Source organism: Onychomys torridus, chromosome 10 (assembly GCF_903995425.1).
Source record: "Onychomys torridus chromosome 10, mOncTor1.1, whole genome shotgun sequence".
Taxonomy (NCBI): Eukaryota; Metazoa; Chordata; class Mammalia; order Rodentia; family Cricetidae; genus Onychomys; species Onychomys torridus.
The window spans coordinates 63,658,687-63,714,432 of record NC_050452.1 but is presented as its reverse complement, the minus strand read 5'-3'; the positions used below and the strand labels follow the sequence as shown (position 1 = coordinate 63,714,432).

The 55,746-nt window shown below is 43.9% G+C and overlaps 1 protein-coding gene and 1 pseudogene across 1 annotated transcript; both read left to right on the top strand.

The window, feature by feature from the left end:
• Positions 1-5,680: 5,680 nt before the first annotated feature.
• Positions 5,681-14,589, top strand: LOC118591899 (annotated as a pseudogene).
• Positions 14,590-35,070: 20,481 nt separating this feature from the next.
• Positions 35,071-54,614, top strand: Lap3 (leucine aminopeptidase 3). The gene is made up of 13 exons (XM_036201400.1): positions 35,071-35,214; positions 37,126-37,241; positions 38,977-39,031; positions 39,421-39,526; positions 40,543-40,702; positions 42,126-42,290; positions 45,157-45,315; positions 47,159-47,283; positions 48,630-48,718; positions 49,592-49,694; positions 51,744-51,823; positions 53,523-53,632; positions 54,331-54,614. The coding sequence occupies exons 1-13, from the start codon at positions 35,113-35,115 to the stop codon at positions 54,518-54,520; spliced, it is 1,560 nt and encodes a 519-aa protein (XP_036057293.1). The 5' UTR covers positions 35,071-35,112; the 3' UTR covers positions 54,521-54,614.
• Positions 54,615-55,746: the final 1,132 nt, after the last annotated feature.

The window sequence follows — 55,746 nt, the reverse complement described above, 5'->3', positions numbered from 1 at the left end:
GGATGCACACTCCCTCTTTTGTGCTTGTATATAGTAACTGAGGAAGGGTTCAAGTGGCTAGGGTTTTGATACAGAAGGAAGAACATAAAGTAGTAATGTTTAACCACCGGCGTTCTTACTATCAGGAGACAGCTACCAAGGTCTGAGCAGTTTCCTTGCTTCCCATACATCTACATCCCTGCCTGCCCAGGGGACAAGCTGCCAAGACTCAGCTGCAGTTTCCTCGAATCCCTCCAATTTAGCTCCATGCCTATCCAGTTTCACCAGCTAACCCTGCGGAACTTGGACATGGCATCCTCCACAGTCAAACAAACCAACTCCTAAAGAATCAGTCAATCAAGACCTCTCTCAGATACTCAAGTCCCTTTTGTGAACAGTCAAATCCCCTATATAAAATGGCACGACCTTTGCATATGACCTACTTTTCTTTGCATGTACTTGATTATCTCCGGGCAACATGGATCACCTAATAAATGTGACTACCCTGTAAACACTCATCACGCTGTGTTGCTTAGGGAATGAAGATGAAGGGAAAAATGTTCAGTACAGACACAGCCATGGAAGACTCAAATCCATTCATGATCTATGAGTGGTTAAATGCATTGTTGGTGAACTGCACATATGGACAGTTGACTGTGTATGCGCGTGCGCGCGCACACACACACACACACACACACACACACACACACACACATCCTATTGGCTTTATTTTCTGGAGAAACTTTACTATTAACTATATTCATCCATTTTTTTCAATAATTCCAACTAGCTAGGATGACCATCTTTGTAGTATCCTATTTTGGGGCTGGGCAAAGATTATCTATCTCTAAAACTACTTACTTCTTTAAAAACTTCACACCTTACCTGATGACTCCAGGAAGTCTGGAAGGAGGTGGCTGTTGCTTTGTTTTATTGTTTAAAATTTGGTTGTACTTGTTTCCAAATGAATTTTATTTTGTATTAGTAGATATTACTTATAAATAATGTACCCCTTTATGACATTTTCACATCTATATAATGCATTTTGATTAACTCCCAGTTACACTCCTTTAGACCCCCACCCACTCCCATTGATCTCCTCCCTCTTCTCAACTAATATTCCTAATGTTTTGGCCTGCTTTCTTCTGTTTTTTGATGATATGGTGAGTTACACTAGTGTTGTTCATATGAGAATGGGTGAGGGGTTATTTGCAAGAGGTTGGGCATCTTATCAGTGACTATACTACTGAAGAACGCATCATCCCCTCCCTCAGCATCCATTAACGGCATATAAATCTTCAGAGAGTGGTGGGGCTTCGTGAGCTTCTCCCTCTTCCATAACAGGATGTTGGCAGGTCCAGTCTTATGCAGTGATCATATCGTCCATTCCTACCCATCTACATTGCTCACCACTCTTCCTCCACTCTCCCCCCTATTCTTACATTCTTTATTCCCCTTTGTGCTGGTTAGGTTTTTATTTGTTTGTCAACTTGACAGCAGCCAAGGGTCATCTGGGAAAAGACAACCTCAATAGAGAAAAATGCTTTCATCAGATCAGCTTATAGGCAAGTCTGTGGGACATTTTCTTGATTAAAGACTGATGAAGGAGGGTCCAGCTGACTATGGATGGTGCCATCCCTGGGTAGGTGATCCTGTGATATATATATATATATATATATATATATATATATATATATATATATATATGCGTCAGTGCGTCAGCATGGTTCTAGTGACTGGCTCCACAGCTTTGGAAAGAATCATAGAAGCAAAGCAGAAGTGGCGAATGCCTTTAATCTCAGGACTCTAGAGGAAGAGGCAGGCAGATTCTGTGAGTTCAAGGACAACCTGGTCTACAAAAAGTGAGCGTCAGGACAGCCAGGGATACACAGTGAAACCCCATCTCAAAAAAAAGAATCATAGAAGCATCTATAACCTCTTGAGAATTTCAAATATTCCAAGGAGAATCAGGTCCAGTCTGAAGAGCATCTCACAGAGACACCATGAGAGAGATTCCTACATGGAACTTAAGCAGAGTAGAAAGAGAGGAGATTAAGCATCTTGGTCTTAAAATTCTCTTGTATTATGTTACTTGGTTTAATAAAGTAAAAATGTAGACAAAATAGAGTTCCTAGATGTTGACCTGCATGAGCTAAGTCAGACTCCACCCTAAACCATCCCAAACACACAATGTCAGCAAACACAATCACAATGTGGTGGGGATAAGACTTCATCCTAATCAAGAATCATCACATGTCAGGTCTTGGGGGGGCAACAAACAAACAAACAAACAAAACACCAAGAAGTAGTACCTCCTTGCCAGAATTTGAGTTACATAATAAAAAGCATGGTTTTCTCATTCATAAAACAAGGAAATTGCATAAGTTGATCTCTTCTTTCCCTTCATACTCTTAAAAACTTTAAGGTGATTCAATGCCACATAAAATACACAGGATACAATGGACAACACTACCTCTCATGCGATAGTGTTGGACTGGACTTGGTGTTGGCTGTTTCATAACCTGACCATCAATGTGACAAAAGATGATGCCACACAGCCACCCTGGAAATTCACCATTGTGAGAAGATCCACACCACCATTTCTATTATATTTTGATTAGATAGTCTATGATATTTATAGCTGAGTTCTTACCTTAATAAAACTAATATAAAAACATGGCATGTAATTATTTTTCCCAGAGCTTTTTTTTTTTTTAGCAGGGAGAATAATAATCAAAATGACAAATGACTGTTCAGCAGAAACAATCTTTCTCTCACTCTTGAACTCTTGGGGAAGAATATACATTGGTTGTCAAGCATTTTTTTCCTCCTTTCATAACATAACAATTTTCTCACCCTTAAGAGACTTCAACAGGTCAGAGGCAGAGAGCTGTAGACAGATGTTCATGGAAACAGCAGGCTTGCTGGCACTGCTGGAGAGAGAAATGTACTGTCACCACTGAAGCCTGTGTGTGCTGGGGATGTTCCTCTTAGGTGCCACCTACACTGACCCATCTAGGAGGTGCCTCCTTATGTGCCTGCTGTCTACCAGCTGTGTTGACTTCTGCTTCTCGAGCAAGCTATTTGAAGTTCTGTGCTGATTTAAATAATAATAATAATAATAATAATAATAATAATAATAATGTTTCTTGTGTTACATGTTTGGGCACCAACACACACTTTTTTTTTTATTGAATCATTTGAACATTAAGTGCAGACATCCCTTACCCACAAATACTTCAAATACTTCAATCTGTATTTCCTAAAAGCTAAATAAATACAGTACAATGATAAAACTCAAGAAATTAATGTTGCCCCAGCCCTATTCTCTCATCTACAGATCTTACTCCAGTTTTTCTGGAGATCTTAACTCAGATCCTCAGGCTTACATATTAAGCACTGCACCCAATGAGCCATCCCCTCAGCCCTACAGCTTCAGGGTCCAGGTTACATTTAGGCTGTACAGCTCTTTCATTCCTTTCAACTAGGAAGGTCTTCTTGGTCCATTGTTGTTGATGACCTTGATGGTTTTTGATAACACAGATTTCCTTACTAGAATTTCCCTCCATTTAGACTTCCTGCTATTCACCTTCAGACATGGATTGCATTCTTGGCACAGGTCAGCAAAATGGCTGGTGTCCATCCCACAGAAGACCCACAGAACCCTATTGGTGCTGACATTCATTGAGTGGTACAGCCACATTTCTTCTCTGTAGTTACTACTTTTTTTCATTATAATTAGTATTATCTGAATGCACAGGATTCAAGTTCAGTGCTCAGTACCCATGCTGGGTGGCTCCCAACCAACTGTAATTCCAGCTGCAGGAAATCCAACACCATCTTCTGGACTCTGAAGGCAACTATACACATACCCCATATAGATCACATGCACACATATAATTAAAAACTACATACAAAATAAAGTGGGTGACTAAATGGTTTTCAGTATATTTGCAGAATCATGTAGCATCACAATAGTTTCAGGACATTCTCATTACCACCACCACCCCCAGCAAACCCTGGATCTAACAGTTCTCTCTCTCTCTCTCTCTCTCTCTCTCTCTCTCTCTCTCTCTCTCTCTTTCTTGTGCGTGTGTGTGTGTGTGTGTGTGTGTGTGTGTGTGTGTGTGTGTGTCTATTGCACAGACCTTAGCAACCACTCATTTTCTAGGTGTTTTTACAGATCTGACTGTTCTGGACATTGCAAAGAAATACAATAATAAGTGTATGATTGTATGGTCACAATTTTCCATTTAACCTAATGTTTGCAAGGTTCATCTGGTGGTGTAGCAATGTACCTCAATCTTTTGTCCCTTGCAGACAAGCCATAACAGCATTCTCCATCTACAGATCCACCATGTGGATAGTTTTAGTCTATATTCTTCACATGAAAAAAAGAATCAAACCTATTTCATTTTTGTATGTCGTTTTCATACTTGAATTTTGTAAAATGGCTCTATTGGTATCAAGTCCCATGAGATCATCCCCTAGTAGTGGAAATTTCCAGGCTTCTCACATCAGACAATGCCTTCAGGTCTTGTGATCTCTTGTTCAGGCCATTGTTAAAGAGGAATCAGTTTACAGAATCTGAGCCAAAAGCTGACGTGTAACCATATCCGCTTTATGATCCAATTGTTACTTCTTGTAGTTGAATGGGGGTTTTATCCCTGGGAAACTAAGACCCATTGCAAGGGCTAACAGCCAAGACAGTCAGCACCCTCATTTGGTCTTCTCCCCTAAAAGAGGTGAGTGTCACAGTCATTGTTCCCCCCAAATAGTTGATGTGACAAAGGCAAAGTAAACAAGCTTTTCCCTGCAGAAGTAACAGCCCAGTTCATTCTATCTCCATCACTTCCTTCTTGAACCTATGTATTTCAAACAGATGTGGGTTTGTTTTTACTTCTTGCTGAGAAACATTTCAAATGTACTTAAAAGCATAAAGACTACAACAACGTAGTCTGTGTGCTGATTAGCATGTTTCAAGCTTGTCAGCTTGATCCAATCTTGCTTCAGCTAAACCTTGAACCCTGTCCTCCATTTCCCCCGTCCTTTAACAAGACAGTCTTAATAAAATGCTTCCAGGTGCCGGGTGGTGGTGACGAATGCCTGTAATCCCAGCACTAGGGAGGCAGAGGCAGGTGGATCTCTGTGAGTTCGAGGCCAGCCTGGGCTACAGAGCTAGTCCAGGACAGGCTCCAAAGCTACAGAGAAGCCCTGTCTCAAAAAACAAACAAACAAACAAAATGCTGCCAGGTATGTGCTCCGTTGTACCTGCTATCTTCTCCCCTAGACCAGTCTATTTCAGCTTTACTTTCAGTAGAAATCTTGAGAGCATTACACTATCCCTGTTGTACTGCTGGGCCCTGGGGATACACAGATGAATATGACATTGTTTAGAGACAGAAGCAAATAATTCATTGGATCCTAACAAAAGGTTGGGCACAGGACCAACCCCACCCTGACACAGCCTTGCTCGAGCAGTGGTGGGTTTATAAATGAAATCGTTAGCAGTAATCACATGCCGGGGCAAGAGAGTTTCTAGGGAAATTGCTGGTGTGGAAATGTTTAGCTGATTCTGTTTTCAAAGTAGGAAAGAGATGGACACAATTGATGCAGTGAGGTTGGAATTGGTCAGACATGTGACAGGCCACCTCTTTGAACCTGGTCAGCTGTACTGGGCATAACAAACCTCCCCTACGAAATGCCTGCTACCAGCCTGAATGGAGAAGGAGAAGGTTGTGGGAGGAGATTTCACAATGCAGAATCTCTTCTCAGGTAACTGACTCCACATCAAGTTAACAATCGTAGCTAACTAGGACATTAAGTCACATAATCCCACGCATTTATTTCAGATTTCTTTACAGCAAATCAGAAATAATTTGTTTCATGGATTGAAATGATGAGTCAGAAATTAGACAAGACACGAGCTTTGAATGCCTTGGATATTATTGATTCAGTTGTTAAAATAGCTATGTAATGATTTTAGCATTGTGTGATAGTATCACGAATGTATATGTTGTCACTGTCATAGCAAAATCAATCCACAACACTAATTCAGAGTAATTCATAAGCAGAAAACTCAAGTACTACAACCAGCTTCACCACTAGGGGGAAACAGTCTACCGGCTATCAATTCATTATCCTCAACGCCTGGGCTGCAGGATGGCTGAACAATAGACATTAAATCATAATTCTAACACGCTAAATTCCACTTTCCAGTCTCAACTGAGTAAGAAATACCCTTTTCACATCTGATGCACTATTTCAATGTGTATTAAGGGGTCATAGCTCAGGGTGTTGCAGGACCATGGGAACAGAAAAGGGATTGTAGGGATCTGACAACTCACCCATTATCAGTGGAGTCACAGTGATCCCAGCAACAGGGGGACCTAAAATGATAATCCAGCAAGCATAAGGTACCCAGGCTGGGTACCTCTGACAAATGACAGGACTCGATATTTTGCCTATAAATGTCCACCTTTCTTGAGAGTTGCTGTCATCCTAATAATATAAAACCTGTAAAATGAAAAATTATGAGAGAGAAAACAAAGACTAAAACACTGCTCGTATTTTTATTTAAAATCCCCATGACTAGTCAATACCTTCCATCATCTAGGGGGAGTAAGAAAAGCAAGATGGAGGTGTGTACAAGGACTTATTCCAGTAGCAAAGTTCAAAGCTATCTGGTCAAAGTTCAAAATGGTTGGGAGTAATTTTGTTTCTAGGAACCAAACACAAGGCCTTGCTTGTGTTAGACAAATGTGGAACCACCCTTAAGCAGCATCCCAGCCCAGCTTAACTGTTTTGAAAAACTAATTCAGGTTCACTGAGAGACTCTGTTTAAAAAATAAAAAAATAAAAAATAAATAAAATAAAATAAAAATAAAAATAAAAAAAGAGGTAGAAATTGAGAGAGGAAGGCACTGGTCTCCCCACATGCACACATGGGTACACTCAAAATACACTGCATGTGCATACACATGGCGGGTGGGAAGGAAAGGGAGGGGAGAGAGGAGGAAAGGATGGAGGGAGGGAGGAATGCAAGAAAGAAGGAGAAAGAAAAAGCAAGGCCACTGCTCTGAGGTAGTGAGTCACCAGCAGCAGCAGTAGCAGCAGCAGCAGTAGCAGCAGCAGCAGTAGAGACCTTGATACAATGGAGTCTCTGAGCCACCCCAGTCCTATAGCATCAGAAATCGCATCTTCACAGGACCTGTAGACAATCATACTCCCTTGTAGTTAGGCATTCTAGCCCTTTCTATGCCTGGGAAGGACTGCCCTAGTACAGAGGGTAGTGCTGTGTGAGTCACACCTCAGCTGGCCATGGTGAACTTATTCCCAAGCCCAGAGGACCCTCAACCTGCATGTTCCAATGTAAGGGCACAATTACCTGAATCTGTCCATTGATCAGTAGACCTCTCTAGTGAGGATATCAGGCAAGCACACAAATCTCAAGGGCTCAGGAGGGCAATGTGGAGTTGTGTTCTTCTTACTTGAAAACTAATAAACAAGAAATCTATTTTCTGAGCCATTCTCTTCTCAGAGGCCAGGGAACATGCCCCTGTGTTCTAACATAATCAGGCCCACCCCTTGCCAAGTGTGCACTACATGATACACATCCTCCACACCTTCCATTTTCCTTGGGTTGAATCTGTGCATAGATTCAAGTGGCAGATTCTGTCTATGGCTGTATACTACTCAGTTGTCTGGAACTGATTTTTCTAATTAGAACCATATTCTAAGGAATGGAGGGCAGAGTATTAAATTGACCTGAGAAAGTATTTTAGAGTAGCATATTTTCAGACTGTTAGAAGTTCTGAGAGAGCGGGCCCAGGGTGAAACCTGGAAGTCAGCATCTTTAATAAACACTCGGGTGAATTATGTTTACAGCTATAGCACGCTCTGAGAAATGTGGTTCTGCCTGTTAAAGATCACTCCATACATATACCTGAATCACCTCCCAAGGAGTGGAGATGGATTAATTAACAACCTCAGAGACACACTGGCTTTGTCAGCATCCCTATTGCATAAGCAATGCCCGTGGAACTCTGCCAGGATAAAGCATAATGAATGCAGTGCAAGCTGCCTGCTGAATTGCAGCCAAGGAAAATACTTCCCTAGTGGGGAGGCTTGATCTGTAGTCTCTGCCACCCACAGTGGAGAACAGTGACTTATATGACAAGGGAGCACGTTCTCAAGACAGAGAAACATCTACGCTGATGCAAACCCCTAACATTAACAAAATGCCAACAAACTCTAGTCTGTGATTCTGTACATACCTGTTTATTAGACAACTGTCCAACTTTAATACTAGTAGGAGTCTCGTAGTACAAGTTTGCCAAAGATGCCATAGTTGCAGTTAAGGATATGGTGAAGGTGTCCACATCATTGGGCGGAGGAAGGTAATTCTAAAAAGTAATTCTCAGTTACTGTAGAAAGGATGAGCCACAGTTAATAGTGTTGTATTCACACCTTCACAGACACAGACATTGTGTCAGCTACATCCATCAAGTCCTCACAGATAATAAAAGTACCCCAAACAGTAAACTCTGTACCAGCCTTTAACCTGTCCTTGAAGATTGGGAGGAAACTTAGATATTTGCCAGTTTGGTTGAGTCCTTTTGATGTACAGATCTCTATACAAAGGACTCTTGGTGCACTGATTCATTCTTACAACCTTTGTAAAGTAGGCGTCCTGTTCTCATACTGTGGTGAAGACTCAGAGGTAAATTTTAAATGGTAAAATGATGGCATGAAAAACAAAAGTGAAGTGGAAATAAGAATAGCACTTTCAGGGAATTCGTGATTTAAATAAAGTGTCAGCTGAGGCCACACTGAAAGGTAGTATTGAGAAAAACCTGTAGGAGGCAGAGATGTGAGTTTAGCAGAATCTAAGAGCATCGTGCTTGACTGAGCAAGCAGCAGGTGCAAAGACCCTGCGGCAGGAACGTTGGTTTCTCCAGCAACTGTAAGACGTCAGTGTGGCTGAGCAGAGATTCAAAGATGATGTTCAGAGATGGTAGCTTGAAGGTGGAGAGGTCAGATACTTCCAGGGATGTGTGAACTACTGTAAGTCTGCTAAGCAAGAAGGCCTTGAGTTTTGAACAGAAAAGTGGTATTAGTCTCCCCTACATTTCTACAGGGCCTGCTGGAGATGGCATCAACCATGGCACTCTCTCTTGCCTAGATAAAGATTAACCTCCATGTTACAAACCTGTAGGATTCTTCAGTTGGTGTTCTTGCTGGGTGGCTTTTTCTCACGCTCCTGTTCTCTCATCCATGTCTTTACCACCTACCTGTCTAGACTACTCCCCAGGCTCTTTTCCTCACCTGCCCTCATGGTTATGCAGGTGGTGTTCACAGCCTATGAGCATAAGTGCTCTTCCTGGCCAATCTCCCTGTCTCCTTTCCAGCAATGTGCTCATGCTTCAAACGTTGGCATCACACCAGACGGCTCACCTGAGCTGCCTGCCGCCCACTCATCTAGAAGCCTATTGCATACTCCCTCTTTGGTGACCCAAGGTCCTTCAGACTCAGCTTGGAAAACATGGGGCTATCTCCCCAGCTTTCCTGAGAAAATCCTTGTCTCAGCTGAAGGCAGGACATGTAGGGCTGGGGATACAGTTCAGTGGGTAGAGTGCTTGCCTGGGGTACACAAAACCTTGAGTTCAATCTTCAGCACCACATAAAGCTAGGCCTGGTGGCACCTGCCTGCAATCCTAGTGTTCAGAAGGTACAGGCAGGAGAATCAGTAATTCAAGATCACTCTTACATACATACCAAGGTTGTTTGTTTGTTTGTTTGTTTTCTGACACAGCGTTTCACTGTGTAACAGCCTTGGCTATCCTGGAATTAGCTCTGAACACCAGGCTGGCCTCGAACTCACAGAGATCACCTGCCTCTGCCTCCTGAGTGCTGGGATTAAAGGTGTGTGCCTCCATCGCCCAGCCGTAAATAGCAAGTTTAAGGCCAGCCTGAGAGAATTATTTTTTTAAAAACATGGCATCTGCCTTGTCACTTTAGCTAGATGTCTATGACTTACCTTTACGTCTCTTTCTGTCCCTCTTCAAATTCAGGGCATCACCAAATCTATCCTCCAACCACCAGGACTGTCCCCCACACCTCCTCTTTGTTTCACCCACAGTCATCTCTTCCCAGGGTCCCCCCAAGCCTTCAGCCACTGGGTTCTGCCTACCAGTCCTGCCTAACTGTCCCCTCTCTGTCCACCCTGCAGCCACAATGGCCTGCTCACATTCTTTTGCCTTTTCAAGGGACTCTCATCTGCCTCCTCTCTCCTCACTCGTTTAAGTCCTATGCACTGTTCAGGTGCCACCACGACAGAGCCCTCCTGACTCACACAGGTGACAGTCCCTTGTCTTTCCTCTGCAGCCCTTGCTCACTGCACACCATTGTGTTGCCCTTCAATTCTTCCTTATCCCTTCTTGCATGATGTCCTGAGTGAAGGCAGCGATTGAGTCTTACTTATCTTGGATCCCTGGTGCCTAGCTCGTTACCTGCCTTATGGTAGGAGCTATGGTTTGGAAGTGAAATGTCCCCCTAAGCTACATATACAAAGGTTTGGTCACCAGCCTGCAGCACCACTGGGAAGTGGTGGAACTTCTAGGAGGTGGAGTCTAATGTTAGGAAGTTAGGACATTGGAGACATGGCCTCTTTCCACCCCGTTCACTTCCCAGAACCAGGAAGTGAGCATCTTTACTCCAACAGAGTCTCTGTAATGACGTCCAAAACAATGATGTCAATTGATCATGGACGGAGACCTCTGAAACTATGTACCAATATATCTTTCCTCCTATTACATTGATTGTCTCAGGTATTGTGTTACAGCAACGGGAAGCTAACAAGGACAATAGGCTCTCACATACTCGTCCTATGGCTCATATAACTCAGGACACCTTTGTCTGTCGTGTTAACTGCCACAGCCTCAGGAATTGCAACAGCGTCTGATAGAAAGCAGGCATCCAGTAAATATTTGTTGAATTAGTAGAGAAGTACATATAGTGAATTTCCACAGAAGTGTGATAAATTACTCAGTCTGTGACACGGTTTCCTTGAGAGGCATCCCTTCAATTCTTTTTCCTGGCTTATTCATGTTTATTAACTCCTTGGGGAATTTCATACAATGTATTTTGATCATATTAACCAATGCTTCCCTAACTCCTCTCAGATCCAGCCTCCCATACACACACACACACACACACACACACACACACACACACACACACACACACACGTATACTCTTTTTTGTTTGTTTGTTTGTTTGTTTTGTTTTTCTGTTTTTTGAGACAGGGTTTCTCTGTGTAGCTTTGTGCCTTTCCTGGAACTCACTTGGTAGCCCAGTCTGGCCTCAAACTCACAGAGATCCGCCTGTCTCTGCCTCCCGAGTGCTAGGATTAAAGGCATGCACCACCACTGCCCGGTATACTCTTATTTTTTATCCATTAGGGCAATTTGTGCTGCCTATATGTTCTTGGGTATGTGGCCATCTACTGGAGCATGGAGCCACGCCTTTAAAGAAAACCGACTCTCCTCTGAGCAGCTATCAGCTACCAATAGTCACTCATCTAGGGGTGAGACTTTGGGCCAACATCTCCTCTCCCTGTTGTGATTCTGTCTGGCCTGAGTCTATACAGGCCTTGTGCATGCTGTCACAATGGCTGTGGGTTCATATGCGCAGCTACCTTGTTGTACCCATTGCTCTCTCAGTGATCCCTGAGCCTTGGGTAGAGAGGGAAGTCTACTATAGATAGCCCGTTTATGGCTGAGTGTTGCCCAGCCTCTTATTCTCTGCACCTTGACCAGTGGTGGGCCTCTGTGTTAAGAAGCTTCTTCCATGAGAGCTGAGAAATGCCATAATCTGTGTGTCTAACGCCATTTGGAGTCAGGTTAGCACTGTGCCCATTTAGCAGAGTAATTGTAGTAGGTTCTCCCCTGGGGCCTATGCTCTATCTGGCCACAGGTTCTTGCAAACACAACACCAAATCACTTAGGAATGTAGCATATATACATTATATACAATAACATCAAAAACAAGAAATCATTGAAGTAGGTCTCTGGTGAGGCACATGCACGTGAATGTATGTAGGAGGGTTGTACGTCAGTACACACATTCAGAGGCCAGAGCAAGATAGCAGATGCCTTCCTTTATTCCCTTGAGGCAGGGTTTCTCATAGAACTGGAAGCTAACCAGGAAGCTCTTAATATCTGCTTGTCTCCCCTCCCTAATGCTGGGGTTACATGCCCCACTTTTAGGTAGGTGCTGGAGACTTGAACTCAGGTCTTCATGCTTGCAAGCAAGAATTCTTACCCACTGAGTCACCTTCCTACCCGTTAACAGTTTTACACATTTATTTGCCATCCCTCAGGCAAATCTATTTCCCCCACCTTCTCAGAAGATCGGCTTTAGTTGGTAGATTGGAGAGTCCCCAGATCCAAGGGCCTTTGGAAACAGCTGGAGGAAGATGAACTACCCAGATGAATGTAGGCAAATTAGGTAAAAAGCTAGAAGCTGGATTATACAAACCAAACACATTCCTCCCGACTTGCTCCAGAAACTGAAGTCAAGCCACTGAAGCTCAGACAAATCAAAACAAGCCCATTTAGGGCAGAGGACTGGTCAAAAGAAAAGCCTGTTGGTTTTGACGCTTTGGAGCATGCTAGTGAAATGACCAGGTTCCGTCTAATCATCCCAGGGTGACAATTACTGTGAAGCTCTCCGCCACCCCCCGGAATAAAAATATCAGGTTTAACCTTTGATACCTCAATTTTAAATATGACCAGACAGCCAAAGACCACTCCATATCTGAGGATCCAACAGCAAAGTTGGAAACAAAAACAAAGAAGTCAGACAATTCAGAAAGTAGAACAAATCTTTAGAGAAAGTGTAACTGATGTTTATAGAGAGATAATAGCAAATACCATGTGAACAAGAAAATAAAGCCCACAAAAATCAAACGTTTGATAGCATCAGTGACCTATTCATAAGCCAGAGGGTCAAATGGAAAGTAAGAAAGGAAATCCATAGTAAAATGTATGTCTTGTTTTAACTTGCTCGGATTAGATTTGTAACATATTATATAGCCTTTGGGTCTCACTCAAGAGACACACTGCCAGTGATCTTTGCACATGAGATTTCTTCTAACTGGAAAACAACTTCCATGATTGTTTTATCAAAATGTGAATCATAAAGCTTATCACACGTTATTATAGAACAGCAAAGTCTGATCCACATGCTGCAGGGAACTTACTCAGCATTTATAGTCTGTGGTGCAACTGGAATGATTTAAACATGACAAAAGCTGACATTTCAAGCTCTTCTGATGGACCTCCGAAAGCTATCCAAATAAGCTAGCTTTAATAACTGTAATGTGGACTGGTCTCAGGGTATATTTCGGAATCTGGTTTCTAAAAACATCAGAAATTTCTTTTCATCTTTATGTGCAACTTTTTTTTTTTTTTTTTTTTTTGGTTTTTCGAGACAGTTTCTCTGTGTAGCTTTGCACCTTTCCTGGAACTCGCTTTGGAGACCAGGCTGGCCTCGAACTCACACAGATCTGCCTGCCTCTGCCTCCCGAGTGCTGGGATTAAAGGCATGTGCCACCTCCGCCCGGCATATGTGCAACTTTTGAAAAGACCTACTATATTAATTAGATTGAGAAGTAAAGTCAATTATTTTTTAAATCTTAATTTTATTATTAATATCAGTTGAAAATAAACTCATTTTTTAAAAACCTGTAATTTCCCCCACAAAGAACATAAAAAATACATTAAATATAACCCTTAAGTCTTTTTTTTGCACTTCCAGATTCACTCTGCTGATGGTAAAATTAAACATTTAATCCTCATGTGTAAACATGAAAAAAATGTAGAGTCACTGTGAACATTACATCAGGTATTTGTGTTCCAGGCAATCTAGTTCTCCAGGAACTGAAGTGCCTTCTGCTTCCTCTGGTGACCTTTGTATCTTCTTGTCCCCATTCTGCTGGAGAGTAGATCAGTTGTCCTAACAGCCACACACAAGTTCCAAGTTCCAACACCAGCTAGATTAGCTTACAGACTTGCCCGACCTGTGGCTTACAGGCCTGATGTGGCCACAGGCAGCCAAGGACAACTAAGAATGTAGCCCAACACAAGACTATAATCTTACTAAAATGTTTTCCCAGGTTTCTTTTGGGGTAGAGTTGGGACGAGGAGAAAAGAACTAATATTGTAATGAATGATTAAAACCGCAAACGAAGTGTGAAGAAGCAGCTAGAAAGAACCTGGATGGACCAAACCGGAGCACTGCTGCATCCCCAAGTTGAGCAGGGGCTCTCTCCTTCCCTGCTGCTGCCAGGCCCAAAGAAAGGCTAAAGGGGATACTAAAGGAGATAAAGCCAAGGTGAAGGACTAGCCACAGAGATCTGCAAAGTTGTCTGCTAAACCTTCCACAGCCAGAGCCCAAGCCTAAAACGGCCCCTGCAGAGAAGCCAGAGGAGATACCCAAAGGGAAAAATGGGAGAGCCCATGCTGGTAAGGATGCAAATAATCCTGCAGACCATGGAGACACCAAAACAGACCAGGCACAAAAGCTGAAGGTGCTGGAGATGCCTAGTGAAATGTGTTCATTTTTGATAACTGTGTTTTCCTGGTAACTGTACAGTTTGAAATACTATTTTTTATCAAGTTTTATAAAAAATGGAGAATTTTGTTTTACTTTCTTAAAAAAAGCTATGTTGTTGTTAGCATACAGAACACTTCATTATTTTAGGGGGGAAAGAACATGTGTCATTAGCAAAATGTCTCCCAAACTGGATCGATGATGGCTGATGTTGGAAAACATCTTTCCCTGATAATTTTGAAAGACTCCTCTTGGCTCACCAGAGAAACGTCCTGGTGTTGACATATGTGGTCACCATAGCACAAAATTCCTTCTAGTGTGGGGAAACTCTAAATGCATTTTATATCCTCCCCACACACCCTATGATGGCATACCATCAACATAGACTTAAACCACCTTAAAACCAGAGACCTGTTAGAACCTGACCCCCAAAATTGGTTTTGCCGGTCTATTGGGCAATCTGGACTTTGCAGTGGTATCATTTAGTGTCCTCAAAAGACCAGCAGTTCCTTTTACAAAAGATTGTGGATCTTCAGATTGATAATTCTGCCGTGTTCATTTCGTTTCCTGAAAGTCAGGGTCGGCTTGTGAAAAGCTGCTAAACAACATCCTCAGTGTGAACTATCAGCCCTCACTCTACGCTCTCCCCTTTTCAAAGCATTGGATGAAGACTCATCGGGTTTTATAGTGGCTTTCTGATTTTGGCTGTCTATATGACAAGGGAGTTTGGAAGTTCTTGTATACTGTTACTGCCCATGTCCTGCCTGGAAAACCATGATTGTTTATGGAAACCATTTTTAATAAAGCTGGGTACAGTTTGGCTTGGGGGGGGGGACTCAAACTGCATTTATTAGAGGAAAAAACACAGCTTAGGGGACTGCATTTGTTTATGATGCTTTCCCACAGGTTCAGGGGAGCCCTGTGTTGATGGTAGTGAAATCTGCCCTTCATTGATTGCACAGAGTTGGAAGAGACACTACACTTGGCCATCACAGTCACAGGATGACCATGAACTAGTTGACAAGTTACTCTAATGTCTAACGCAGACCTATTCAGACCCTCAGAGTGGTCAACAGTTTAAATAAAAAAGGTAAGAAGGCCAATACTTTTTCTTCCTGAGCCTTGCAATAAAAGGCAATCCCACTACTGGTGACAAGTTCAAAGTTCATTGTGTTCTCTACTGTCAATATAAGGTGGCTTTATTTTTGATTTTGGGGGTTGGTTGGTTGGTTGGTTTTTGTTTTTGTTCTATAAGTTCTAAAACTTGAGTGCAGATTCTAGAAAGAAACAGGCCAGGTTCCAGATCCCCATTCTAGGGCTTATACTTCACAAGCCATGTAGCATGCAACCAGCCAGATTAACAGCAGCTGAAATGTTGTAGGATTTACACTTTAACACCAGAGAGGAGTGGAGGTCACATCCAGGACCTGTATGTTATATCCAGGCAGCTGCTTGTACATGCCTACCCTGCTCCACCCTCTCAAGGCACTAGGAGCTCCATCCACTTCACCCAGATCCCAGATTCAGGATGATGGAAAGGACTAGAATGTGAGTTTCTGACTCTTTCCAGGTGGTCAAATACCACACACTAAATATTTTCCCTCCCTCGCTTCTGCCCACCTTCCTTCCTTCCTTCCTTCCTTCCTTCCTTTCTTCCTTCTTCCATTCATTCCTTCCTCTCTCCTTCCCTCCCTTCCTCCTCACCACCCTCCTTTCTTCCCTCCTCCTCTCCCTCCCTCCCTCTTTCCTTCCTTCTTTGATTCTTTCCTCCCTCCTTCCCTCCCTTCCTTCCTCTCTTTCTTCCTTCCTCCTTTTTCCCTTCTGCTTCTTCATTCATTAATGGATTTCTCAGAGGCCACTGGTTTGGACTAAGCACCTGCACTGGACCCAACAGTCCAACAATATAGGATCAGTTACACTAAAATCCTAAGTTAGCAACAGAAACCAGGTTGCTTGCTTTATCTTAGAAGAAATTAAAGCAAGAGTATGATAGCCGGATCCCTAATGATAGCTGGATCCTTACCCAGGCCATTTTGAGTTCCGTGACAAGAAAATCCCTTCTGCTTTAACTCGTACGAGTTGAGTAACTTTGAAACAACCATCTGTCTTTCTGTTGCTGCCTCCAGCCCTTTTCTATCTACAAAACCAACCTCTTGTGCTCAGTATCTCAGAATAAAGCAGGTCTCCTACAAAAGTGGGCCCCAAGGAGTAGACTTTTCCTCGGGGTCCTGGTACCTGAGGGAAAGGCAGGGAGGAATATCCAATAGGAAGGGTCTTTACACAGTGCTGACCATCGGTGTGCGTTAGCACATCCAGATTGCCCATCTCGTCCACAAGATTGTTACACGGAAGACAGACAGACATTGAGAGTCTTTCTCTCTTTCAGGTTTTGCTAAATTGTGAGTAAACCCAAATTTCTTCATCAGGTTCAGTTACGAATTTCTTTGTAACCCAGGGAAAATAAGACTATGAATTTATGAATCCAAGTGTTCAGTGTGGAGATTTTAAAAATGCCGAAAATAAAGGCAGCAATCTAGCAAATAGACGTCGACCACCTGAAGCCTGATCCTCACCACTTTGCAATGTTTATACAAACATTAAAATGTTAAAACTAATTCCTAATGACTCCTGCTGCCTTAAGCCAAATGGCCAGTCTCAAAAACAAAAAACAAACAAAAAAACCCAAACAAACAGAAAATTGGTATTGTAAGACTTTACTGCACAGCAGATTTATTTCTTATCCAGACATGTGGCTCACCCAATGACACACAAGACAGGACCAAGTAACTTCTCATCTTCCTGTAACTGTCATGAAAGAATGTCCATTCCCTCTCAGGCATTGTCTTAGTCAGTGTTCTATTGCTGTGAAGAGACACCATGACCACAGCAACTCTTAGAAGAAAAAGCAAAATTTAATCGGAGCTTGTTTGCAGTTTCAGAGGGTTAGTCCATTATCGTCATGGCAGAAATCCAATAGGCATGATGCTGGAGTAGTAGCTGAGGGCTACATCCTGTCCTGATCTACAGGTGGGGGTGGAGAGAGACTGGGCCCAATGTGGTCTTTTGAAACCTCAAAGCCCATCCCTAGTGACACACTTCCTCCAACAAACAGTCTCCCTGGTGACTAAGCATTCAAATATATGAGCCTATGGGGACCCTTCTTATTCTAATTATCATAGGTGTAATTCTTGCCCCTCTCCAGATAATTCTTCCATCATGTACCTGTCTCTCTCACAGCACATAGTCTTTATTAATTCTATTTGAGATTGGCTCGGGCCCAGGTAATAGCCTATCCTTGCACTTCTAGCTTGTCCTTCCCTGCATAATATCTTGGTGGCCCAGGCAAGAAACACTCTCCTTGCCTCCCTTAACCTGTCTCTCTTCATAACTTGTAATGGTTGGCTGATTGTCAACTGAATCAGCCTCCTGTGAAACCTGAAAGCCTCCTAGATGTGGCTTAGGCCACAACCACCCACTACAGTAAGGAGTTCCTGGACTCCTTATGCAATGATTTATTTCCCTTTTGCAGCTGAAGGAGTCAGGTCAAGGTCACACTTTGGTGAGAACTGAAAGCAACCCTCAGGACTCCATAAGGGTAAGGGGTGGCTTTTCTCCCCGCCGGGAGACCATTCCTTCCTTGGCATATATATAATTTAGGAAAAGACTCTGAAATTTTTTTTATTTTTATTTATTTATTTGTTTGTTTGTTTATTTATTTATTTATTTTTGCCAGAGATGAGGACCGAACCTAGGGCCTTGTGCTTGCTAGGCAAGTGCTCTACCACTGAGCTAAATCCCCAACCCCCCTGAAATTCTTTATATCCATACTTTCATGGCTTTGTCATAGAACCCTTAGTTGTAAGACATATGTAAGACCTGTCATATGTGGTTTACTAGATTTGCTAATAGTAGCCTATATATCTTCCCTAAATTCAGCCTCAGGTGATATCCTTGATAATCCTTCTCTGTGTTCACATAAGCCCCTGCTCAGCCAGTGGATTCTCTGACAATAACCACATCCTTTCCTCTCTGAACTACAACTCAGGTTTTTATTCTGTATTGTTCTAAAATCCTATGACAGATGAGCAATCCAACTGGAGCTCCCAACACCCTTTCTCAGCTCCAGAGCAGCTAGCCAGGGTTGAGGAGAGGAATACAGACACCCAGAAAAACCCAAATCATATCTTATTAGTGACCAGACCCTGACTACTTTGAGCCTCACCCCCAGTGACTTGTGATATTATAAAACTTAGGTAAAGCCTAAGGAACCATGGCACCTAACCCAAGTGGCTGATCCCAAGAAAGGACAGCTGGTGTCGTAACAGTTACTTCTTTATAAGACAGTGAGATGATGGGTTTGAGGGATAGTTCAGTGATTACAGGTGCAAAATGCTCTTGCAGACAATACAGATACAGTTCCTGGCACCCACGTCAGGCAGTTCACAACTGCCTGTAACTCTACTTCCAGGAGATCCAACAGCTTCCAACCTCCTCAAGCAGCTGCATGCACATGACACATATAATTCACACACACACACACACACACACACACACACACACACACACACACACACCCATATATAGAAATACAATTTTAAAAAAAGATAGTGAGACTTTCACTTGTGTACGTAGATATAGACTCCTCACAAATGACAGAGAGGAGAAAACCAAGTAACTACCTTTAACTGCTATAAACAAAAAAAATCTACTTCCTGGACATTCTCTCTCTCTCTCTCTCTGAGAATTTATCCACCATGTCTCTGTCTGTCCTGCAATGTATATTTTTACATTCCCTATTATGTATTTATTATATTATATACATATACATACATATATATGGTTTAGTCTGGTCTGGCAAATACTTTTCTGTTTTTGAGACAAGGTTTCTTTATATATTCCTGGCTGTCCTGGAACTTGCTATGTAGACCAAACTGGCCTCAAATTCACAGACACCCTCCTGCCTCTGCCTCCCAAGTGCTGGGATTAAAGGTGTGTGCACCATGCCTGGCCTGGTAAAAGCTGTTACCTCTATGCCTGTGGCTTGTTATTCCTGGCAGGACATTGAGTAACAGAAACACATGTTCTACTTTAGAGAATGATGGTTCTGATAACTCCTTGAGTTACAAATAAAAACCCAGTCAGACAGGAAAAATAACTGTGTTGTGACTCTGCCTTCCGATGCAGTCAACAATATTTGCTGAACACTGTCTTTATCAATAGTTATTGAGGCCCTGGGAAGACAATCACAGACAATATAGAGTGCCTATTCTCATAACCCACGGAGGATCAGGACAGCCACCTCGAACAATTTGATTGCTGTGGCAATAAGCCCTGTAAAAGAAAAAAAAAAAACAAAAAACAAGAGTAAGATGTTAAAAATCATAAACAAATAGGATCTTACCCAGTAGGAGATTCAAGAAATCACTTTTCTGGGAACTTAAATCTGAACTTGAAACAGACAGTTGCAAGCTGGTTTTGGTAAGAAGCACTGACCCCCCCTTCTCACTTGGGCCCACAGAAGTGTAAACAAGGGCATCTATGTCTTCACTGTGTCCCAGAGTCCAGCTCCAGCCGGGTTCTGAGCTGCAGGATGGAGATGTGAAGTCAGCAAAAATGAAGAGTCTGACCACCGGTTACCTTTCAAACAGATGGCGTCAAATAACTCAAGCTGTTTTTTATCTATACAAGTTCTAATGCATTCAAGCATAAGCACTTGCAATACATTTCTCTTTAATCCTTTTTCAAGAACCATTAACATTTACCTCTTTTAGTTTCTTTTCCTCCCCCCCACTCCCTTGACATCATTGACCTTTACCCCATACCATTAAACTTTATATTGCAAGCCAAATGATTATATCTAGGCAGGCACATCTTATTCATACTATGCCCTAGCCGGCAGAGAGAGAGAGAGAGAGAGAGAGAGAGAGAGAGAGAGAGAGAGAGAGAGAGAGAGAGAGAGATTGAGATTCAAGCCTTATGATTAGTCCTTAACAATGTGATACTTCTATATTTTTGTGATCAGCTGTATGCTTAGGATATTATTTTCAGGTGTAAGTCAATTTCTAAATAATCTATATATCACTTTTATGTGGACAACAGTTGTAATCATATTCTTTGTAAATTCTCAAAATGGCGTTGATTATCTAAGTCTTTAACTGTTGGGACCGAGTTTCTATTCTTCCTGGCAGTTTCTATGTGTACTTTTACTTCCAAGGGAACTGGGAGTTTTAATTGATAAAATATCTAACCATTCATATCCTGGCACCAGAGAGATGTCTGACCTTTCATATCCTTTATCTTTTCCTTATGTGTCCCTATAAGTTTTTACCATCTTCTTCTGTGTGTGTGTGCGTGTGTGTGTGCGTGTGTGTGTGTGTGTGTGTGTGTGTGTGTGTGTGTGTGTGGTTTTTCGAGACAGGGTTTGGAGGCTGTCCTGGAACTCACTTTGTAGACCAGGCTGGCCTTGAACTCACAGAGATGCACCTGCCTCTGCCTCCCGAGTGCTGGGATTACAGGCGTGTGCCACCACCTACTGGCTTGCCATCCTCTTTTAAGAAACCGTCTCCCAAGTTCTTAAGTTCTTTGTAATACAGTTATCTCTTTTTTATGATAGTTAAGTAAGCAAGCATTATTAACCTTAGTGAGTTCTTCCTGCTTACTCAGAATGACTTCAGAGGCAGCCAGGGGTGACCCGAGAAACCAATTTCTGGGAATGACTGTAGAGAGGCTTAATTTCTTTGAAGAAACTTAAAAATAAATCAGCTTTTGCTCCAGTAAACTCATCCACAATCACAACTGAGAAAGCAAAACTAAGAATTACCATAAGAATAAGGAAAGTTAGAGAGGCCTGAAGCCCATGAGCTCCCTATAATCAGCACAGGGGTCCTTCCAGGTGGATGGGATTCTCCAAAGGACCTTGCTGTAAGGAACTCCATTCACAAAACATTTATTCGCTGTCCCCAGGGGTGACAGCATGGCTTCCACCAACTTTGGGTCTACTTTTGCTGAAGGCACAGAGATAACAGGCAATAGAAGCCAATTGTTTGGCAGTTTGGTAGAGGGAGCCAGTCTCCAAGGGAACCCGCCTCTGCCCCAGGCTGGTGTGAACTTTCCCCAGAGAGGGGATGATGAGCTGCCTGAGGTGTTGTCATCTCTGGCCATGCAGGGATATCCTCACAGTGGCCATGGATCCTGGAGGCCTTATTAACAATGAGAAGAAGGCATGCCCATACCCTTGGTCCGGGTCACTTTCAGATCTCAAAGATCTGGTTTTGAAGGAAGGAAGGAGGAAGGTGAGGATGGAGACTGCTCAATAGTCCAGAGTGCTTGCTGCTCTTCTGGAGGTCTGTGGTTTGGATTCTAGCACCCATATCAAAGCTACACACAGCCACCTGTAACACTAGTTCCAGGGAATCTGACACACTCTTCTGGCCTACTCAGGCTCACATACACATAGCATACATTCACACAAATACATGTAGGGGTAAGTAAAATAATTTAAAAAAACAAAAAACAAAAAACCATCCTTTAAAAGATCTACCTTCGGGGTTGGGGATTTAGCTCAGTGGTAGAGCACTTGCCTAGCAAAGCACAAGACCCTGGGTTCAATCCTCAGCTCCAAAAAAAAAATTTTTTTTAAATAAAAAAATTTTAAAAAAAAAGAATCTATCTTCATTCAAAATAAAACTGCCATTGGCATTGCTGAAAACAAACAGTTGAAATGATGTCCTTTCCTGAAAAGGAAACATGGAGACTGAAGAGCAGAATGTGGTAGTTTGAATAAGAATGCCCCCCCCACCCCCGCTACACTCATATCTTTGAATACCTGGTCCCCAGTTGGTGGAACTATTTGAAAAGGATTAGAAGTGTGGCCTTATCAGAGGAGGTGTGCTGCTGGGGGTGGGATTTGAGATGTCAAAGCCCATAGCTTTCCCGACTACTCCTTTCTGCCTTATGCTTGTGGATTAGGATGTAAGCTCTCAGCTACTGCTCCAGACTTACCTGCCTGCTGCCATTCTCCTTGCCATGATGGCCATAGATTCTAATGCTCTGAAATCATAAGCCCCAGGTCAACTCCTTCGATAACTTGCCTTGGTCATGGTATCTTAACACAGCAATAGAAAAGTAAGGCAAGAAACATAAGAATTGAAGGACAGATAGAGCAAAAACCGAGAAGTCTCACAGAGCCAAGATGGTGCATCTGTGGGATTATGGGACAAGGCCTAAGTGTCTCAGGCCAAATGGCAGTTAAGGATGAATTCAGTTTTGACAATGTCCTTTGTAGCATCAGGTTTTAGAAGCGTCTTCAGCAAGTCCTGTCACTGCCTCTGGGAACTTTGAAGCGTGCTAGCCTGGTGGAACTGTGAGTGTCTGCAACCTATGTAGGCTGGATGGACTGTGAGGCATTGGAAAGATGCCTCTTGGATTGGAGACTCATGCCAGCCAAACCCAATGCCTTGTAGATTCTAAGTGGATACAAGTGGCCCTACCTCTGAGCTACATCCCCACCCCTTGGTTTTTTCCATACAGGGTTTTGGTATGTACCTTAGGCTGATCTCCAATTTGTGACCCTCCTTTCTCCACATCTTGAGTGTCAGGATTATGTAGCCACCAGTCCACAAGAATGAAGGGACAGAAGCAGCAACAGAGAACCTTGGATGACCTGTGATCATGGTGGAAATAGCTTTCTGGGAGATAACTTCAGTGAGATAGCTCAACTTAATTCCACAGTATAGGGGATATATAGGACTGGGGTGGTAGCTGAGGCAAACCCTAATTTGCATTAGGTGGCATGTTCCTATCATATAGCTGGATTAGTGGCAACACAGCCCTATGAAAACAGCTAGAGCATATTACTTAATTACCATGTGGCAGCAGGAGAAAAGCGTTTGTAGGGAACTGTGTCAAGGATCATCCTTGAGATAAATCAGGCATCCAGGCCTGGAGACTTCCTCCAGATAAGGCCAGGTAGAGAGCAGGAAGCCCCCACTGGTGAGGAAAGTCCTCTGTATTATGCCAAGCCCAGGGAGAACTACTAAGCTATGGTAGACTGCAACATCTGACCAGTGGGGCTTCCCAACAGGGTTTGTCATACACTACCACATTGGAACATCTTAAAGCCAGAATGACACATGTGATACTGCGACCTCAGCTGTTCATTCTCACATAAAATTGGGCAGGCTCAACAAGCATGATAAGCAAATAGAAATACTACATTCAACATCAGGTCTTACCAGAACCCCTGGGACAGTGGCACCCACAGACAAATAGCCAGCTTACCCAAAGGTTCCAAGAGATCACAAAAGATGCTTGTTTGTCTGGAGACTACCTTGGTATGTTAGTATTTCATCACTTTGACAAATATCTGAGAGAAGCAATTTAAAAGGAGGAAAGATGTGTCTTCCTGTGTAGCTTGAGAGGTTTGGGCTCCATGTTTATAGGCTGTGGTGACGCAGAATATCGTAGTGGAAGGGAGTGGGTGGGTTGAGATACTCATCTCATGAAAGCAGGAAGCAGAGAGAGGCAGACAGGAAAGGGTCAGGGCAAGATGATAACCTTCAAGGTCATGCTCTCAGTGACCTACTTCCTCCAAACAGACTCTACCTCCAAACAATCCATAGATGAAGTTAACTCCCTCATGAGCTAATCATATTTCAATACTACCAAGCCTTTAGCACATAAGCCTTTTTACTGGGAGGGGAGCTCCATATCCAAACAACAACTTCAGGGCTCCAGATTTAGAGATGTGTCTGCTAGCACTATGGCCACACTTATTGATGATTCAGGAAAAACTAAAAGCAGATGGGGCCCATTGGTCTATCCATAACTACATCTGCTCAGTGCACAGACAGCATTTAACTGAGACTGGATATACACTTCCTACCCAGTGAACCAAACTCTATGCAGTAATAACGGATGGTGCCTTGTACAGCTCACTTACTCATGAGCTGTTGCCAAGGGCCTGACTATCAGTATGGCGAAAGGCAAAAGGATACATGAACTATTAAAGAATCTCCTGTGAGATGGCTAGGACTATAGAAGCAGCTTGCTGTCTGGAAAGATGAATATGTGTCCTCCATAAGAATGATCATAGGAAAAGGTTTTGAAATGAACATAAATGGAACTCTCATGCCAGTCAAACTTATGCTCTATGAACAATGATCACCCATGTGATACAGCTGTGGGCTGGACATGGAAGTCCACTTTGGATGTGAATATGGGGCAAAGCCTGTAAGATGATCGTGGAAGGGGACAAGGCAAAAGGCATAGTGCAAATGTGATTCTTGCCAATGGACCCAAATCATCCAAAGAGAAAAACAAGCCGAGGAACTAAGGCCTAGGACATGCCTAGATCTGACAGATTGACCCCATATAACTCCTCATTCTTAGTTGTGGGCATCAATGGTGTCTCAGTGCCATCATCACCTACTCAGGGCATGACATTTCCAGTTCATCTGTTATGAGGATCCTGGAATATCCACAACCACCTTCAAGAACTCCTGTCATGATTTTGGATCTCCCATGAGATTGCACAATAACTGTGGAACAGGTTTCATTTCCCAAGCTACAGATAATTACTGCATTTCCTGGGAATACAATGGATTTACTGTGCACCCTGTCATCCACAGGCCAATGATGCTACTGAACAATGGATGTCCAACTCACACAGCACTAGGGCAATGTGGATACTAATCACTGCACCCCAACACAAGGGGAAAACAGCACCACACCATATGCTGGGAAATACCGAGGTTGGTGGGTGCTTAGGTACCTAGGGCATATATTCCTAATAGTCAATCTGTGGTATGGAATCTCAGCATATCCAGCCATTCTTTTTCTTCTTTGTATGCTTTCCTAGGGATGTCTTTTGGTTCATCTAACAAGGTGCCCAGTGTAGGGTCCCTGACACTAACCTGGAGGCAATGGTTCCCCAGAATATGTCCTGTTAAAGGGACTTCCATATGGCCGCTTATTTTTTGTTGTTATTGTTGATTGTATTTTGTTGTTGCTGTTGTTGTTCTGGGGTTATTTGCTTTTTATTTTGGAGTTTTGTTTTGTTGTGTTGTTTGACTTTTGATTTTCTTTCTTTTTTACTATTTCCCCTTTTATTGAAAGCAGATTCTTTTCTCATACAATATATCCTGGTTAGAACTTCCCCTCCCTCTACTTCTTTTAGTTCCTCCCCTCCTCCCCTCCCTCCAGATCCACTCTCTCTCTCTTATGTCTGCCATTAGAAAAGAAAAGACTTCTAAAAAACAAACATGACAAAATAAAATATAATAAGATGAGGCAAAACCTATCATATTAGCCAGGCGTTGGTGGCGCACGCCTTTAATCCCAGCACTTGGGAGGTAGAGCCAGGCGGATCTCTGTGAGTTCGAGGCCAGCCTGGGCTACCAAGTGAGTTCCAGGAAAGGCACAGAGCTATACAGAGAAACCCTGTCTTGAAAAACCAAAAAAAAAAAAAAAAAAAAAAAAAAAAAACCTATCATATTGAAGTTAGATATGGAAACCCAACAGGAGGGAAAGAGTCCCAAGAGCAGGCATGAGAGTCAGAGACCCACTCACTCTCACAGTCAGGAGGCCCATAAACTACTAAACCAATAGCTATAATTTATACACAGAGGCCTGGTGCAGACCCATGTAGGCCCTGTGCTTGGTCCTTCTACCTTTGTGAGCTCATATGCTCCTTGCTTGGTTGATTCAGAGCGCCTTCATTTCCTGTGTCCTCCATTCCCTCTGGCTTTTACAATCTTTCTGGTTCCTTTTCTGAAGGATCCCCTGAGCTCCAAGGGGAGGGTTTTGATGGAGACTTCCAATTTATACTCTCTCTCTTCATAAATGTCTGGCTGTGGGTCTCTGCATTTGTTCCCACCTGCTGCTGGAGGAAGTCTCTCTGATGATGACTGGATAAGGTACTGATCTACGAGTGTATCAGAGTATCAGTAGTGTTTGGTTTTATTCTAGGTCTCTGGGCTATCTGGTTTGGTTCTTGGTTACACAAGTGTTAATATTCTGACCTATCCCATGAAATCCCATCCCCTTGGTGCCGCTCTGCGGCCTGAAGTAAAACCCTCATTCTAAGGAAAAACTCCCCCTTCCTCTCTCTCTTTCTTCTACTTTTCCTCCCACGAGGTATGCACCCTTGACCTCTTCTTCTTCTTCTTCTTCTTCTTCTTCTTCTTCTTCTTCTTCTTCTTCTTCTTCTTTTCTTTCTCTCTCTTCTCTCTTTTTCTCTTCTCCCCATCCTTCCTGTCTTTCTATTCATTTCTGTAATAAACTCTCCATGTGGATGCAGCACCTGGGTGTGAATGACTTTCCATAAGCCATCCTTCTCATGTATCTGTCCAGCATGTTTTCTCTCACGAGTGGGATACCCTGGCCTGGCCAGCTGAGGGTTCCCCACGTGTGCATAATTCATAACACCAAACACTGTTGGGTGTGATTTCTTTCTCACAGCGTGGGCTTTAAGTCAAATCAGACATTGGTTGGCTACTCCCACAAATTCTGTGTCACCATTGCCCTAGAATATTTTGCAGGCTAGACAGATTATAGGTCAAAGGTTTTGTGGCTGGGTTGGTGTGCACATTTCTTTCTGTAGTCTGCAGAAAACCTTGCACCAGAGAGATTGGAACATAGGGGTGAAAGTTCCATGTAGGCACCAGCTTGACTTCTCCATGATCAATGAATCGTGTGGGTGTTGTCCTCAGCAATGGGGCCCCACACCCCATTTGCAGAGAGCAACATTTTGTCTTAGCAACAGCATAGGTTGTTTGGGGATTTCCACAGGACCCTCTTGGCCAACATGTCAGTTGAAAGCAACATAGTTCCATCAGTAGAAGCTTGCCTGACAAGAGATGACCAGTTGAGACTCCATATACGAGGAGTCCTCATTGAGATCACATTCATACATTTCAGGAAGTTTCCACTGCACTAGGTTTCTACAGCATCCACAAATGCCCCCTCAATTCCAGTTGTCTCTCCTTGAAATTTCTCCCTCAACTGCATCTTCCCCCAACCTCATCCCCCACCCTTCTCCCATCCCCATCCCCATCCCACCCCAGTCCACCTGTAAAATCTATTCTATTTCTCCTTCCTTTTTGCCTAACTTCTTTGAGTCAATGGATTTTAACTTGGTTATCTTTTACTTAATGGCTAATGTCCACTTATAAGTAAATACACACCATATTTGTTTTTTTGGATCTGGGTTACCTCACTCGGGATGATTTTTTTTCCCTACTTCCATTTGCCTTCAAATTCCATGATGTCACTTTTTTAAACAGCTGAGTAACACTCCATTATGTAAATGTACTATTCTATTCTAAATCTATTCTTTATCTATTCTTTAGTTGAGGGACATCTAGGTTGTTTCCAGTTTCTGGCTATTATGAATAAAGCTGCAATGAACATGGGTGAGAAAGAGTCCTTATGGTAGGATATTCTGTTCTTTGGGTACATGCCCAAGGTGGTATACACCTGGATCTTGACGTAGATTGATTCCCAGCTTTCCGAGGAACCGCCATGTTGATTTCCAAAGTGGCTGTACAAGTTTGCACTACCATCAGCAATGGAGGAGTGTTCCTTGTAGGGGTAATCGCCTGTGCTTCATCCCTGAGGCACCAGCCATAGACGGCAGCAGGTAACTGTTAGGTACCTGCGCCCCACACCCCAGGGGCCTGGCCGAGACAGAGACCCCTTAAGACCGGAGATGGGAGATGCGTAAGTGGTCACTTGCTTGGCTACCTTGTGATCCTGGATGCTGGATTGCAGACCAAGTCAGAGTTCTCCAGAGAACTGTGTTGGACTGTGCCTCACCCCCTCCCCCTGGATTCTGTAACCGATCCCTTTGCTGGTTATAAGTCACCCCAAAATAAACCTCTTGGACTATCAGATAAACCATGTGGAATTGCCTCGTCAGTTGCCGCTTTAGTTCCCTTTGCTCAACATCCTTGCCAGCGTAAGCTGTCACTTGTGTTTTTTATTTTAGCCATTCTGTCAGGTATAAGATGGACTCTCAGAGTAGTTTTGATTTACATTTCCCTGATGGCTAAGGATGCTGAACATTTAAGTATCCCTCAGCCATTTGAGTTTCTTCTAGTGAGAATTCTCTGTTTAGGACTGTACCCAATTTTAAAATTGAGTTATTTGGTGTTTTGATATCTAGTTTCTTAAATTTTTTATGTATTTTGTATGTTAGTCCTCAGTCGGATGTGGGGTTGGTAAAAATCTTTTCCCATTCTACTGCTGCTGCTGCTTTGTCTAGGTGACCATGTCCTTTGCCTTACAGAAGCTTTTCAGTTTCATGAGGTCCCATTTATTAATTGGTGATCTTAGTGTCTGCACTATTGGTGTTCTGTTCAGAAAGTCTTCTCCTGTGCCAATGCATTCAAGTCTGTTCCCCACTTTCTCTTCTCTTCTTTCAGGTTCAGTGTATCTGGTTTTATTTTGAGGTATTTGACCCATTTGGACTTGAGTTTTGTGCAGGGTAATAAGTATGGATCTATTTGGTTCTACCCCATGCAGATATCCAGTTTGACCAGCACCATTTATTGAAGATGCTGTCTTTTTTCTAGTGTGTATTTCTGGCTTCTTTATAAAAAAAAAAAAATCAGGTGTCCATAAGCATGTGGACTTATGTCTGGGCCTTCAATTCAATTCCATTGATCAATGCATTGGCTTTTATGCCATTATCATGTGGTTTTATTGCTATAGCTTTGTAGTACAACTTGAAATTGAGAATTCTGAGACCTCTGGCATTTCTTTTATCATTCAGAAGTGTTTTGTCTATCCTGAGTTTTTTGTTTTTCCATATGAAATTGAGAATTGTCCTTTCAAGGTCTGTAGAGAATTGTGTTGGAATTTTGAAATGGATTGCATTGAATCTGTACATTGCTTTTGGTAAAATGGCCATTTTTACTATTTTAATCCTACTGATCCCTTCCCATCTTCTGATATCTTCTTCGATTTCTTTCTTCAAAGACTTGAAGCTTTCATCATAGAAGTCTTTCACATGGTTGGCTAGAGTTACCCCAAGATATTTCAAATTATTTGAGGTTATGGTGAAAGGTGTTGTTTCTCTGATTTCTTTCTCAGTCCATTTTTATTTGTATATAGGAGTGCTACTTATTTTGTTTTGTTTTTTTTTCAAGACAGTTTCTCTGTGTAGCTTTGGAGCCTGTCCTGGAACTTTCTCTGTAGATCAGGCTGGCCTTGAACTCACAGAGATCTGCCTGCCTCTGCCTTCCAAGTTCTGGGATTAAAGGTGTGAGCTACCACTGCCTGGCTACTGATTTTTATTTATTTAATTTTTTTTTTTTTTAGTAGTCTTGCATTTAACTACTTTGCTGAAAGTGTTTATCAACCATAGGAGTTCTCTGCTAGAATTTTTAGGGTCACTTATGAATATTACCATCTGTAAATAACAATGCTTTGACTTTTTCTTTTCCAATTTGTATTCCCTTGATCTTCTTCAGTTGTCTTATTGCTCTAGATAAAACTTTAAGTATTCTATTGAATAGATATGGAGAGAGTGGACAATCTGATTTTAGTGGAATTGCTTTGAGTTTCTCTCCATTTAATTTGATGTTGGCTTGCTGTAAATTGCTTTTATTATGTTTAGATATACCCCTTGAATTCCTAATCTCTCCAAGACTTTGATCTTGAAGCAGGCCTTTGAGCTGGGATTCTTCTCCTTCTTCTATTTCTATTATTCTTGGGGCTGTTTTTTTTTTTTTTCATAGTATTTTGTGTAAGATTAACATTTTTTTTTTACCTATGTATGCATTTCTTCTGTCTTACCTTCAACACCTGAGATTCTTTCTTCCATCTCTTGTATTCTCTTGGTGAAGCTTGTCTCTGTAGTTTCTGTTTGAATTCCTAATTTTTTCCTGTCCAGAATTCTGTCAGTGTGTGTTTTCTTTATTGACTTTATTTCTATTTTCAGGTCTTGAGCAATTTTATTCATTTCCTTCAACTATTTGTTTGTGTTTTCCTGGATTTCTTTAAGAGATTTAGTCCTTTTCTCCTTAAGGATCTCTATCATCATATAGTTGGTTTTAAGGTCTTTAATTTGTGCTTCAAAGATGTTGTAATATGCTGGGCCTGCTGTGGTAGGATAGCTGGGCTCTAGTGGAAACACATTGACCTGACTGTTATTGATTGTGGTTTTTGTGCTGGCATCAAATACTGGGTTTGGGATGATTATAGGTCCAGGTACTGATTTCTAGAGTTGTCTTTGTTGGGTAGGTGTTTTGTCCCTTGGTTTCTGTTTCTTCTGTGGATTTCTGGAGAATGTGATGGCTGTATTTTGCCTGTTTTCCTGACTTGCTCAGCTGCTGGGATACTGGGATGATTTGGGGAGGGAAGGTTAGGGGAGAAGGTCTTTGAAATCTATCGGGAATGGGGTCAAAAAGGAAAGGGAGATCTTAGCAGGTTTCCTGCTACAGAGCTGAGGATGAAATTGGGGGTAGGGGGTGGGAGAGGGATTGGATTTCAGGATCAGTAGGAGAGGTGTGGGTCGGCCTTCAACCTACTTGTTGCCCTGGAAGAAGTGGTCCTTGGGTTGGAATCTGGGACCAAACAACAAGTGCGTGGAGGAAGGTTAGAAGGGGAAGATCTGTAAGATCCACAGGAGATGGGAGAAGGGTGGCAGGGAAAGCTGCCACCCATGGGTGTCCTGCTGCAGAGCTGGGGATTAGACGGTTGGCCATTGTCTTTCCATGCCGAGGATTGGAACAAGGGCCTTGTGGATGCTGGTCAAGTGTGTCGCTAAGCTGTAGCTCCAGCCTTCTCACCTCCATGTGGATGTCTAATGGAGATTGATATTCCTAATCTTCCCCTAGAGACCTGTTCCACCCACGGTCTTTAAATAAATATTTTTAAATGACTGGATGGGTGGCTAGATGGAGTGGGGGCCTGACTTGGAGGTGAGAACCATTGTGGTGGTATTGTGTTCCCCAAAATATTGTGTACCCTAATAAATTTATCTGGGGTCAGAGAACAGAACAGCCACTAGATATAGAGGCCAGAAAATGGTGGCACACATGCCTTTAATCCTATCACTTGGGAGGCAGAGATCCATCTGGATCTCTGTGAGTTTAAAGCCACACTAGAAACAGCCAGGCATGGTGACTCATGCCTTTAATCCCAAGAAGTGTGTCTTTAACCCCAGGAAGTCAGGGCAGAAAGCAGAAAAGTATATAAGGCGTGAAAACCAGGAACTAGGCTGGTTAAGCTTTTAGGCTTTTGAGTAGCAGTTTAGTTGAGACCCATTTGGATGAGGACACAGAGGCTTCCAGTTTGGGGAAACAGGATCAGCTAAGGAATTGGTGAGGTGAGGTGGCTGTGGCTTGTTCTGCTTCTGTGATCTTCCAGCACTCACCCCAATAACTGGCCCTGGGTTTGTTTTCATTAATAAGACCTTTTAAGATTAGTGCAACAAACCATGTAACAATTAATCTTACTTGTGTTTGATTTCTCATGTGATCATCTGTATGAGGTAAGCTAATGCATAGCTTTACATGAGTTATGTATTCTTCCATGCCCCTGGCCCAGAGAGCAATGCACAGGTGTCTGTATGTGTCCTATTGTGACGGCAATACAGACTCCCTCTTAGGGTAGGTCCACCATCTTAGACTACCTGCTGTACTCAGTTCCAGGAAGGACCTCAGGAATGTACCATGACAACTTGAACAGATACAGAACAGTATGCTCCTGTAGACATTCTGTTTGCAGTTTATGGCCCTTGAAGATATCCAGATAATATTGCTGAGTAGTCCAGATAATCCTGCTTATCAAGTTGTTGTTCCCTGCCAAAAGTACAATCCAATGGTTTCAAATTTGGCTTCACATTGAAAGTCTAGACCAATAGTTTCAAAAAAATCCCCTTCTGTCCAATCCCAAACATATAATTCCTAGCTTGTGGTTTTTTCCCTATAAAAACTCTCTACATCTGGATTCATGGCCACTGCCACGTTTCCTTCCATCTGCCATGTGGTGGCCCAGGTTGAACCTGGCAATAAAAGGATCCTTATGTGCTTGCATCAGAAACTGGCTCCTTGGTGGTCTCTGGGGGTAAAACTGGCTCCTTGGTGGTCTCTGGGGGTATCAAAAAATGGGTACAACACTATGATAATCGTTTGCTGAAAACATTAAAGATGTCAAAAGTGACCTTACAAAACAAATGCTGAAAGCAACATAGATATAGGTAAGACTGTTTGTTTTATTATCTTTACTTTTCTAAGGGCTCCTGGGTCAGGTAGAATTAGCAAAGTTCAATTCCTTGTAAATGTGTTAAAGAATTCTGTAAAGTATCCCTCACTCCTTGCTCATGTGAGGCTTCTGCAAAGTTCAATAAAAGAGCCGGGCGGTGGTGGGGCACGCCTTTAATCCTAGCACTTGGGAGGCAGAGGCAGGCGGATCTTTGTGAGTTCAAGGCCAGCCTGGTCTACAGAGCGAGATCCAGGTAAGGCACAAAGCTACACAGAGAAACCCTGTCTCTGAAAAAAAAAAAAAAAAAGTTCAATAAAAGAGAGCAAAGAACTTTGATAGGGAGATTCACAAGACAGCACCAAGGCTGACGCAGATTCAGGCTTCAAACAACAGACAGACTGGAGACCATCCAGAAAACACATAGACACTTGGAAGCCAGGAATTCAAACTTGGGCTCACTCTTGGTCAGACTACTCCAAGAGAGAAGTGCTTTGATTTCTTTCCTTAATGTGACACTGACACATGCTGGTGCCTCTGCTCTAATGTGTTTAACGACACATCTCTTAAACACAGATCTCCCTGCAGCATCTTTGGCAGCATCTTCTGCAAAGATCATCACTGGTTCCCTGCTGCTGCCTTCACCCACCATAAATTTTGCTTCCTGCCTTTCAAGAGTCTCTGTCATCCAGCAACGTTCTCTTTATATCTTCTTTTTATTCCAAGCAGGCCTGATCTACCCACCCCTTGCCAAGCCAACACTCTCCCACACTCTTCCTGATCCTGATGTCCTTTTTAATTATCCATCCCCTTCTCATGCAGTTTATTATCAGGAAGTCACACTGGCACCTATCCTGTTCTTTAATTAAATGTTGCTGCCTCAGCTGGACTTTGATCATACATTCATTCAAATATTTATGAGTGCCTTGTTTGCAAGGTCCTAGATATACATCAGATGCCAGATCTTGGCAGGAGTACACAAAGGAGAAAGCCATAGCTCCTCAAAAGAGCAGGATACAGTTTGATTAGCATTTTGAGACTGACTGCTTTGAAAGTAGAAGGAAATGCATAACCCATATGGGGAGGGTCTGGAGACATTTCTTGGAAGAAATGGCATTGGACAAAATGAAGGAGGTAGAGGGAACTTGAGGGTGTTATGTTAGTAACCGTTTTTATCACCATGACAAAAATTCCTGAAGCTTAAAAAGAGGAAAGATTTTCCTTAGTTCATAACTCCAGAGATTTCCATGGTCATTCCATCCTGGAGCTCAGGGCCAGTGATATCATAGCAATTATGCTCAAAGTACATGGTGGAATGCCTCTTCACAGCAGTTCTCTCAAGAGCACACTTGAAACCTTCCAACGTCTTTCTACTAGGTCCCACGTGCTTAATGTTCTACTTCCTTCCAGTAGCACTACAAGCTTCTGACAAGAGCCTTGGAGGCGCGCGGGGGGGGGGGTGGGGGGGGATATGATTGGGGGGGATTAAGCCCATATCCACATGTGTCTACATAAGACAATCTTTTAAACAGTTTTTGTAATCACAGTACTTTATGCCCCTACTAGATAATGGAAGATGGAAGATAGGCTACCTTAAAGTACGCCATTTGGGCATAAATATTCTGTGCTAAAGGCAACTTGAACAGGAGCAAACACAAGAAGAGCCATCTTTGGGTCTCCTAAACCCAAAGCAGGACATAAAACTTCCATGTAAAAGACGCTATCACCAGAGGTGAGGAGTTAAGGAAGATAGAAATTTGCACAAACGAACCTTGTTCAGCTTAGCTAATCCTTACATTCTTCTAGTTTTCTTTTAGTTTAGTTACTTATTCAGAACCATTTCTCTTTGTCCAATTATCAGCACTCAGACCTAACCACTTTCAGGACCTCATTTTTCTATCAGGGCTCCCATGTACGCACAAACTTGTTAAATGGAAGTCACATACTTCTATTATTCTGTCTTATACCAATTTCTGAGGCTTCTGGCACACGCAAGCGCAGACCCGCATGCCCCCCCCCACCGCCCCCCAGCCCGCAGAAGCCGGGGCCCACGACACCCGCCCCGCCCACATCACAGAAAGCCCCGCCCATGGGCCTGCCGCCCCTGCCCCCAAGGCTCACTGGCGCTTCTCCGCCCAGTTGCCGACAGCCCCGCCCCCCGGTGCCCGCACGCCCCGCCCCTGCCACCTGTCTGGCTTTCCAGGCGCGCGCCCGGAGACCCCGGAGGTCCCGCCCCCAGGCGCGCGCCCCCCCCGCCCCTCGTGCCACGTGCTCTCTCTGGAGGGCGGCGCCGTGGGCCGAGCCGAGAAGATGTTCTTGCTGCCTCTTCCGGCTACCGCGCGAGTAGCGCTCCACCGCCTGGGAGTGAGACGTCTCTGGGATCGGGGTCTCTCCACCGCAGACATGACGAAGGTGAGTGGCGGCGGCTCGCCCCGGGCGGCCGCGCGTGCCCTGGCCGCGGGTGGCGGGGTGGCCGGGCTGGTGCAGGCCGCCGGTGTGGAGGACGGACGCACCAAGTTGCACAAATGAGCTGAACAGAAAAGTTCCCTGAGTTTGCAGGGCACCAGCCTGAGCCGGACCTGCGGCGAGGACGGCCGATTGCTGTTTGCGGAGGGCGCGCCCTTTGCTCCTGCCTGGACAGGGCTCGGTTCTGAAGTCTGATCTGAACCGCAAGCTCCGCTTTACAGCCTTTACTGACTTCCTCCGTCCAACTGAGCTCCGAAAAGCTGCACACACGCTCCTGCTTCATCGATTCTTTTAGTCCTCGCGGAAACCCTAGAAAGGACAGCGGCAGGATTGTCCCAGAGGCTGCAAAGGTTCCAGAGTAGCCAGTCACAGGGCCAGGACCCCTCCCCCGTGCTGAAGTTAAATGTCCGAAAAGGCCCCAGGGGAGTGAGCTGCTGGATTGGGTTTCTGGAGAACAGCAGTATCTTTCTAGGGAAAAGGGCTTTGTCCAGAGAGGTCATCTTGAAATTGAAAGAGCGCCTCCTCCATCTAGCTGGGCTGTGAGAAATTATGGAGGACACTATCAGATGTGAAGGGTCTGGAAGGGTGCTGGCTCGTCCCTGGTGAGGGAGGAATGTTCCAGGTGGGCTCAGGTCCCCTTCAGGTACCACAGATAGCAGAGGGATTAGGCGGACACCTATCCAGCCCTATGACTGGTCTGCCCAGTGACAGTGGACGGACCCAGCTTGGTCTCATGGAACCCCAGAGACAAAACAATTTTGGGAAAGCTAGAACCTGGCAGTTACCGTGCCAAGGAAGCCAGATTTCTATGGCGAAAAGATGAGGCACTGTGTGGCCCGAGTACTTGGGAATTTTGCAAAGAACCAAGGCCAGAAAGAAGGCATGTGGATTGTCAAAGTTTTACCACCCAGAAGTTAGTGTGTCAGGAACCAGGTTTCAGCCTTTCTTCCGAGGGAGGGTTTCTCTGTGTAGTCCTGGAACTCGCTCTGTAAACCAGGCTGGCATCGAACTCACAGAAGTCCACCTGGACTGTGTGAGGCGATCCCTCTGCCTCCCCGGTGCTGGGATCAAAGGCTTGTGCTCCCACCACCCAGCGTGGGAAACAGTCTTTTAAAAATCATGAATTACTATGTGAAAGCAAATGGTGAGCAGTGGTTTTTACATCATTCTTTCATGTGTTTGGGGCCTGGGGCTTCTGAGAGAGATGGTCACACCCTGAAGTGCTTGGCAGAAGGCCCTGCTTCTGACCTCCCTGCAAAGTTGCATACTTCCCCCTACCTGATTGATAAGCTACTTACTAGACAATGTGAGCATCCCTTACCTGAAATCTTTTTCTTTTTGTTTTGTGAGACAGGGTTTCCCTGTAACTTTGGAGCCTGTCCTGGACTAGCTCTGTAGACCAGGCTGGCCTCGAACTCATAGAGAGTCACCTGCCTCTGCTTCCCCAGTGCTGGGATTACAGGTGTGCACCACCACCACACGGCAAATCTCAGGTTTTCTGAGCATACCCCTGACATTTCTGGAGGTACCAAGTCCTGCAGCCAATTTAGTGACTGGCCATAGTCAAAAACACAAAGTATTTAAAAGGATTGTAACCTTGAGACAGTGTGTCTGAAACAAGTGATTTTTCATGTTTAGGGTTGGGCCCAATATATCTCACTTACCCCAGGTCCATCCTTGCCCTGGCAGAGATTTCGGCTGCTGAAGTAGGGGTTGCTGCCCTGCTGTTTGCCTCTGCTCTTCCCCCTTGGGGAAGACACAGTTTTGGTGGAATTCTTTGCCCCTTCTAGAGTTTGGGCAGTCATAGCCTTCTAAGGGATGTACCCTGACTGTATTCATCTTTCTTAATTTTCTCAGGGTCTTGTTTTAGGAATTTATTCCAAAGACAAAGATGATGACTTACCACAGTTTACAAGTGCAGGAGAGAATTTTAATAAGTTGGTGGCTGGGAAGCTGAGAGAAATGTTGGACATGTAAGTATTACTGTATTTGGGGTTCCTTTTGTGTGTGTGTGTGTTTGTTGATTTGTGAGACAGGGTTTGGCTGTGTAGCCCTGGCTGTCCTAGAACTGTGTAGACCAGGGTGGCTGGCATCGAACTCATAGAGATCCACCTGCCTCATTCTCAGGAGTGCTGGGATTAAATGTGTGTGTCATGCCATGGGGCAGGGTTCCAGTTCTTAAAGGTCCCAAGATTGAAAGAGATTCTTTTGTGTGTGTTGGATAAAGTTAACGGAACCCTGGCTAGCTGGTGCTCTGGAAATGAAAGTAGATTCTGGAAGAAGCTGGGTAATTGTTTCCGTGTGGGTGGGTCAGTAGTTCTGGGAAGTCATGTGATTTCTAGCCAGATCACAAACTTACTGTGAAGGATTGACGGATCCAGAAAGGAACAGGTTGCCTCAGCCCACTGCCCAGGCTCGGGTTCATAATTCCTGCTTTCCTGTCTGGCACCAGCCTCTAAAAGTGCTCAACTAGTTTAACAACAGCCTCAGGTCCTGCCCTTTGATTGCATGGCTGGACTTTGAAGGCTTTTCAATATTAAAGTACAAGTGGATCATCTGATTAGCAAGAATACAGCCTGAGCCAGGCGGTACATGCCTTTAATCCCAGCACTTGGGAGGCAGAGGCAGAAGGATCTCTGTGAGTTCCAGGCCAGCCTGGTCTACAAAGTGAGTTCCAGGACAGGCTTCAAAGTTACGCAGAGAAACCCTGTCTCGAAGAAGAAAAAAAAAAAAAAAATACAGCCTGAAATGCGGGTCCTTCTGGGGAGGGCCTGAAATCTGACCTCTTCTAGATTAGCAGGTCCTGGAGGAAGTAGGGAACCTTCAGAGTTACTGGCCACAGTTGGCAGAAATATAGCAACAGAAGCCCCTATAACTACCTGTTACCCGGGTTATAGACAGTTTGTTAGAGTGTCACAGGTGTCGCCTGATAGTTATAGTAATTATCTGATAGTCTACCTCCTCTTGGATGGTAGTCCTTTGCTAGTACATAGCCGTCACAAGTACCTTAAATCATTAATCCAGAAGCTGACCTGTGAGAGTCCAGAATGCACTGGCCTTGCTGCAGGGTCACTGCGGGCTGCAGCCTGAGCCTCTGGCTACTGTAGAATCCCTCTTTGTTTGGAAATTGCCGCGACCCTTGTCTGTCTCAGTGAACAGTATGTGGCAACACCTGTGCTGGAGATGGTGCGGTCAAGTGAGCCGCTCTTGCCTCACCTCTGGTTTTCATTTTGGCAGTGTTTCTTCTATTAGAAAGGTTTCCATCGTTCCTTACGGTCACCATCCAGTGCTCAGATCCCCCGTGCAGGTTACTCTGCCCATCCATGGCATTGTTTGAGAGAGAGAGAGAGCACCACATTTGGTAGTCTAGGCCGAACCTGAACTCACCATGTCATGCAGGTTGGCCTCCAGCTCATGGCAGTCCTTCCTCGGGTTCCCGAGTTCCGGTGTTACAGGCATGGGCTGTCACCCCTGGCTTCCCTGTTGTTTTTAAATTGATGCTCCTGTTCCATCTAACCTAGAAGTTGACTGAGTGCTTTTTGAGGTGGAAGTGCTGCATCTGAGGAGACTGGCCATATGCATTCTGTAAAGCCGTAGTGAAGCCCGGAACAGAAACAGTTAGCAAGCGTGTCCTGCAATTGCTTAGTCTTTTACCAAGCGACCCCCACAAACTATGATGTGTAAAACAACCATTTCCTCTTGCTTTAGATCTGGACCTCCTCTGAAGGCAGGCAAAACCCGAACCTTCTACGGTCTGCATCAGGTATGAAATGAAGGTCATGTTCATCTGGAAAAATCTATATTGAGACCTCCCATATGCCCATTACTCTGGCTGCCTGGTCATGCTAGAACTCTTGTGTTTGATCTTACAGTTTGATTTCTATGTTAAGCAGAAGCACTCCTTATGATCATAAAGGCTGTCTCCTCTAGCCTGTTTTCCTCGTGTGGAGGAAGACCGCCACCCCATGCAGAGTTATTTGGAGAATCACCCTTGCTCTGCCTGCCACATCTGTTGTGCTTCTCAGCACACAGGGCTCTTCCTTGCTGGACTTGAGTGGCTCTGTGGCACCTCTGTCTCCCTGTGCCTTTCCCTTCTGGAAAGGAGCTGTTTAAAGAATTGACAGTGGTTGACTGGGTGTGTTTGTGGAGCAGGACTTCCCCAGTGTGGTGGTGGTTGGTCTTGGCAAGAGATCGGCTGGCGTTGACGACCAGGAGAACTGGCATGAAGGCAAAGAAAACATCAGAGTTGCTGTTGCAGGTTTGCTTGCTCTTTCTGTTTAATGGCCGAGGGTTCCCAGGGCTTCATTCCTCAAGCCGGTCTTCCTCCCCTTTGTCCATTCACCGCCACCAGCACCCCCTCACAGGCCCACAGGCCCACAGGCCCACAGGCCCACAGGCCCACAGGCCCACATGCAATAGCTCAGTGAGTTCAGTTTATATGAATGTGTTTGACCTTACCGAGGTAAAGAGGCTAGCTTGTGACGTTTTCAGTTTTAGTATTTCTGTTTTCTGTTGGGAGGTTTGCTACCATTTGTTCTTAGAACTATAGTCTATCAGAATATGTGATTTGTAGATGGTTTTCCATTTTGTCATGCAACCGTGGTGTTGCCCAACTTTTGGATAACATGGGATTGTCAGAGAAAAGAGGAGCATTGTGGGGGATACTTCTTCATTGCTAGCAACCTGCACGGCCTGTCCCAGTTGGTTTGATAGCTGGAGTAGGGGATTGAGGTCGATGCCATCAAGTCACTTTGTCGCTTAGCAGTGGGGAGAGCCTTTCCCACAGGACGGCTGCCCCAAATGCACTTCGAGAAACACTCTGAGGCAGCAGAACTTGGTTTAATTAATCCTTGCCCCTGGGTATATCACAAATGCTCATGAAACTTGCTTTCAGAGTTAAATAGGCATTTCTAGCTTTTATTTGAGAGTTTTTGCTGACACATTCTTAATAAATGCCATTAATGATGCTCTGTTAATGATGGTCTTTGTTCAGTGACTTGGGTGTAGCTTCAGTGGCATCATTTCTTGGTCCCTTTGATCCGGCAGCTGGGAAGCTTTATCAGGAAACTCTAGTGCTTCCAAGATGCTGCTGGTAACATCTGCCTCTCAGTGAGGGTCTCCCACTTGTGAGGAGCCCTGCCTGTGAGGTACACATCTGGCACACTTTATGGAAGAGGAAGTGAAAATGTAGACCCAGTTTTGTTCCCCTGGCACACCACCACGTGTACCTGCTTTGTGCTGACTCCGTTTTCTGCTTGTGTTGTCATTCTGAAGCGGGATGCAGGCAGGTTCAAGACCTGGAGCTGCCTTCAGTGGAGGTGGATCCCTGCGGAGATGCTCAGGCTGCTGCAGAAGGAGCCGTGCTTGGTCTCTATGAGTTTGATGACCTAAAGCAGAAAAAGAAGGTGGCTGTATCGGCAAAGCTCTATGGAAGGTGATGGAAGGAAACAGGGTATGGGTGGCAGTCCCGGGCATTCTGACAGCATGCCTGCTTTCCAGTGTCCAGCAGCGCTGTGTGGCTTCTGTGTCTCCTACTTACTGTCTCAGCCCTCTTTACAGTGTGGTAATTGTCCCCAAGCTCTGCTCCTGGCTCTTGCCGCGTATGTAATTCCTCTGTGGCTCCTGACTGTCTTCTGTACTTGCTGGTTACTAAGAAGCACTCACAGTGTTGGCTCTTTCCCAGAGGGAGGAACGACTCGGCAGCATATCCTAGTGAGCTTTTAATCCACTCACACCCGCTGACATTACGCTACATGTTAGATCTGTATGGCTGAGAGTATTCCGTCTTTGCCTTGTGGTCCATGGTGGGAGATGCTCTCAGAAGATAATTGACCATAATTATCCCAGCCCTATTCTACTTTAGTTTGGAAGGGACAGGTTTCTGCTGTCAGGAATAGACAATAAGAGATCTTCAGTTCCAGGAACTGTGAGGCCAGTGGGTGTCTTTTGGCATAGAACAGTGGTTAGTGTCTGTTAGAGAGTGGTTGGGAATGAAAGTTCTGCAACCAGTCAACATGCATTTGAAGCCTGTCTCTGTTGCTTATTTGGGATAACCTCAGTTAAGCAACCCACATCTGTATTTCTGTCTTCGTTTGTGTAGGAGAGTTGTAATCCTGGCATACAGTTTTGTGTTTTGAGAGAGAGGGTCTCACTGTATATAACCTTGAACTCATAATCTTGCTGCCTCAGCCTCTGCAGTGCTACAAGTACAGGCATGTGCCATCATTCCTGGCTGATGTCATCGTTTGTATGATAATCCAAAGGCAAAATATGTCAAGTGAGTGGCACATGGTGAATGTTCTGAGGTGTCGGCTGTTATTTTGTCTACGTCTATGTCGCCCATATTAACTGCTGTCAAAGAGGAGGATCGTGCAACATGCACCTTACTGCATTCTCTTTCTTGTAAAGCTACTCCTTGCTGTCCACTGGGTTGGTATTTAAAGCCTTTATCCAGGCACAGTAAAGCTGCAGAGCCTACAGCTCCACATCTGAAGGTTTGCTGCATGCTGGCCTCACAGATAGTGCTTGGGACTGCCATGTCTCTGCAGGGAACCGGACTCTGAGTAGGAATCTCTACAGAACCTTTGCATATAGGTTTATAGCTGCAAATACCCATCACTGCCCCCTCACATGCACATTTTTCAATTATGCAGGGGAGATTCTTGAAGCTAACTGCTTAGCCAGATCTCCCCTGGATCTTCAGTGGGGCCTGTTTTCTTGCTCACAGAATGGATCTGGGTCTTGTACAGTCATTCTTTGTTTGTAGTCTTGATTGTTTTTAAAGATAAGTGCCTCACCTAGCAGCAGAAAGGTCAGTCCTCTTGATGTTGTTTGAGAGTAACTCTTTTCTTCCACAGTGGCGATCAGGAGGCCTGGGAGAAAGGGGTCCTCTTTGCTTCTGGGCAGAACTTGGCCCGCCAGCTGATGGAGTCTCCAGCCAATGAGATGACACCAACGAGATTTGCTGCAATTATTGAAAAAAATCTCAAAAGTGCCAATAGTAAAACAGAAGTCCATATCAGGTAATTTATGATTATGTCATAGACTCATAGGATGTACAGCCAAAACAGCAGTGTGTACTATTTGGTTTTATATCAATTTGACACAAGCTAGAGTCATTTTGGAAGAGGGAATCTCAATTGAGAAAAATGCCCCTACCCAGTGGGCCTGTGGGTAAACCTGTGGTGTATTTTCTTGATTGACAGTTGGTGTGGGAGGACCCAGTTCACTGTGGGTGGGCCCATCCCTGAGCTGTTGGTCCTAGGTTCTATAAGGAAGCAGATTGAGCTAGCCATGGTGAGCAGCCAGTAAGCAGCACACCTCCATGGCTCTGTACCAGCTCTTGCCTCCAGGTTCCTGCCCTGCTTGAATTCCTGTCCTCAGTGATGGACTATTTACCTGGAAGTGTAAGCTGAAATAAACTTCCCTCCCCAAGTTGTTCATGGCTGTGGTGTTTTATCTCAGCAATAGAAACCCTGACTAACACAAGTGAGATCCTAAAACTGAACTTCTGTGTTTAGAGGAATAAATTGAGCCCACTAGCAGCTGTACACAAGGTCAGATAGAGTTACAGGGTTGTATCTTTCTCTCATCTTTAAGAGAGTTTCATGACTTTATACTGTGTTGTGTGTTTTTTTTTTTTTTTTTAAATTGAGACATAATTTGCATACTATACAGTTCATTTCTCTTGAGTAAAGAGATGGGAGTTAAATTCCTAGGTCAAATGGTAACTGTTTACCTTTTTTAAAAATAATTTTTATTTTATGTGTATGGATATTTAGTTTGCATGTATGTCTGTGTACTGTGTGTACATATGTCATGTCCAAGAAGACCAGAAGGGAGTGTTGGAGCCCCAGGAATTGGAGTTACAGTTCTGAGCCACTATTTGGGAGCTAGGAGTTGTACCTGGGTCCTCTGGAAGAGCAGCCAGTACTCTTAACCATTGAGCCATCTCTCCAGCCCCTGGTTGACATTTAAGGAGCATACATGTTTTGATGTGTTGTCTTTTCTACATTTCTGTTTATGATGCAAGTGAAGATGCAGAACACTGACTGGGCGTAAGGTGAGAACCCACATGCCCATGACCTTGGCTACTTTGTGGGGTCACATAACCAGGTCTCCCAAGTGCTTGTCAGTATGGGTGATGGGACTTGAAGTCAAGTCCAATTCCTCTAGTTTCCATTTCCCTTTTGAAAACTCTCTTCAGCCTGTTAAACACTCAAGTTTGAGCTTTTGGGAGGGCTTCTGATTAAAATAAATTAACAGATACTTGTTTTACTTGATTTTCGGAGTTATTTCTTAAGAGATCTTTTCATTTTAAGGGGATTCTTCAGCACTTAATTGTGATTAGAGGGTTTTTTTGTTTGTTTGTTTTTGTTTTTAAGGAAAATCCCTATTTAGACAGAATGAAGAAGATAATAATAATGTGTAGAAAACACGGGGCTGGGAGCTTGCTAGGATGCCCTGAGTAGTTCCTGTGTGTTGAGTCTGTATCTGTGAGAAGTGGGCTCTCTAGCCATGTCCTGTCTTGAAGGAGGAGATGCCAGTGCTCTGCTGTGTGAGTGAGTAGTGTAGTGGCGGTGCTGCCAGGTCAGGGGAAGCGTGAGATTTGCAGTTAGGGGAGAGCGCTGCAGGAGCAGGATGAGGGCTATGAGTGGAAATGGAGCCAGCAGAGTCCTCAAAGATCACTTTAAATGTTAACAGGCCAGGCTTCAGGTGAGGTGTGCAGCAGTCTTGTGAAACACGAGTTGTAGGTGGATAGAGGGAAGAGGAGTTCAGACAGACCAGCATGTTGCATCCATGCGTGCACGGCCTGTGACTCATGCTGTGATGTGGTTGTACCACGCCCCATCCAGGGGAGGTGGCTCTGCATCAAAGAAATACAGTTCTTCCAGAAAAGCAAGACAGCAATAAAACACCAAGTACTAAGCTTGGGATTAGAAATGCCTACAGGGTCCAGCCGTGTTTCAATTGATGGGATTTATGTTTCTGCTTTCCCTTTGAAATAACGACAGCAATTTTAGTGTAGTAGTCTGACTGAGGCGAGCTCAAGAGTAGTCCTTGGATTAGTGTTAGGCTGTCTGGCAGTCCAGGCCTAGTTATTGTGGCTAGAAGTCAATACAGAACGTTTGTTCCTCCCAGAAAGAATAGCAATATGGCGTGTGTGTTCTAGTTTTCACTGAGATGGGGGTTCGTGTTACCCACACTGAGCCTGTGTTTATTAAGAACTAAGTAGTTTTCCCATTCAGAGACATCTCAAATTGCACTTGGAGCTATGAGAAATGGTTTGCCAGTGTTGAAAAGATAAGCAAAGAAACAGGATATTTTATTGCTGTTGGTATAGGATAGCTTTGTTGAGTTTCTGTTGGTTTGTTTTGTGTGTGCACCATTATTAGTAAAACAAAAATAAAGCTGAATGCCAGCCTTGCTAACTTCATTTCCAAATTAAAACCAGAAATACCAGAGTAGGTTAGGGGGGACTGTTATTTATTGACTAAACATTTTTTATTACCTGACACTGTATTAGTTACCATGTAGAAGTTCTCTGAGTAGTTGTGTAATCCTTGGCAGGGGAATGCCTGGTCTCACTTTACAGGTGAAGTATCCCCAGAGTCAAGTCTTCTGCCTGCTAGTAGACAGACGCAAATCACAGGCTGTGCTCACTGATGCCTTCAGCCTGTATCCAGTGCTTTCCCCTGATGTTGGGGATGGAGCTTCTGGCCTTGGGCATCCTAAGCAAGTGCCCTTACCACTGCGTGCCCCAGGTCCTACTCAGCATTTGAATAACTTGTATGTTGTACATTTTTTTAGCATACTGTTGAGTTTTTTCTAAGTTGTTTTGGAATAAACATAACTGTATCTCTCCTTTTTCCTCTTTCTGCCCTGTAGACCCAAGTCTTGGATAGAGGAACAAGAAATGGGCTCATTCCTAAGTGTGGCCAAGGGGTCTGAAGAACCACCAGTCTTTTTGGAAATCCACTACAAAGGCAGCCCCAACACAAGTGAAGCACCCCTGGTGTTTGTGGGAAAGGGAATTACCTTTGACAGGTACTTCTTGGGGGTGTCTGTGCTCGATATTTTAGTGAATGCTGTGTATGTAGAGTGTGATTCGTATGCATGGGCTTTGACCAGGTTACACATTATAGTAAACATATCATGCTGCCAGTTTTGAATTGTAATGCTTACACGTGTAAGATAGGAATTTTGTCTATCATGGTCCTGATCTTAGTTTAGCCCTGTGAGCTTTTGTGGCCCACAGGGAAGGAAGCCACAGTTCAGAAGTTATTTATTCACCGTCGTAGCACCAAGCAGAGTCAGTGGGTTGGGGAGATGGCTGGTTGGTAAAGTGCTTGTCATGCCCGCATACATGCAAGCATGCATTACACAGATAAACCTGCATATCACACAGACACTTTCCTCATGCCTTTTCTCATTCAGTAGCCATCTGCCACCAGCAGGTATCAGAAGAACTATTACCTTTCCGTCCTGTGGACTTGAGAAGAATGCTCCAATGTTCCAGCAGCTTGCCAGCTTTCTTTAGTAGCTCATGACCTTCAGGTTTCTTGGGTTAATCAAGTCAGAAAAGGGTTTTGTTGGTTTGTTTGTTTTTTTCTGAAAAGACAATCTTTTTTTTTTTTTTGGAGCTAAGGATTGAACCCAGGGCTCTACCACTGAGCTAAATCCCCAACCCCTGAAAAGACAATCTTTGTGGGTATCAGGTGTTAATGATAGAAAGCAGAGGTGGATCTTAGGTGGGTTGGTAGTGTATGATGATGTTTCCAGTGGCATCTGATCAAGTTTCATCCAAATAGAAGTAAAAGGACCTGCCTCACTTACCCATATTTCTGGAATTACTTTCTATCTTTATAAAGGCTACAGAATTGAAGTAATTCAGATCACAGGTTTAGAAATTTGACTTTCTTTGGCAGGTATGTGGTGCTTTTGTGTGACAGTGAACTCTGAGTTTGTATGTGGGAGTTTGATTTGTTTTGTTTTCAGACAGTCTTGCTATGTCACCCAGTCAGGCCTCAGAGTTGAAATCCTGCTTTAGCCTCCTAAATTCTGGGATTGCAGGCATATACCACCACATGGATGTGGTGATACTGTGTTCCCCAAAATATTGTGCACCCTAATAAATTTATGTGGGGTCAGAGAACAGAACAGCCACCAGACAGACATAGAGGCCAGAAAATGGTGGCACTCACACCTTTAATCCTCGCATTCCAGAGGCAGAAATCCCTCTGGATCTCTGTGAGTTCAAGACCACATTGGAAACAGCCAAGCAGGGTGACACATGGCTTTAATCCCAAGAAGTGAGCCTTTAATCCCAGGGAGTGATGACAAAAACAGAAAGATATATAAGGCATGAAGACCAGAAACTAGAAGCATTTGGCTGGTTAAGCTTTTAAGCTTTGAGCAGCACAGTTCAGCTGAGATTCATTCTGGATGAGGACTCAGAGGCTTCCAGTCTGAAAAAACAGGATCAGCTGAGGAACTGGCAAGATGAGGTAGCTGTGGCTTGTTTTGCTTCTCTGATCTTCCAGTATTCACCCCAATATCTGGCTCCAAGGTTTGATTTTATTAATAAGAACTTTTAAGATTCGTGCTATACATGGATGGTTTGTTTTGTTTTGTTTTTTTACATTTTTACGTATTTATTATGTATGGTGTGTATGCTTGTGGGTACCCAAGTGCCACAGCAGTCATATGGAAGTCAAAGGAATCAGTTCTGCTTTCATCATGTGGGTCAGGGGATTGAACACAGGTCATCACACTTGGCAGCAGGCAATCCTCAGCCATCTTACTGACCCTGACTTTGTTTTTGAGAAAATGATTTGAGCTTTCAATTTTGCTATTATTATTGTTGCACACTGTCTCCTTCTCCATACAGTGGCGGTATCTCCATCAAGGCTTCTGCAAATATGGACCTCATGCGGGCTGACATGGGAGGAGCCGCAACAATATGCTCGGCCATTGTGTCTGCAGCAAAGCTCAATTTGCCCATTAATATCATAGGTAAGTAGGAGAAGGGTTGCATTTTGAAGTGCTTCCAAAATCTAGTCAGATGGTAGAACTGAAATACCAAACGTTTCCTTCCTTCTAAAAAGACCAAAAGACATTTTTTTAAGTAGCTTTTCATCAAGTAGAAGTTGTTTGGCTGAAATCAATGTTTCTGTCTGAGGTGACAGAGTTAAACGTGTTCTGCAGCCAGCAGGCTGTAACATGTATTGATTTGTTTTACTTAGGCAGAAGTGGTTAGCCATCAGGAGCACAGATGCCACGTTTGTGCTTCACTCCAGCAAGGAAAACTGAGTAGCTGGCGTGGAGGCCATCATCTCTGGCTCATTTCCTAACTGCCTCATGGTACTGTGGTCCATTAGTTTGCTGACACAGAATAAGGAATTAGTATACAGCATTTCCTGGTGTTACACATGCAAACTTCCAGAAGCAGTGCTGGGAGTGGATAGCATTGCTAATGCCAAGATTAAGAGGAAGAGGCAGTTGGGTTTCATCCATGGTGTGGGAAAGGTAAAATAATACTTTAAATCTGTCTGTCCAGAACCTCCCTTACCCAGCCATTCCAGCATCATAGTCTTTTTGTTCTGTAATCCTCTTTTTAAAACTGTGTTATTGGAAATGAAGATGCTGACATTTCAACATATTTCCACCTCTGAGTACTTTTAACATGTCTCCTAAGAAAAAGAACATTCTATGTAATGATATTACACTTACATTTCAAAGGGATCTATACAGTAACCAGTAGTCCGAAATTTAAAGTCCGTTTTGTTTAGATTTGGTATTTTTTAAGAGTTTATTTTTTAATTATGTGTATTTATGTGTGTCAGTGTGTGGCTCTGTTGTACATGTGAATGTAGGTTCCCATAGAGTCCACAAGAGGACATCAGAGCCTCTGAAACTAGAGTCACAGGCTGGGTGCTGGGAACCAAACTCAGGCCCTGTACACTCTTAATCCCAAGCCATCTCTGCAGCCCCCATATTTAGTTTTAAAGTCTAGATCCCTAGCAAAGATAGCACCTTGCATTTGGTTGCCATGTTCCTTTGCTTTTCCCGCCAAGAGCCCCGTTCTTTCTCCTTTCTCCCCTTCATGACATTTGAAAGGTCCAGGATGTTCTGATGGTCTATAGCTTAACTTATTTCTTCTGGATTAGAATAAGTTAGACCACACTACACATGCTCCTGCTGAGCTCACTTGTGCCGCTGGTGATACCAAGTTTTGTCACTTGTGGAAGTGAAGCCTGTATCTGGTGTGCTTTTGATGGCTCTCCAGCAGCCTCTTGTCCCATAGGATGGCGTTTTTGAATCAAGCGTATCTCATGTTCTTTTTTATGTTTCCCCAATAGGTTTGGCCCCTCTTTGTGAAAATATGCCTAGTGGCAAGGCCAACAAGCCAGGGGATGTCGTCAGAGCCAAGAATGGGAAGACCATCCAGGTTCGTGAGGGGAAACAAAACATGCCCTCTGGTTTGTCTCCAGGCACCCTATCGTGGCCACACAACTGCAACGTGTCACACGTGTAGGACCCCAGCTGCACTTTGGGCCAGGGCGATGCTTTTCGTGCTGAGAACCTTTTTCCTGCAAAGTACAGTTAGTTTTTGATGGAAATGTTTGAGTATTTTTCCTTCCCTGTTGTATCTCCCGCTAATTATGCTATATGTACAAATCCTGACTGTTTGGCCTGACCTGTAGAGCATGACACACCAGTAGAGCATGGGCTGTTTGTGCCATGATTAACTTTTTCTCATGTTAGATTTCAATTGGAAATCATGGCCCTACACTTGGGCTCTGTACTCTGGCATCTGTGGAGCACAAATGTACACTCGTTCACTGCTCAGGACCCTCAGGGCCTTTGCTGAAGGAAAGAAATAGGGCTAACAGGGTTGCCAAAGTTTTGAGAGTCTTTGAGCCTGGAGTTCCAGACTGCCATTTAGTTTTAACTTCCTTTGGGTCCTTGTTTTGTTTGGTACCTATCGAGAAAAACTAGAGTCTCAGGCATGCTGCACTTTGAGATTGGTTAGTCTTTTAGCTTCTCCACCCCAGTCTTCCTCTTGTTAACAACATTTGCCATTAGAATGGACCAGACATTTCCCTACTCTTCCAGTGTGGGTGTCACAAGCTAGGCCAGGGACTTACTAGTTACCCTCCAGGTTAGATATGTCCCTGCTGAAACACGAGCGTCTTTTTACTGCCTCGGACAGATGTTGCCCCGACCGCTTCCCACTTTGAAATCAAATGCTATTGTGCCCAGTTTTCAGATTCATTCCTCAGGTCGTCTGTGACCCTTTCTCTTTTTGATCTCTTTGCAGGTTGATAACACCGATGCTGAGGGCAGGCTCATCCTGGCCGATGCACTCTGCTATGCACACACCTTCAATCCCAAGGTCATCATCAACGCTGCCACCTTAACAGGTCCAGCCACATTTTCCCTGTCATGTCTGAAGAAATCTCGGGTGCAGTGTACACATTGTACTCTAGGCATTATTTTGCTGAAATTTGGTTCACTCCATTCACATTCAAAGATCCTTCCCCAAAGGAACTGCTTCTCCGTATTAGTTCTATTGCTTTAAAGCATTCCAAAGTTACTAAAAAAAGGGGTGGGGTAGGTAATTCTGTCATGTGCACATATGCCATGTTGGGGGTCAGAGGATAACTTGTATGATCTGGTCTCCCTCCACCGTGTGGATGTTGGGGAGCAGAGTTAGGTTGTTAGGCTTGGTATCAAGACTAAGCCATCTTCTGGTTCTCCAGTGGTAACTTAACAATTGGCTCAAATCATCTCAGCCAGATTTAAAAGAGAGAGAGCTATTTTTTGGTTATGATTGCCATCTAATACAAATCTGAAAACTGATACATTTCAAAATCAGTGGCATTTTTTAATATACTAATCATAATATATCTGATATCCAGTCAGTTTTCTAAGCTTATACTTCAGATTGTAAAGACAAGAAAACATGGGTGGAAAGGTCTTTGTTTAATGAACACACAGCAGTGTGACAGGTGCGCAAAGAAAGCCCTGGCTTCAGACCAGCGTGGGAGTAACACTGCTTGCCAGCTGCGCAGCCTCCAGGGAGTTCTCAGCCTCCAGCATTAGTACTTGAGGACAATCACGGTTGCCTCATAGTTGTGAGGGCTGGAAAGAGCTCTGTGCTCCTCTGGCAGGCATTCCTGAAAGGCATCTGTAGAGGCTCTGTAGAGAGGGAAGAGATCTCTTGGGTGAGATGGATGGTGGCTCATTGCACAGTTCCAAAGCTCACAGTCTTCCATCCAAAATCTCTCCCTAGGAATTGGTCTGTACATCTTTAAGATAAAAATTCAGTTCATTTTGTGCCCTTCAGTTTTGATCTTTCCTGAGTCTTGGGAGTCTACTGGAGCAGAAGTCATTTCATGTTCCTCTCATATGTGGGTGTAACAACAGTGCACAGTGGTTTACTAAGACTTCCTTTTTATTTCAGTGTTTTTGCAAGTCTGCCTTCTTAGTTAATTTTTAAAGCTGGCATATGGAGGTACAGTTTCATAAATGTTTTTAAGTAGGCGTTATGCTACTTCTGTAGCTTTTGGTCTCCCTGTTCAGCTCCTAAAAACTTGAGGCTTCAAGGGGCATGCACAGCAAGGTTGGAGCAGTGATGGAGAGATGGGGGACCTAGAGCCTCTGTGATGATGCTGGCCAGTTGTACTGTGCCTTGTCACTAAGGGTCAGTAAGTGTTGCTGCATCCGGAACTGACAATAGCTCTAGAGTTCTAGAAAACAGTTATTTAAAATATGTATTATGAAATCCTTTTAAATCTAGGTGTTACATTAACTATTTATGCCTAGCATTTTCTATTCCTGTGAGTGAAAATACCACCTTTTTGTTTATAGTTAGTTTTTATCCTTTTTATGAGAAATTTGAAAACTGGTGGGAATATTTATAAACTTAATAGAAAACTTTTGAGGACAAATGAATATTATCAAAGCCTACCAACTTTAAAAACAAGGCATTAAAGTGAATGACTAAAATGTGGCACACCTATCCCACATGGATGCCTCATAGGCATCAAGTACTTACTACCTGCTTTAGGATCTGATAGATAGCGGATGCCAGATGAATGGCAGTCAGCATTCAGTTAGCTCCTGCTGTGTGCCGGGACTGTGCTGGTGCCTGACGATATAGGACATAGTAAGGCCATATTCTTAGCCTTCTAGAACTCCAGAAAGAACTACCAAAAATAAGTGACAATTACCCTGGGGTAGGATTGTTGATGATAACTGACATCATTTTCTTTTCTGCATTTTCTACCATAAAGGGGAATTCTAGTTTGAGAGGCATAATTAGCTGTAGAAGTGACAGTTTCCCAGCCTGTCTACATTTTTTAATGAAGGAGCCATTGATAGACTTAGAGACCATAGTTGTGGTCTAAGTAACAGGAACCTTTTGGCCTTGAGAGACTGGCACTGACCTGAGGAACTGTGTCTTACAGGTGCCATGGACATAGCCCTGGGATCAGGTGCTACCGGCGTCTTTACCAATTCATCCTGGCTATGGAACAAACTATTTGAGGTAGGCCTATAATATACCCTTAAATTACAGTGTTAATAATTTTTATGGCCTTTAAATGATAAGCTTGTTCAAGCCCTGAGTTAAAGTGATTTTCTACCTATTGGGTTGCCTTTGAATTGAAAATAGGTCATAGCAGTAAACTTGATTCAGTGGCTTTGGGTTTTCTAGAGCTGTTCCTAAGTTATGGGTATGACAGCACTTCCTTGTCCTTATAGCCTCAGAATCATGTCTAAATTACTGACAAATTACATGGCCGTGATGGATAATCCCTGATGGGCAAAGGGTATGAGGCCAGCTCTGAGAAAGACTGGCCTTCCAATGAACGTGTGTGTGGACTCAGCATTGTAAACAAAGCTTCCCGCTGAGTGAGTCAATGATGAGGGGTCCCCTCACTGCTCTGCTCTGTGCCCTTTCCAGTCATCCTCCGTCCTGGCTTCCCCATCAAACATTACCCTGTCACTCACTGCTGCTGGCTTTCACCTGCCAATACCACTGTTGGCCTAACCTGGCCTGTTTCTAGTCAGCAGGTAACAGTGACTTCTTGGTGACCCCGGTCCTTGGTTTCTGTGATCATCTCTTCTGGCTTGTTCATGTGACTGTCTTGCTTCGGCTCTTTTGCTAGATGTTTGCTTTGTCCTCCTCTATGGACAGTGTTTAGTTCCTGTCCCGACACATGCTCAGAGTCCTCGTGGTAAAACTTGTCTGTTAATAGGCCTGTCTCTAGTGGCTGCTTGGCGGCTCCATCTGGCAGCTCCTGTTCCTTTCACAGACGTTAATGGCAGCTTACCCTGGGGAATAGACACATAATCCAGGAATTCATTTATGAGGTCTGTTTAAGGTCCTAGATTTATTACTCACTTGACAGTGCTCCCCTTCTCTGTCTTCCTGTTTATGATGTTCACTCTCAGCCTCTGTACTAGCCAAGCTGTCTACTTGAAGGCTGAGCCAGGAACCTCTCCTGGCCTCCCACACTACCCAGTGTCCCTGTATCACCATGGCACACACAACATTTGAGTTTTTCAAGTGATTTATTTTCCTAACTAAAATGATGTGTTCACAGGCATAATTAAGTCAACCATCAGCAGCCCATAGTGTCTTCCCAGGGGTAGCCGATGCATCTGATGGACTTAGGTCCTAAAACAACAGGTTCTACTGATGCTTTTTGGCCTTCTACTCCAAAGCTTTATTTTTGACTTCTTCTGAAAATGAGTAAAGTAGAGGGGTCTGCTTGCCTGGTTCTGCTGAGAGCCTGAGCCTTTGGATGGCAGAGGTGTTAGCCCTGTGGCTCAGTGGGCCACTCAATCTCAGTTAGTCTAAACAAATGAACGGAAGGCTAAGCAAGGCATAAATGACGTCATCTCATCTCAGGACCTGGTCATCGGTGTTGGAGGCCTTGCATGCTTGTCCCAGCAGACCAAGGTGACCAGGCTCTTCAAAGTCTTCCACCCTAGTTTAAACACACAAAGCCTACAGGTTCAAACTGAGACTTTACTAAATGTCTTAGAGGTGTGTGGAGTATTTCACAGTTCCTGTTTCCCAATTCTGAAATGAATCTTTTAGTGACCTAAAGCACTCTTAGACATCTCTTTGGCAGCCCTGCTTTGCAATAACAGGCTAGAACAGCTCTCTTCTTCATGTCTCAAACCAGAGTTTCTCAGGGTGCTTCATCTCCCTTACACTGTTACATTGTCTTCTTTAGGCCAGCGTAGAGACTGGGGACCGAGTCTGGAGAATGCCTCTCTTTGAGCATTATACAAGACAAGTCATAGATTGCCAGCTTGCTGATGTCAATAACATTGGAAAATACAGGTGTGTAAAATGATCTAAATGTCTCTTTCCAATCATCCTGGGTTGCCAAACTACTCTTCAGTCTCATCCTTTTTACAGAAGATTTTAATCCTTCCCAGTTTCCTTTCGATGTAGTGCTTCTAAGCTTACTGATGTGTTAAATTTTGAAAATATTTCTCTAGCAGGTTCTCTTAATGTTAGAAATTTTCAAACTTAAAAGTTATTTTAAGTAAGTGATAAGAAAAAGTGATGGGAACTATAGGAATTCATTACACAGAAAAGTAATGTAGAATTTGTCATTTATCCCAGAAAGCCATATCTAAATATAAATATTCTGGAAGTGATTTCTCAGTTAATTTCTTAATAGGTTACATGAGCTTAACTTTCCCCCTTTGGTAGTAGAACCTAGCCAGCACAAGTGTACTATTATTTTTAAAAAGCATTTTTTGCATGTGGGGTGACATGTGTGCCATGGCCTTGTGACATGCCTGTGTTGTGCCATGGCCCTGTGACATGGCCTGTGGAGGTTAGAGGGCAGCTTTGTAGATTAGGTTCTTTCCATCCACATGTGTGTCAGTTCCAGAGATGGAGCTCAGGCTGTGAAGCTTATACATCACACACTCTATCCCAGTGTCCCTCTGGTTCTGAACATGGCTGAGTGAGATGTTCCGTGCACCTTGACATGAGGTAAAGTCATCCTTTTTTGCCTCTCTCTTCAGATCTGCAGGTGCATGTACAGCCGCGGCCTTCTTGCGGGAGTTTGTGACCCATTCCAAGTGGGCACATTTAGACATAGCGGGCGTGATGACCAACAAAGACGAGGTTCCCTACCTGCGCAAAGGCATGAGTGGGCGGCCCACGAGGACCCTGATTGAGTTCTTACTCCGCTTCAGTAAAAACAGTTCTTAGTCCACTTAGAAACTTCTCCGTGTGTCTTGAAATGGGTATTTGGGCTTCAAAATATTTTTGAAATAATGAAAATCTTTTAAAGGCAAAAATGAATGGTGTTCTTTTTCAATTTTCAAAATTAGTATGCTTAAGTCATGAAAATCTAAATTTTATATATATGAGTGAATATAGGCCCTTTCGACTAATAAAATATCTTATAATAGTATGTGTCTTCAAGCCATATTTACTATTTTTACAGGGTAAGCTCCTTTCGGTTTCCTTCCTTCATTCCTACTAGAAGCCTCATTCGGCAGTTAAGCCGGAGCGCTGGGGGTGTTCCCACTTGGTTCACAGAAGGCCTCAGTGTTGGCTGTCTCATCCACAAGCTGCGCACGTTCCTTCTTGGGCAGCATGTCAGGGGCGGCTCTTGTGAGGAGAGAGACTGGCTGGCTGAATGCCTGACGAGTCTGCAGCTCCCACTGCAAGTGTTACTTACCACTTAAGTTATTGAGACAGGACTCGAACTCCCTGAAGTGGGATCCAGAAACATCCCCAGTAACACTGGCAACAGGTGTTTCTTCTGGGGCTGTAATAGGCAGTGGAGCACCCCACGCTTCTTTTTGAGTACAGCTTCTCTTTGAAGCGCATACTCTCTTGTTTATAATGTCAGCCCTGGGCATCATCTCTTCATGACATTTATCCAGTTGCTTCTGTTTGCTTCTGCAGTGTCTGTAAGCCATACTGTGCAGCTTTCAGTGGCTCTTTCCACTCTTGTTCTGAAGATCTGTGATCTCTGCCTCCATGCTTTCTGTTTTTAGCATACTCTCCCCTCACGCTCCCTGGCTGCTGCAGCTGGAGGCCTGTCCTGAAAACACTGAGTGCCCAGATTAGTGACACTAAGTCCACCTGAGCAGAGAAGGACAGCCCCATTCATTCCACTAGACTGTAGCCAGTCTTTCTTTTGGGACCACTAGCTTCCCCCAAATCATGACACGGAGACCTATTATGAAAGCTTGGCCTTTAGCTTAGGCTTGTTTCCAACCAGCTCTTATAACTTAAATTAACTTGTTTATTAATCTACATTCTGCCATGTGACTACCTCTTCTCCATAATGTTATATCCGACTTCCTTGGTGTCTCACTGGCATCCCCTGCACACTTAGATTCATCTTGAGTTCCTCTTTCTTCCCACAAGTCCTGCCTATTCTCCCTGCCTACCTATTGGCCATTCAGCACGTTATTAAACCA

Excerpts from the sequence above, each read along its gene's own strand:
- Lap3 (XM_036201400.1), top strand. The coding sequence starts at position 35,113 with ATGTTCTTGCTGCCTCTTCCGGCTACCGCGCGAGTAGCGCTCCACCGC. Across the intron at positions 37,242-38,976 it reads CTGAGAGAAATGTTGGACAT|ATCTGGACCTCCTCTGAAGG; the intron begins GTAAGTATTACT and ends CTCTTGCTTTAG. Across the intron at positions 45,316-47,158 it reads AAGGGAATTACCTTTGACAG|TGGCGGTATCTCCATCAAGG; the intron begins GTACTTCTTGGG and ends TTCTCCATACAG.